General features: G+C 42.8%; 2 protein-coding genes and 1 pseudogene across 2 annotated transcripts; 2 read left to right on the top strand and 1 right to left on the bottom strand.

Moving 5' to 3' along the window:
* Positions 1–19,824: 19,824 nt before the first annotated feature.
* Positions 19,825–30,037, top strand: LOC123431354. Its single transcript, XM_045115165.1, has 3 exons — positions 19,825–20,012; positions 27,706–29,663; positions 29,787–30,037. The coding sequence occupies exons 2-3, from the start codon at positions 27,736–27,738 to the stop codon at positions 29,800–29,802; spliced, it is 1,944 nt and encodes a 647-aa protein (XP_044971100.1). The 5' UTR covers positions 19,825–20,012; positions 27,706–27,735; the 3' UTR covers positions 29,803–30,037.
* Positions 30,038–34,166: 4,129 nt separating this feature from the next.
* Positions 34,167–37,167, bottom strand: LOC123431353 (probable 1-deoxy-D-xylulose-5-phosphate synthase 2, chloroplastic). Its single transcript, XM_045115164.1, has 4 exons — positions 36,951–37,167; positions 36,677–36,862; positions 34,841–36,577; positions 34,167–34,700 (listed from the first exon to the last, which is right to left on the bottom strand). Exons 1-4 carry the CDS (start codon positions 37,023–37,025, stop codon positions 34,554–34,556), a joined length of 2,145 nt encoding a protein of 714 aa, XP_044971099.1. The 5' UTR covers positions 37,026–37,167; the 3' UTR covers positions 34,167–34,553.
* A 24,845-nt stretch (positions 37,168–62,012) lies between these two features.
* LOC123428966 lies at positions 62,013–66,951 on the top strand (annotated as a pseudogene).
* The last annotated feature ends 5,138 nt before the right edge of the window (positions 66,952–72,089 follow it).

Below are 72,089 nucleotides of genomic sequence, written 5' to 3'. Positions count from 1 at the left end.
CTGACAAGTTTGGCAACTAATTTTAGTGACGAAGTGATAATATTTTCGTGCTGTGCTCTCATTGTGCCAGGAGTGCAGCTGATGGACCCTATGATCTTTGGGAAGAGATCTACGGCTCTGCAGATTTTTGCGCGATTGTAGAGGTCATTAGCAAGCCCTTCAAGGATTTGCATGCCCAGTGCAGGGAGTGAGCCCTCATTCTTCAAGTCCTCTTGAGGAATTGACAATATTTCCTCGATGTGCAGCAAAAATTTGTGCATCCTTTCCAATAGAGAGCACCTTTCACTATTATTGCGTGTTGCCAGGGTTGAAGAGCCTTGCATTGGCGGCACATTCCCTAACTCGATGTCCGAAGGTGTACGTTGTCTATCAACAACGTCCGTTTCGTTACCTTGATAGCCATTCGCAATCTGGGCTGCTGAAATCTCCTGCTGGTCATGGACATCCAGAAGTGAAGATACCATCTGTATGGTTCCAGGTATACTGACAATCCGTAGATACGGGGCAAGATGAGTGGTGACCTTTGATGCGAATAGCCTGATATCTGCATCTTCTCTGGCTGTCCAGCCCAGCATACTGATTAAGGTGGTCACTGCCTTGGTGGAGGTGGTGATTGGCGAGATGAACTCTGTGTTGCACTTGCAGCAAGTCTTGTCCCGCCGCTGCAGAAAGTAGTCCAAGATTCGGACGGCGGCAAGCTTTTTGTCCCGTGAAGTGTCGCGGTTCAGGGAGTCGACAGCAAAGTTGACAAGGCTCATCTTCTTTGTACTGCCAACCAGGTTTTCTTGCAAGAAGGTGTCATAAGCTTGTTCGTAGTAAAGGTCGATAGATTCCATCCCCGACTTATCTACCAGTCCACAGCTAACGGCCAGTGATCTCCGAAACAAGGCGGAGTATGGCTCTATTATGCACGCCGCCATATATAATACCCCTTGGGACAACACCATTATGTACAATATTTCCACCGCTGACTTGATATTTTTGTTTTCCGTGTTGTGAACTTCAATTTGACGGTGCAAGGCCGCAGACGGGACCAAGATTCGCAACAGAGCCATTGGTGTTTGTAGGTTTCCCACCGATGGAACTAGCAGTACCAACAAGCCAATAGGCTCAAGCCAGTCCCTCAGTCCCCACATTACTACAACAAGCAATATGGCACGAAATATTAGTGCTGCTACTTTAACCCCTCTATGAAATGGACAGACATTTCCTGGAGATCCAAACCTCGCTAAAATGTAGATGGTGAACCATAGAGGAATAAGTGAGTAATCCATCTTCCTAAAGCAGCAGAAATTTTCTAAATAGTGGACTCCAAACCCAGCTAGTAGGAGCGCAGCTGCAGGACTAAACTGCAATACTATGTGGCTTTCCTTCCTGCTCATGTATCCAACTAATGTGTAAAACCCCAACATGTGTACTATCGCCAGTAACACAATGATAGTAAAGGCACTAGCAATACTATCCTTGTCCCATGGATATTCCAAGCGATAGTTAATGATATAAATAGTTGGGACCATCCACACACAAACCGTCAGTATCAGTGCATTCACATAATACAGAGGTCCGCTTCTAGTGCCTCGCTCCACCCGGTTGAGTTTGAAGCCTCCGGTAGTCTTGAATAAAAACCGGTCATCGGATCTACTTTGCCGGCTAAACTCCCTGCATATATAAGCCCAATGAACATGTCAAACATGAGTAGTAAACCATGTACAAATACTGAAACACGGGTATCTCAACATGGAAGGAAACATGGACATAGTTATACCATGTGTCAAGCATACGGAGGCTTTGAAAAAAAAGTGACTGAATGGTGTTGTTAAAACCGAATAACTCATCTAGACCCGATATCTTGAACAAAATCGGAGAGTGATGGGAGTTAACGGACAAAAAAAGAGTCAACTAGACGCGGACCTACATCCCATATATGTAGCTTTCCTCAGAAATTCATCTTTTTTATAGAGAAGATGGACAAAAAAAAAAGCAATGACAATTAGGACCCATTTGGAGTGGTGACTTTTTTTATACTTCCTAATAGTTTACATTTGCAAGTTACTGATCACTTTCAAAACTTCCTCCAGATGTCTCTACTAAGGGCATCTACAACCCCTTTAATTCACATCACCCGCTCAGTGTCGGAACTTGTCCTTATAAGCCTTCGTTTGTGCATACATCCATCCATGTCCATCTTTTTTTATACAATTATCCTATCACATGCATATGATTGATGAAGATGGAGAGATAGAGAGAGAAAAACAAGAATAAAAAAGATAAAAAAATGGTCCGGGGTGGACCGCATCCTATAGGGCGGACTGACCGGATGTGTCCTCGAACCCTCGTAAATGCCGCATACATGATGAGGATTTCGCACAACCAAGATATATGCTGATAAAGTTGAGGGTCTGGTTGGATCATATTATTTCTTCTCTATCCTTACTAGTTCGAAAAAGCCTGGTAACGACACATTTGGAAAACATTGTTACAAGTGTGGATGTCCGACGCCGATAATATAACGTCAATGGCAAGATGATACTACCGGCGACCCTAAACGTTACTCGTATATGTGCCATCATTGAAATACAAAAAATCAGTACACCCAGGTGATGTGATGTGGTAGTACTAGTCATTCCCCATTTTTCTGGGACTGGCTTTGAGTTGCGGGTCTCTATCATCACTAAACCTCTATTGTCAGATAAGCCCTACCGTAATGAAAAAATAAATTAACAAAACCTTATTTATATTAATAACGAACTAGTTGGCATCCATATAATACACTGATGTGAAATACTTCTCAATCGCAAAATAAAATCTTACAACTAATTCGTCCGACATATTCCTTGCCGCCGGCCTGCCTAGGGCGTCGTTGTCCAACATGTCGATGATGGCCTCGTGGCCGTAGCCGCATACGACACCTTTCACGATGTCGAACGGAGAAGTAGCCGATGCAGGAAGCGGCCGGGTCAGCTCCTACAAGAGCTCCCCCCACTCGCTGGGAGGAAGCGACCTAAATACGTCGCGAACCTTAAGGAGCGTGTTCACCATCCACAACTCCTCTGTGGATGGAACAATGGGCAGATTCGGAGCCGTAACCGGGGGAGACCGCATCTCCTCCCTCTTATCATCGCCTGCGCTCCAGCACAAAATCCTCGTTCGTAGTTCACATCCCTCATAGTCGTACCACCACCTCCCCTTCCCACCCAATCATCGCTTGCCGCTGCACGTGCGCTAGTAACCTAGCCATGCCCCCTCATGGGCGCGCCCAAAAATACCCCAAACATGAGTACACGTGGTTTGAGGCGTGGTGAGCTATAATTGATATGGACAACGAGAAGTCGTTGTTGACTATGCTCGAGTGGGACCTGTGCAATGACGAGCAAGACGGGCTGCTTCCCTATGAGATGTCAAAGCATGTATGTCGTCGACAAAGCACAAGTAGAGATGGCATACGCCGGTTTTGGATACGGGTGGAGCCACCCCATATCCTCACCCGTCGCCACAAACCTTACCCATCATCGATAGTCATACCCATCGATGGGTACAATTTTTTCCATACCCGTCAACCATCTAGGTAAATGGGTACCACTGGATAAAATTATCCAGATTTGCAACACATTAATTTTGAGTATTTTATTAGTTAGCTGCTACTCCATCCGTTCCTAAATATACCTTTTTAAAGATTTTATCAGAAGACTATATATAGAGCAAAATAAGTGAATCTGTGCTCTAAAATATGTCTACATACGGGGCATCCGTATATAGTCTTTTATTGAAACATTTGGAAATACTTATATTTGCAAATGGAGGAAGTAGTATGGTTTGTTTCTTAGCCGCGCCTCTTAGTTCCATTTGGGCGTAGGTGACGGGACGGGGACGTTTGTTTTCTGGGTGTATATGCACCCTATATGCAGAAAATATATAGTAATTTAACAAAAGTCAAAAAAACTGAAAATATTTTTGAAATAAATTTAACCTTTCATTATACTTGTAAGAGAAAATCCACAAAAAGAAAATTAAATGTTGATGCATTTTTAAAAGAGACAATTTTTTGGTCAAAATAGTGTGAATAGTGACCTATAATCGTAAATAAATTTTGTCTTTTTTGCCCAGAAGTCAATGTTGTTTTTTTTCGTGATTTTTTTATACTGGTGCAAAACAAAGTCAACTTTAATCAAAAATATTTTTGAACTATTTTGACTTTTTATTTAATAAGTAAAAAATAATCTCATATGGAGTGCATACACATCCAGGAATCAAAGTGTATTTCCCGTAGGTGACGTTGCTATTGAACAAATTACTTATGTACTGAAAATAAAACTATATATGTATAATTAATTAATCTACCTAATAATTATTTCCTTCGCAAGTGTGCTTCCTCCTTTCAATGCAGTGTAGAATGATCAAATATTTGCTTTCTACACTGAGAAAGCAGTATGTGTAGTTTCTCATTTTAGTACCACACATGCAGGTTAGCATTTCAAGACGTCGCTGCTACTTTGACGAAAATGGTGCCGCGCTGCTGACTAACTATTCCTATAAAGGTTTTCTTTCTAGTTCTTGTCCGGGCAGTGAACGGGTTGTCCCTCCCGAACGTACAAGGAGGATATGAGAGAACCATCCGTAGATGCTCCAAGTGCCTCTTTGATTCGCAGGAATTGCAATACACACGAATAGCCACATGATTAAGAGTGACACGTCCAATTAAATCCTATAGGATTAATAAACCACATGATTAGGAGTAGTGAGTGTTTGATGCCTCAAGAGAAACAAATAAACTAGTAGAAAGATAATTGAGCAATTTTCTGCCAAAACATATGCAACGTAATAGAAACCATATGAGTTTCCTTTGAATCAAAGGTCAAAGGAGTCCTAAATTTGTAGGACCAAGACAATAGCCAACATCAACCAAAGAAATCGAGACATGTGTGTACTATATAGCACTACCAAAAAAGCCCGTGTGTTGCAATGGGGGAGAAAATAACACACTGTCTTAACACAATAACCATGACGCAATACCCTAATAGGTCCACGTACTTTATTTTTTGAGGGCATCACATTTATGTTACCGATGATGGCCTCAATGCTCACGTCTCTCTCTCTCTCCCTCCCTCTCTCCCTCCCTCTCTCCCTCTCTCCCTCTCTCTCTCCCTCTCTCTCGCTCGCTCTCTCTCTCTCTCGCTCTCTCTCTCTCGCCCTCTCTCTCTCGCCCTCTCTCCCTCTCCCTCTCTCTCTCTCTCTCTCTCCCTCTCTCTCTCTCTCTCTCTCTCTCTCCCTCTTTCTCCCTCTCTCTCACTCTATCTCTCTCTCTCTCCCTCTCTCTCACTCTCTCTCTCTCTCTCTCTCTCTCTCTCATGCACACACTCGCTGGAGATAACATAAGAAATATGTTGTTTTTCCCCGAGAGGTTTGTCAAAGGTTTGCATGCATGGTTATCGATGTTTTCTTTCCTCTCATATGGTTTTAATTGGTGTTTATTTATAATTCGTATCAGCGTCGGAGAGAAAGAAAAACGGAATGTGCATTATAGATTAAGTTTGCACCAAAAAATAATACTTTAAACATAGTTAACAGATAAAAGTAATATCATATTGAGATTATATACTTTCTTCTAATCAAATTTCATATATAAAATGTTAAAATTAGAGTTATGGTTTAAAAGGTATGGGTAATTTTGTATTAGATGAACTACAGATTGATTAACCGAAAAGTCAGGTTTTCTTTTGTTAAAACAAAATAAACGTATCGGCTGATTTTAATATGGACGGCGGGTTGATTACCTGAAACGTCAGGAGTTTTCCTAAAAAATGCAAAAAAGTTCGGTTGTTACTTACGAAGGGACTGCAGGTTAATGACTGAAAAAGGCAGGGACTTTTCTATAAAAATGCTGACGACGCACAATCAGAAATAGTGCATACTTTATTATTCGGTAAATATTATGTAGCACCACTCCACTAGTAGTAGACTGGTCAAGGATATATGACTTCCTGGTAAAGGAATAAACATAATGCCAGGAGCTTCGAGGGCCTATTGACTGGGCTAAACTGGACTGGGTCTATAAAAGAAATATCATGATTGTGGGACTATAAAAGAAATATCATGATTGTAATCGGCTGCTAAAGAGCTAAATATTTTCTATGCATAGCTCTCATGCCAGCATTATTCATGATAAAAATTTGCACACATGTATACTAAAACTCTGGTTTATATGTATTTAAAAAAACTTTGAAAACATAAGATTAAATTCGGAAAAAAATTCAAAATTCGGTCTCCATGGAGCTCGACTTGCATTTAGCATTTTCGGCACATAGTGTGTATTATATGTTAGTATCTTAGATAAATTGGTTTATTACTTTGCATAACTAATACTAGCACCACATTATATTTAGTAGTGATGTAATATGAATCTTGTACCCATCTCTTTCCTCATTTTTTAATATGACACATCATCAATTTGCATGGTGACATTACATTGGTTTGCATGATAGTACGCTCATACCCGTATATACGAGATCTAAGGTAACAAGGGGTGTCTTCTCTCTCACCAATAGGTGGGCATGCTTAATCTTGCTTTGCACGCGTCTGGTTCGAGAAAGGGCCACTAAATTATAAGCACTATATTAATTGTGTATGTGCAATCTATGTTAATATAAAGTAAGATATTAATTGTATTACACATCAATATTAGGCAATATACAAATTGCATGTTAGTATTAGCTAAGATATAATTACTTGGTTAATGTTAATATTGATATTAGGCATAATAGCAGTTAGTGGAGGGTGTTAAGCATGATTAGTGCTAAACTCCAGAGCGACGAAGACCCCTGGATAGATGCCGTTGAGTAGGTGAGATTTGCTATATTTGCGCAACTCACATCTTTTCATAAATTCTAAATACATGGAAAGGCTCAGGTTCCTCTTCGTGACTTTGGGAAGGTCTAGCCTCATATTTTAAAACTGAGGAGCATCAGTTAACTCTACCAAGAGGCGGCGACAGGGAGGGAGGGCGGGGGGAGGAAGGGTGTCAGGGCCTAGTCGAGCGGTACCGCCCCGGCTGCTGCTCGGGGCAACACGGGGGGCACAATGAGGGGGAGAGGATGGGGAAGGGAAGGGGATGGGAGGGGCTGGCAGCGACGGGCGGGCTCCAGCTGCGGCGGCGCCTGCGTCGGGGAGCCGGCGGTGACGGATAGAACCCTCAAAAGGTGAGTATAAAGGAGGCCGGTACGTACTGTCAAAAAGTATAAAAGGACAATTTAGTTAACACGAAATTGGAAGGCGTACATACCTGAAAGCCTCCAAGAACACTATAACAGTGGTGATCCAGAAATCCATGCCCAGGAATTCTGAGAAGCCGCCGAGCACGACCACCGTCCCCCAGATGAATGCTAGGGTGCCGAGGCCGTTGCCTACCCTCTCAAGCAACGCAATGTAGCGGGCAAAGTAGTTCAGCCATTTCTCAGCTTCCATCCTCTCCTCCCAAATCTCTTGTTGTCTACCGCTGAGCTCCGCTCTTGGAGGCAAAGCCTTAACGCAGATATTGGTGTGATCTAGTTTGGTCTTGCCCACATTCCTCCGACATGGGTTATATGTATGTCGTCTTTCGACCATCTCCTTTCTCTCTCTTCCAAAAGCTGTGACCAGGACTAATGTAACCATAAGATACTAAATAACGTTGTTATAACTTTATGCAAAGTACATTAGACAGGAGAATATGCAGCAGCAACACAACCTTGTTTCGCGGAGGTACCCTCACTCTGGTGTTTCCGCTGGCCGGCGGCTAGCCACACACGCTTTTCTTCGGACGCGTAACCCAATGTTCACACTGCCACGTTATGTTTTTGTAGGCACGTACTTCCTCCGTCTTACTATGTAAGACATGCGCGTCATTCTAGTTTGATAATTTAGCTAGCTAAATATGTACTCCCTCCGTCCCAAAATAAGTGTCTTAAGCTTAGTACAATTTTGTATAAGAGCTAGTACAAAGTTGAGACAGTTATTTTGGGACGGAGGGAGTATTATATTTAACGAATAATATATTTGAAAATTACATCCGCTTAAGAAATTTGATGATATATTTTTGATGACATACAACTCATATTTAGGTAGTCAAATCAATGATCTAAAACAACGTGCATGTCCTATATACCGAGACGGAGGGAGTACCTTAATTCCTGTCTTTTTCATTCAAAAGCTGTTGTTATAGTACTAGTGTAAGAGCATCTACAGTATCACTTAAGAGCGCGTCGGATCGATGTATGCCCCACACCCGGTCAGTAACTTGGTTAAGATTTAAGGTCTTAGATGTTAGTCTTGGCTCCGAGGTTTTGGAGCCCTAACCCCTTTTGCAAAGTGCTAGTATAATACTGTACAACAACACGGGAAAGGATAGAGATGGAACAAAAGACCAGCGTTTGTTTCGAGGCAATGCCGTCGCCGGTGTCAAGTAGTGCAAGTTGGAACGTGCTGCACCTGTCAGAACGTTATAAATTTCTATAGTTAAAGCTGTGCCCAGTACTGGTGCAACCATATCATAGTTGAACCTTTTTGTAAAGCACAATACAATGGATAGCAGCAGCAGGTACCAAGATCTGGTTTGGACTTGTGGCTACTAATGGGCGCCGGAGGGCTAGGCCCAGCTGCAGGAATTGGATCTTAATTGAATACCCGCTTGCTGTTACTAAAAAATAAAGAAACACAAATTGCCGCTTTGCCGGTGGAAGCTCATGTTCGGCGCCTTAAGCGTCCGAACAGGTAGCTGGCGCCCACTGCATCTCCTTGTTGGCCCGACAACCAAAATAAAAAACGCAGCGAATAATAAAAAGCGTCGCCTCTAGAAATTGAACTCAGATCACTACATCCTTGTCCAAGCTTGGCCACCCACTAGAGCCACTGAACACTTGTGATTGATAATAAATGTGTCAGTGTAACTTCTTAATCACATATATTTCTTCCAAACGTGAATTTGAAAAAGCGCATCACTTTGGATGAAACTTCACAAACTTTAAAAAACTCTATCCATTTCTAAGCAAAGTTCACAAATTTAAAACAGTTCATTGATTTTCAAAAAAAAAATGAAAAAGTGAAAAAAGTTGACCATTTTTTTAAAAGTTCATCAATTTGAAAAAAAACATCAATATTGAAAAAGGTTCACCAAGTTTAAAAATAGTTCACCAAGTTTGAAAAAGGTTCACAAATTTGAAGAAATAAGCATCGGTTTTGAAAAAAGTTCGTCTGATTTTAAAAAAGCACATCACATTTTAAAAAAGTTCATCGCATTTGAAAAATAGTTAGTCAAATTTCATCAAAGCTCACAAGTTTGAAAATTATTCATCGAACTTGAAATAAGTTCATCGATATGAAGAGAATGTTAATGAATATGATAAAAAAATCATCAAATTTAAGAAAAGTTCATCTATTTTGGAAAAATATCGACAGATAGTAAAAAACTAAAAAATAGAACAGAACCTTTCTGAATAAGAAGAAAGACAAAGAAAAGGAAAAAATGAAAAAATAAATTGAAAAAAAGGAAAAGATGTAAGAAGAAAAGGAGGAAGAAGCAGTACCTTGGCAGCTAACGTGGGATGGTGGAGTGGTTAGTGCATCACACGACTAATCTTGAGGACGCAGGATCGAATTGCAACAAACTCGGGTGTAATTTTTTGGTTTACAACTGAAAAAAAAGGAATAGATGGGTCGAGCCGAGCTAAAGCGCTGCAGGCGCTGGTTTGCAGAAAACTCAAGAAACCGGATGCTGTAGCGGTAAATATGGAATTGGCTTACACCTGTCACGAGCTAATTAAGAACATCTCAATACAACAATATATTCAATCATCATGTATAATAGCAGGGCCCGACTACGAACAAAATCGAATCTACGCCGGATGAGGAGGAGATCCCATTGATCTCGCCATTTTCCATTAGGTTACCAAACTGAGCCAAAGGTGATGTGTGGCGAGGCTGACGTCCATCGGAGCTCTGCCGACGGTGGAGCACTAATAATAACACGTTCTTGTGGAGGGATCGAATAACCAGCCTTGGACATAGTAATAAGCTCATCTTGCGAAACAGGGCATCGGTAACCTTTGCAAACGTCATATTGTTGTAGTGTTGCAAAAGTTAATTTCTTGCGAGCAGAAGATCCCGACTTAAGAGAGGACTTAATAGGTATGGAATGCATTGCCATCAGACCTAGTGTTGCTCTTCGTCTGATCGGGCTAACAATGATCCATTCTGCATCACATTGCTTCTTCCATAACTTGAATTCTCGACGCCAATTAGGACCACCATAACCCCATAGATGAAAATAGACTTAAAGCTTGAACATTTGTAAGAACGTAAATCCAGAATGTAAAAACCAACTTGCTGGCAAGAAACCTTGAAAGAGAAAACCGAGTCCGCGACTTGGGAAACCCTCGGTTCAATGGCGGAACCTCCAATAGCTGATTCAATCGCGGCAGCGGCAGATTCCTCAGAAAGGCGGAAAGCATGGCGTCCAAAGGAGGCGACCATTGTGAAAGAGCGACGATGCTTCATTGGATGCACCGGAAAGCCAGAGATGCGATAAACCTCATCCGCAAAGGCCAAACCAGGAGAAAAATCCAGATCCAACGTGGAGCCAGCCATGCGAGCCATGCACAACCACGTAAAAGAACGTTGGGGTTCACCTGAGTTGATGAGCGGAGAACGAGGATCAAACACCGGCTAGAAACCAGATCGCCATGAGGTCGCCGAGGTGGGAGGTGGGAGGTGGGAGTCGCCATATGATTCGCAGATAATTGTATTTGTTGACATAATCCATCCTCCCAGCTTGCAGGAGCAACTTAAGATTACGAGTCCAGTCTACAAAGTTGTTTTCATCATCTTTCAACTTAGCTTTCTCTAGGAACGTATTAAAATTCAGGGTGACTGTTGCGTGAGCCATTGATCTACAACACAAATATTGCAAAGTGGACTTAGACTATGTTTAAGATAATTATAGTTTAATTAATCAAATTATTAATAAACTCCCACTCAAAAAGTACATCTCTCTAGTCGTTTGAGTGGTACATGATCCAAATTTCACTAACTCAAGTCCGATCATCACGTGAGTTGAGAATAGTTTCAGTGGTAATCATCTCTATGCTAATCATATCAACTATACGATTCATGCTAGACCTTTCGGTCTCATGTATTCCGCGGCCATGTCTGCACCTGCTAGGCCCGTCAAGTTTAACCCGAGTGTTCAGCGTGTGCAACTGTTTTGCACCCGTTGTATGTGAGCGTTGAGTCTAACACACCCGATTATCACGTGCTGTCTCGAAACGACGAACTGTCGCAACGGTGCACAGTCGGGGAGAACACAATTTTGTCTTGAAATTTTAGTGATAGATCACCTTATAATGCTACCGTCGTTCTAAGCAAAATAAGGTGCATAAAAGGATTAACCATCACATGCAATTCATAAGTGACATGATATGACCATCATCTCGTGCTTCTTGATCTCCATCACCTAAGCACCGGCATGATCTTCTTGTCACCGGCGCCACATCATGATCTCTATCATCATGATCTCCATCAACGTGTCGCCATCGAGGTTGTCGTGCTATCTATGCTATTACTACTAAAGCTACGACCTAGCAATATAGTAAACGCATCTGCAAACACAATCGTTAGTTTAAAGACAACCCTATGGATCCTGCCGGTTGCCGTAGCATCGACGTGCAAGTCGATATTAACTATTACAACATGATCATCTCATACATCCAATATATCACATCACGTCATTGGCCATATCATATCACAAGCATACCCCGCAAAAACAAGTTAGACGTCCTCTAATTTGTTGTTAATTGTTTTACGTGGCTGCTATGGGTAACTAGTATGATTGCATCTTACTTACGCAAAAACCACAACGGAGATGTGCAAATTGCTATTTAACCTCTCTCCAACGACAGCCTCGGTCAAAACCAATTCAACTAAAGTTGAAGAAATCGACACCTGCCAGTCATCTTTATGTAACGAGGTTGCATGTGAGTCGATGAAACCAGTCTCCCGTAAGCGTACGAGTTATGTCGGTCCGGGCCGCTTCAAGCCAACAATACCGCCGAATCGAGAAAAGACTAAGGAGGGCAGCAAATCGAACATCACCGTCCACAAAACCTTTTGTGTTCTACTCGAGATAACATCTACGCATGACCCTAGCTCATGCTGCCACTGTTGGGGAACGTTGCACGGGAAACAAAAAAATTCCAACAAACACGAAGACCTATCATGGTGATGTCCATCTACGAGGGAAGAGTGGATCTACGTACCCTTGTAGATCGCTAAGCGGGAAGCATTAAGAAACACGGTTGATGTAGTGGTACAGTTTCGTGATTCAAATCACTGTCGTCCCACGATCGGCCCACGATCCGTTCTGATCTAGCGCCGAACGGACGACACCTCCGCGTTCAGCACACGTACAGCTCGACGATGATCACGGCCTTCTTGATCCAGCAAGCAAGACGGAGAGGTGCATGAGTACTCCGGCAGCGTGACGGTGCTCCGGTGGTGGTGATGATCTACTTCTACATGGCTCCGCCCGAGCTTCGCAGAAATCCGATCTAGAGGTAAAACTATGTGGAATAGGCTAGAGTTACACGTGGCAAAGTTGTGTCTCAAAAAACCCTAAACCACCAATATATATAGGAGGAGGGGAGGGGCTATCCTTGGGGCACAAGGGCCCCAAGGTTGCGTCGACCGCAAGGGTGGAGGAGGACTCCTCCTCCAGTTCGGTTTGGGAAGGAGGAGTCCTCCTCTTCCTTCCCACCTCTCTCTTTCCTTTTTTTCTTCTTTTCTTTGGTATTTTTACATGTGGCGCCATAGCCCTCTTGGGTTAACTCCACCAGCCCACTAAGGACTTGGTGCGCCACCCTAGGGCCTTGGGCTCACTCCCGGGTGGGTGGGCCCCTCCCGGTAAACAACCGAAACTCATTCGTCACTCCCGGTACACTGCCGAAATTACCCGAAACTTTCCGCTGACCAAATGAAACCATCCTATATATCAAGTGAAGTGTATGTGAAATGATGTCCAATGATACATTAATTACCTTGTCCCTTGCTTACCTTTGGGGGAATGTGTGACTCCTTAAACTAATGCATATGGTTGGAGTTAATTGCATATAGTTCTTGCCAAAATGAATGAGAGTGAATTTCATTGGCGGAGTCACCCCTCAATAACTTCTCTAGTTCTTCTTATTGGGGACCCGCATCAACTTGATAGGGATCCTTGGAGTTGTGGTAGCACTAGATGAAATGGAGCTAGTAGTGTCCTTGGGGATCCACTTGACCTTCGCTTGTGGTTCTTCCTCAAATGAGTCAATCTCTCCTTGAAGCTTGCCCTTCCCCTTGTGATCTTATGGTAGAAGGTCATCTTGAGAGTTTGTTCCTTTGGGGGGAGTAGGGTCGTACTTCTCCCTTTGAGGAACAAACTTCGAGATGGGATATTGACCTTCTTACCATTCAACTCTATTAGCATTGAAGTGGCCAACACCTTGCTTCTTCCGATGTCCTCCTTGGTTGCGTACAATTTCCTCGAATTTCTTACTTACGACAAGACTCGAATTTCCCGTGCTGCGCTGCCACCGCCACCAGCAGAACCCGCGGCGACGGGACAGACGACGGAGACACGGGTAACGGTGCTCTCGAACACGGCGTTCCCCTGGGTTGGCCCTGCGTCGACGCTAGTTGACCTCACCAGCCCCAACGTCGTCGACGACGACGTCTAGGACAGCCTCATAGTTTAGGTTTTTTAATGTTTAATTAATTTTTAATGTATAATGGAGACGTGTGGATTCTCACCGACCTTTGTGGCCAACTTTAATGTTTAATTAATGTTTGTTTTTATTTAAAAAAATATTTAATGTAAAAGGTCACTATAAAAATGCAACGTCCATTTTTGTGTAATGTAATATGTGAAATTTTAACTGAATTATTTCTAATTTTTGGTAATCAAATAGAGGGGAAGCTAGCTAAGGCTGTGTTTTGTCCAGATTTTGCTCTAACTTTTGCTTTGAAAAACTAAAAGCTAATCAATGGTACTTTCTTCGAATCTGTAGCTTCTTTTTAATGTACTTTCTTCGGTTCTAAATATAAATCTTTAAAGAGATTTTATTAGAGGTCTACGTATGAAATAAAATAAATGAATCTATACTCTAAAGTATATCTATATACATTTATATGTAAAACTTATAAAATAATTAATATTTAAAAATAAAGGAAGTAATTTTTCAAGTTAGGACATCCCAACTTTTCATCTTCCAACTTTTACGCAGTAGCTTTTTCATGGCAGTTTTTTCAGACAGCTCAATCCAACACAGCCTACAATCCTACATAGCTGCACGAATCTCCCTTCGAGTCCAATGAGTTCAAGTACCAAAAAGGACAGTACTCGCGTCATGTGGTGACTACCGTTTGTCCGCTGAGTCTCCCTCGGCAATTTATTTCTGAATGACATATCAGACAGAGCTGATAGACGTGTCTTCTCCGTTGACAGACCCAACTTGCTCTGCTGCTCGCAGCAACGCGGAGCGGCCAAAGTGGCTAAGCCGTCTAGCTGGTTCAGGCCCTGTAAGTTCCGGTATTTTTTTTTAGTCCCAACTTAAAAGTCTCTAGTCCCTATCTGTTTGTTTCCAAGGATTAAATAGGGACTAGAGGTCATTAAATGACATGTAAAAAGACCATGTTATCCACAGTAATGTAGTAGTTATTAAATGACATGCTAAAAGTAGGGGCATTGTTGGGAAAAGTGTTAAAAAGTCTTAAAAAGACCCTCCCGTAGGGACTTCTCCAAATAATCCCAAATACCCTCTTTTAGTCCCTAAAAGTCCATCCTGTTTGTTTCACATGGGACTTTTTGGGACTTTTTTAATCCCACATCAAAAAATCCCTGAAAACAAACACCCCCTCAGACTTGACCCCCGCAAAGAAAGAAAATGACAAAATAGTCTCTTCCCGTGTCTTGCACCCGTTATTCAACCTTCTTGCACCCACAGAAAACAGCGCAGGCAAACATCACTGTTTGAAGACACAAACCGCAGCCCACGACAAGAAGCACGCCGAGGGACTTAAGGGCATGTTTGGTTCATGACTAACTTTGCCACAACTAATCTTAGGCAAAGTGTGACTGCCATAAAAAATGTGGCTAACAAAATAAACATCACAAGTGTGGCAAGATTTGGCAAAAAATTAAGTCTATGACATATGAACCATATACATAAAAAAGTATGGCAAGCCACAAGTGTGGCAATGAACCAAACACATGCCTAAAGTATTATGGCATGACTAAGGTTAGGTGTGGCAACCTTAGGTTGGGAACCAAACAGCCCCTAAGTTTGTAGAGCTCGTCGAAAATGAAGCTCACTCCTTAATTTGTAAAGTCTGTACCTGTCCTTTTTATAATCCAGTTGTTTTTAACCTTGAGGTCTAACCCTTATTAAGGGTGACCCTATCCATCGACCACCTTCCGCGTGATCTTTCATGGACAGTCAGTGTTCATCTTGAAACTGAATTCTGTAGATACGATGTGGAAGTGCTTGGTGAAGTCCACAAGCAACCATATTCTTCAACTATGCCATTGATGCCTATGCCACGGATTCAACCTTAGGCATGATTGGTTGTCCTTTATTGGCTTATTTTGATCCCTCGCGTCGTGGTACGCGATGACGTGTTCATGTGCGAACAATTATGTGATATTTTCAGGTCTGTTTCATTGTGTGATGAAGTTTCGAAAAAGAGTCAACATTTTTCATCTTCACGACAAACCCAGCTCCTACTTATCCTCAAATATAAACCAGCTCCTACTTTTCGTCGTCATGAGAGTCTGGGCCATGGATGTTAATCATGTCGATAGTCAGTAAGCTACTAGTACCATTCACATAGCATTATTGCTAGCAAACATATGCAGCACGGCAGGACGCCGTCGACTCCTCTAAGCTTTCGTTCCGCTTCACCTGTTTCATCATTTTTCGTAATGATGTTCCATGTAAAGATGCCTATAGTTTCATCATTTTTCGTCATGATGTTGATTGTTTTTTCAATATACATGGTTAGAAACAAAAAAAATGTTTAATATTTGAGAGAACAACACAATAAATGGACATGCAACATCCAAAAGAAGAGAAGCCGAGCCAAATTAAGTTACATGCAACATTCAAAAGAAGAGAAGCAAGCCAATTAAGTTAATCTGATTTGAATCATACAAGTAATCAAAGATGAACCAACCAATATGGTCGACTTCCTTTTTCATACAACGCCATAATGCACGCATGCATGCAGATAGAAAAAAGGAGGCTCAAGAGTCAAGACAAGTCCGGTTTTGAAGTTAACAAAATCCAGATCCGTACGATGTCTGATAGACTGGAGTAAACTGGACCTATAGGAGAAAACTAAGTCTTGGAGCTACGTCATGCAATTTACTTGTCATGCAGGTATCCGTGCTGCGCCAAAGTCGTGGCAATCATGGCACGTCCTCTCTGATGATGCATTTCTACCATGGCCCGGCCATTTTCAAAATACAACGAACTAGGAATGTGTGGGGTTGCACCGGCGAGAAATGTCAGGTTGCACACGGTGGCTGCTGGTCCAAGCTGTTTAGTGTGATTGTTTAGCACTATTGGGTATTTTACGCTGAAAGTGTTTTTATTTGTTGTTTAGGAAGAAGGTTTTCTATCATGCTACAAGATCAAATTTATCACGAGGTGGAGAGACTTAACTTCTGACGAAGCGAGCCTTTGACCGGTCCTATATATATCGTTTATAAGTCACCGGACATGATAAGATCGTAGCCGTCAGAGTGGGGGTTTAACTTCTCATCGCCCTCCTCTGTATGGATCAATATCGTTTATAAGTCACCGGACATGATAAGATCATTATTATACTCTGGCGTTTGTAGCCTCTTCCGATATAATGAAGTTTCGCTGACCAACGTCCGTGATTTTCCCGCCTCCTCATTGGAGATATTTCTGACGTTGAAATCATTGTGCCCCTTGTATTGATTTGATTTTCTTTGGTCTTTGCCTGTCGTATCTCCTACAGAAATGAGCCGACAGGAAGACTTCGGCGAGCCCGCGTGATGACTTTGGCGACCAAGATGAAGACTTTAGTGTTAACGGACTAGAAAAGACGCATTTAAGAAAGGCACATTTTAATATAGTATTTCTTTTACATGTAAAGTAAAAAAGATAAGAATTAGTCAAACTATTAATTAATGAAATATACGGCTTAGATCTATTATATATATTCTTACCTCTCATTTAAAAAGAGGAGGTAAGAGGACTATGTTAAAACTGCCCGGAAGGAAAAAAACTAGTAGATGGCCTTAGGTAGCCAGATGACTTTGGCGATCTTCGGTAGCTTCTACTCGATCCTGTAATGTTCGATTAGAAGCAACTGAAACGGGAAGGTGTTGTGCCAAGTTCTAGTGTGTTCCCTTGTACCGCACGAGAAACATGAAAATGAAATCACATTTGCGTTGTACCAGACGTGTGTTCTTTTACCCAAGCAACAAATGTTTTCTTTTAACTTTTTGACAGCACATGGACGTACCTCCGCGGAGCACCTACTATTACCTACATTTACACTATGCGAAGAAGGCCATGGTTAAAAAGGACGAGTAGCAAGTCGCCCGGGACAGCCGTGGGCTCTGCAAACGATGAGAGATGGTATCTGAGGATTTATTCGACCAATTTAGATGCCAACCTAACAATACGATATGTGATGGACAAGGATTCATATTTCTTGTTTTCAATTGGTTGTAATTTTTCTTTGTTTCACTCCTATAACTTTTTGGTATGGTACTTTAGGCCTCCTTTGGTTTAGAAGAATTTCACAGGAATTATACAGGATAGGATTCTTGTACGAATTTTTTTCTATAGAGCCCTTTGGTTTATAGGAATGCATTCATATTCCTACATAGAATTCGTTCCTATCCTTCACATTTTAAAGAAGAATAAAAAAGAACCTAGACTCAATGGAAAAATTTCTATGATGTGAACCAAATGACATCTCTTTTCCTAATCCCACTCATAGAATTTGAGATGCGTGTCATCTCATTTCCTACAAATTTTCTATTCCGATGATAATCCTATCCTATGAACCACAAGCGGCCTTAGATTTTTTTAGATACTTATGAGTTATGTAATAAGAAATTAAAAATTAGTTCCTCCATTCTAAAATAAATGACATGGTTTTAGTTAAAACAAAATTACTTAAACTAAAACGACGCCACTTATTTTGAAAAAGATGGAGTATGTGCATCGACTGATGCAATATCGGGACTATTCACTATCCTTTTTAAAAGAAAAGAAGAACCTAAATGGTAACGCCCATATATGTGGCACGAAGCAACATGGTCCACACGCCTCTATAACCATTTATCTTGTCACATAAAAAATATGACATCAACGGAATCTTTTTGGTTTTTTAGACTTCAAAATGTTTTATCTCTTAAATAAAAAACCCAATTGAAAAACTATTTTCACCATTAAATCCGTCTCGACGAAATCTTTAAAACTAGATCCCATATTGATATGTTTCGACGACTTTTTTTTGTCTATAAGTTGCCACATGTTTACGCTGAAGTTGTCATAGGGTTTACAATAAAGTTGCCACGACATGTTTCATCTAATTTTTTCTTCTAGATTTAAAGCTACCATTGTATTTCAATTATTTTTCTTGGCAATTTTTATTAATTGGCCATGGCAAATTTTAGTAATTAACCATGACAAATTTAATTTATGGATCATGGTAAATTTTGGTAATTCATCATGGCAAATTGAGTTTATAGATCATGTTAATGCTAGTATTTTAAACATGAAAAACATTATTTGTATGAACCATGGCAAATTTTAGTGCATGTATCATGGCAAATTTAAGTAATTCACCATGATAGTTTTAGTTTATGGTTCATGGCAAATTTGAGCCAGTAACCATGCATTTTTTAAATAACTGACAACATATTTCTTTTTTATTTATGAACCATGTCAAAATTATTTCATAGATCATGGTAAATTTTAGTAATTCATCGTGGCAAATTTAGTTTGTTAATTTTCTCTTTTATAACATGTCAAAGTTTATTTGAAACATAGAAAAAGTAGTTAAAATATATCATGACAACTTTAGTGTAATCATGATGGCAATTTATATGTAATAGACATGGCAACATTTAACCACCAAAAAAGTTGTCAAAACATATCAATATGAGATCTATTTCGAAGATCTCGTCGCGATGGATTTAATGGTGAAACTGTTTTTCAATTGGATTTTTATTTAATAGATAAAACATTTTAAAAACTAAAAAGACAAAAGATTTCTATTAACATCATCAGTTTCGTCATTTGTGCATGCATACGGTGACATGATGTAACCTATGATTATTGAACGTGTGGGATGTTGTGCTTCTATCACACGTGTGGACGTCATTGAGACAAAAAAAAATGCATATCATGAATCGTAAGACGGTGGGGCGGAACAGCCATATATAATGGGATGAGCGGGTCTGGACAAGAGAAGGCCTGCCTTACCCCTGCCACCCATTAAACTGGTGAGGTCGTTGCTCATTTTATTCGATATAGAGAATATACCTGTAAAGGAGAATAAATGGTGGGAGCTACTGACATACTGACACCAAATAATATTGGTTCCTACGGGCGGAGCAGATCCTGCAACTTTGTTTTGGAAATTTTTCTTTGTGTCCACACTGGTGGATTCCTGGTACGGGCGGGATCAAAACAAACACTCAAGGTGAGCATATATATTGCCGATTCATTGTTCCAACTCCACCTAGACCTAGTGCAGCACTACTTACATATTCCACACCTTACACCAAGTTTCACACAAGATAAGTCATCGAGCAGACCACAGCGGACGGCGCTGCTCCATCACAGCTAGCCTCTCCTTTGCTCCAAGCTCCAGATGGCAGGTGAGCTGGTACACCGACGGGTCTCTCTTCCCCTCATTTAGCTTCAGAAGAGAAAGCAACATCTGAAGGAAGAGCTTCTCCAAAGGTAATTCACATCCATCTTCTCTGATATGCATGCTCTAGTTCATCATAGCATTGCCGACCATGTTTACCATCAATTTGCTGTGAACTTTCTAGAGTAGTGCTTGGCATATATGTTTACCATCTCTTATTTTATTTGATTTATGGAAGAGATATCTTTTCCTTGTTCCATAGCATCTTATTATGAACTAGCAGGAAGTGCGGAGCGGGCCGTGCCTCGCTGGTTCATTTCGGATATTATGAACTAGCATCTTATTATGAACTGGCATGTAAAAATAGCATCTACAAAGCCACTTTGTCTTTTTTTCCTTTGCAAAAAAGTGTTATCACAAATATTTGTTAAATTAGTGTATTTGTGCAATTTAAAAAATATCCATGGATTTCTAAAATATTTATGAATTTTAAAATATTCACAAATTCAGAAAATGTTTGTGATTAAAAAACATTATAAGATAACACTTTTTTTTACAAAATACACGATAACTATTTTAAAATACGTGGATAACACATTTTAGGATCTGATGAATATTTAATTTGAAAATACACAACGAGCATTTTATAAATACATGGTGAACATTTTACAATTATGCAATGAATTACTTTTTAAACCGTGTGAACATTTTATAAATGGCGAGGTGGAGAGAAAATTGGTGCAGAGGTCTGTTTACATCGATCGTTGACTTGCAGCTGCAAAAAAAGGCATCCATATTTGCGAGTAGATGGTGAACTTACGACTGGGGCAAATAAAATGTGGGATCCCTAGTGGCAAGTCGAGGGAGACTCACAATCGGGACTAAAAGAGGCCGGACCCCAGTTGCGAGTCGTGTTTAGACTTGCAACTAGGACTGAACCGCAATTGCGTGTCGATGATAGACTTGCAACTGAGGAAAAAATATTTGAGCCCCAGTTGCGAGTCGACGGTGTACTTGCAACTAAGACAAAAAATATATAAACTTGCAATTGGGATTAAAATACTCGGGCATCAGCTATGAGTCGGGGGTGGATTTGTAACTCAGTCAAAAAAGGTTGGACCCTGGTTGTGTGTCGATAGTGGACTTGCAGCTTGGAGAAAAAATATTAGGCCCCAGTTGCAAGTCGAGGGTGAACTTGCACCTCGGACAAAAGAGGTTGGGTGCAAGTTGCGAGTCAAGAGTAAGCTTGCAACTTGGACAAAAAAAGTCTCGCCCAATTTGTGAGTCAAGAGTGGACCTGCAACTATGACAAAAAAAGTTGGGCCCTAAGTCGAGGATGGACTTCCAATCGGGACAAAAAAGGTCGAAACTCAGTTGCGAGTTGATGGTGGACTTGCAATTAGGAGGAAAAAAATGTCAAACCCCAATTGTGAGTGGATTGTGAAATTCCAACATAGAAAAAATTAGGCTGGACCCTAACTGCGAGTCGTGGGTGGACTTGCAATTTGGACAAAAAATGGTCGGACGCCCAGTTGGAAGCTGAGCATGGACTTGCAACTAGGATAGAAAAGGTCAGACCCTCCGTTAAGAGTTGAGGAACGACTTACAGCTGGGGTAGAAAAAGACAAATGATCAATGTTATGACCAAATGATTAATCTTATGGCCACATGCATGTCATAGTTTGTTCAAATGACCTCATATTATGCACAAGGGTGCATCATGGAAGGTCAAACAATGTTGCCTAAGGAAGTTTTTATTTTCTTTGGACGAAAAAATCATTTTCCATTTTCCGAGTGTCCAAAATGAGTTTTTTTGTGAAGAACCTATCATATATTTATTGCAATATTGGACCAAATATATTTTTTTATAAAATATTAGGACATATTTAATATACAATTGACCCAATGGTTGGGTGTCAAAAGTTTTTATCCACCTCTCGTGAAAAAGACAAATTTTCGTCGGTTCAGTTGGAAGCGGGTCAAATTCGAACTGCAGCTGCATTATAGTTTGCTCTTTATTTTTCCCAAAAAACATTTCTAGGTACACAAGTATCTATTTCATCATTGAAACACCAACAATTTTCCAAGATTCAACCATTAGCTAGGAACGGTCATACCCGTCTTTTTGACCACATTTTGAAATGAGCATGAAAAATTGAAAAAAAAAATGAAAAACCCTCGCATTGTGTCATTATATGTGAGAAAGTTACCAAAAAAATAATAAACTTGTAATATAGTTATTATTTTAAAAAATTATTCTCAGAAATGGGCTATCATGTGTGAAGATTCATGGCTTTGAAGCCAAATGATCAATCTTAATTATGGGTCATTCATGACATAGTTTGTTCAAATTATCTAATATTATGCACAAGGGTGCATATTGAAATGAAAAACAATGTTGATTAATAAAGTTTTCATTTTCCTTATATGAAAAATTCATTTCCCATTTTTTCAGGTGCTCAAAATGAGTTTTTTTTTGTGAATGACCTACCATATATTTATTTCAAAATTGGACCAATTGACAAAATTGTTGGGTGTCAAAAGCTTTTTTTAAAAATACTAGGTCATATTTAATGTACAATTGACAAAATTGTTGGGTGTCAAAAGTTTTCATACACCTCTCGTGAAAAAGACAAATTTATATCGATTCAGTTGGAAGGGGGTTAAATTTGAACTGCAGCTCCATTATAGTTTGCTCTTTATTTTTCTCAAAAATCATTTATAGGTACATAATTGTATATTTAATCATAAATACATGGTGTGGTGGCTTGAGTCAAAGTTTGGATGGTGGTCGAGGGCCCCAACTCCAGAGCGCGTAAACTTGCATGCCAGCGGGGTGGTCACTGCCTAACCGTTGTGTTGCCACGCTTTCTGGGTGGAATAGGCATGTCTGATGAGTTAAACACTCCCTCGATAGGTGTTAGGAAAAATAATACAATATAAACATCTCACGAGGAGACTCAACTAAGCTCAAACATGAATTAGCAGTCAAGTGTTTGATTAGCGGTGCGGAAAATGCACATAGACAATGGGACTAAATTTTGGCTGAGGATGATCATCTACTAAGGAGAGTCTCTTGACAATTTTTTATCTGAAATGGATGAACCTAAGTGGCACTTGCTTTGCAAATTACTACACAGTGCAAAAATATGGATGTTGAAGCTGGGATGAAATGAATGAATGGATTGAGCTGAAATTTAGTGGATGATGTTGTTTGAGCATATGAAGGCAGTGTAAAAAATGTATACCATTTGGACATGCCAAAGTGACACTTCCTTCACAATGTGCCAATCTGAACAAAAAATGGTAATTGAAACTGGGCTCACATAGCTGATTGGATTGAGCTGCAATTTGGAGGAGGATGATAATTTAGGCACATTAAAACACTGTAAGAAATTCATAAAATTTTGATAAAAAAATTGTACTTCCTTCACAATGCTCTCTACTGAACAGAATATTAGGAAAAATATTGAGGGAAACTCGATGAATTAAATGAGCTAAAATTTGGTGAAGTGAGGTTATATGGTCAATTTCATGTCGTGGTAAATTTTCATCAACTATAAAGCAATATTAAATGTAGTTGCTTCACAAACAGAAAATATTACCAGAAACAAATATTGGATGATGAGCTGACATGAATTTTTAGATGGGGCTCAAATTTTGTGGAGAGCTATGGTTTGGGCATATAGTGGATGTGGAAATAATTCAAGTCATTAGGATATTCCTAGCTAGTACTTCCTTCACAAAGTTGTTAGCTGAACACAAACTTTGAAAATTTGGTGAGAAAGATTTACTAGGCAAATGGATACAAAAGTTTTCATGAGACAATGATTTGGATAGGCAAGAGTGCCCAAAATTTTTGAGGGCAATCAAAAAAAATAAAAATAGCACTTCCTTCACAAAGTGCTATTGTGAACAGAATAGGAAAATGAATATTGCTGAATTATTTTCGAACTATGGAAGGAAGGGTTTTCACATATTTGAGGAATATATGATTCAAAGTATTTATAAGATTTTTTCTAGAATTTTTGGAATGACAGAATAGTAGGTTGCTTCACAAACTAGGGCAAAAATTGACACATGGACATGACACGTAGGCAAAACTGATGATGTGGTACCTAGTCATAGCTATGACCATCTATATTGGTCGTAATTAGCTACAAATTAGGCAGCGGAACAGGGCTATCCGCTTTACGACCATTTCTACTAAGGAAGTTACGACCTTTCTAGTGAAAATGGTCATTAGTTTTTAGGGTTAGGACCCCTTCGGAGGTTAGGACCCCTTCGGACATCTTACGACCAACTGGTCTCAAATGGTCGTAGATTTACGACCATTTCTGCCAGCGTCACTGCCCGAAGCTCGCTAGTTGACATATTTCTTGTAGTGTGTTTGACCGTTTAGTTTGACCATTAACTTACATGTGGGGCCTACATGTCAATGTCTATTCCTGATGAGTTTTCAATCATGTCTTTGCAATTTTTTTGCAAAAAGGCAGTCGGGTCCCTGCTCTCGATCCAGTGGAGACGCGCGTGAGGCGACCTTCAGGAGCTCGATCTCGAGCGCTCCTTGCCGGAACCCGCGACATCGCCTCTTCTGTCCTGCGAGTTGTGCCCGCATCGGTCGGGTCCATGCTTGCCTCGCCTGTGGCTGCCGCCACCCCTACCTCACCTACTGCTGCTGCTACCCCCTTCCCGGACGACGACATTGTCAGCGTCCTCGAGCTCGACATTGAAGGCCTGCGTTGCTGCTGGAGCACGCGCCTCCTTTCGTCGTGGACAAGGCCGACCTCTGCTAAAGCTGCCGGAAGGCCCTTGAGCAGCACACCTACTTCGGCTCGCCTCTGGTATGCGTCCACGTTGCCACCTTCACCACTAGGAGCTCCAGTGAGCTCCTACCATGGACATGGGGAGGCAGGGACCGTCAGGTGCGGGACGTGGCACAAGGCGGCAGCGTGGGCAGCGGTGTGGCTGGCAACGATGGCCACCTCGCGCGGTGGCTCGACGTTGCATGGGGCAACGACAACGGTGTGGGCAGTAGCGTGGCCATCGTGAAGGAGGTGGCCACATGTGGCATAGGGGGACTGCATGGGCAACAGTGTTGTCGGCGGCCATAGCTGGGAGGAGGAGAGGGATATGAGAAAGACACACTGACATGTAGGCCCCACATGTCATTTAACATTCAAACAAACGGTCAAACAAAAGGTTTGTTTAGAAGCGGGTCCAACTATCATAATCACGATTAATTGCAAAGCACTCGAGTTTTGGGTTTTTTGAAACAGCCGACGCGATTCTTAAAGTTATTAGCCACAAACAAAATTTTGGTTGTTTTTTGGAACCCCAACGCGATGTGGTAGTTTTCTGCTATTCACTCCACAATTGTTAATGCCTCTTGGGCATATTTTTCAGCAAGAAAGGCCTAGAATCTTCTATACATGAATACAATTAATTTTAATTCTGTATATGTACATCAATAGATAATAATTGACCGAGACGAAGTAATCTAACGAGGTACCTGCTGGCATTTTCCGGTTCATGCATGCTTCAAAATGTAACACTCCGGCCACTCACTCGGATTGTTGGTCCTTACTCGTGGCTACCACCTAGGAGCTGCATTGGCCTTAATTACCAACAACTTCATAGTCTATCACCCATACTCAAATTAAGCATGCTTAAACCTGGAGGTTCTTGGGAGATGAGCTTCTAAAAAAGAAGTTGCGATATGAGTTTATCAAGCCTATTAACGAGGATGTCACATATACCCTTGTTTTGTTGGCCCAGCAGGAATGTTCCCTCTTAACACACATATGTGCATCAAGTGACGGCACATGCATGTATTATGTCGTGAGGCATGACGGGACACCCGTGCCATGCGCATGCCCACACCCCAGGCCCACACACACCCGTGTAGCATTGAGGGTCGGCTGTGTCATACCATTTTGTAACAGCCTGGCCATCCACTGGTCATTACTCCTGGCTTCCACCTTGGATCTACACTTGCCCCATGGATCAACACTAGTCTTCTTTGTGAATTTTTGTACTTACTCGTGTACACATGAAAGAATTTTTTGCTCGGTCACCCATCATTATGTTAGCCCAGGCCAAGCACACTTAACCGAAAAGTTCTTCGGAGATGAGCCTCTAAAAAAGAATTTGCACCTTGTTGAGTATCTAACAATCCTATTAACCAGGATGCTCACTGACAATAACTGAAGGACCATCGCATCTGGCCATCCACGAGCAAGCAAGAAATGATGACTCGTTCCTATGCTTAATAGCAAACTACAACTTTAACTTATTTTCAATTATGAAATGAACTTTGATTTCGAGTTATATATACAAGTCGTCCATCCGTGCAACTGCACGGGCTAGAGATTTTATGATTATGGTGCCACCTATAATAAATTTTATTATAATTAACCATACAAACATAATAGAAAAATATAATATATTTATATATTTTTTCATCGACGATATCAGATGAGTCTATTTCTTGAAATATTAGAGATAAATATTTTATATAAACCTGAATGATACTATTTAGGAAAATGGAATAAGAACAACAAAATTCTATGTGGATTTTCAGTTGACCATTATCTTAACAAAAATCCAGTAGTTGGTTTAATTATTTTGGTACATTCCAGCATATACATTAACAACATGTACAATCATATTGATATTTGCAAAGAAGGGTGATTTTGTTAATGGAAACAAATATAAAAACGTACGAATCACATATAGAGGTGAGAAATAAAGATGAAGTGAGACTTACGGTTAAAATATCCATCACCAATATGAAATGAACACAAATAAAGTATCTCTCTACTATGATAAGTATCCTCGACACACTACCATACATTACAATCAACATGCCATGAACAACGCCATGATGATTTAATATGTTACAGGTGCCAAGAAAAAAGTTGCAAACCACAACACAGAATGTGGGTGTGTATATCAATACAACCCAAATGCTATAACTATATTCTTCCATAATCTGCTTCTAAACATAATCAAAAGTCATATCAAATATTAGAGTATAACATTAGGATCTAAATCACTCAATGTATTAACCGATGTTAAAAGGAATAATTCAGAATAGTAAGGCATTGTAAAATAATTGTTAACAGATGGCAACATTGATATCAAAAGATTAAATATATGATGATATATATCCCAAATTTGTGGTAAAAAATTCTACCAAAAATGAAGTTAGATTCCATGTTTCCAGAGAAGGTGTTAGTGGCTTCCTAGTTGTGCAAAAGATAGAGACATACACAGAACTATAATAACGTATGGTCGGTCAAAATGATCTATGGTAAGGTAAAAAGGATATGGCTTTGTAGTAAAAGAAATTGAGGCACATAGGAATAATTATGCATGTGGGTCCTAATCATTCATGTTTTTTATTAGTGATGATGTTTTCATAGTAGTAAATTTGCAAAGCTTTTTACTACAAAAAGATATCTCTTCATGCATTATTATTATTTTGCCGTGAAAATTGCTAGTAAAACGCTTTGTATTTTATAGTAAAGGTACCAGATTCTGTTACGACATACCTTTGGGTTGGGATTTGATGGTAATAAACTTGGTGTCTAGTAGTAACTCTATTGATGCTTTCACCATCAAATACATAAGGAAGTATATTTGATACTAATACACTTAGTGTTTAATAGTAAAAACTTGTTTGTTGTGCATGCATAAAGGTGAAACGCCTTCTATATTTCGGTTTGGAGGATTATGCGATCTTGCAAAACTCACTCTTGTCTTCTAAAACTGATCCACCAGGTGGTCGTCTCAGACTTCCCAAAAACAATTATGCATGCAATTGAGGGTTTGAAACTAATCAACATATGGGAAATCCAGCCGCTCGTGCTCCTCAGCTTCACACTGCAAATTTTCTTGTTCTTTACTGGCAGCCTTCGACAGCATAGCGCCAGCATGTTCCTAAGGCTCTCCATTTGGGCAGCTTATCTGGGGGCCGACTTTGTAGCAGTTTATACCCTCGGCCTTGTCTCGCAACATGAGGATATCACCATTAAAAGGAACATACCCGAGAAAACACAATCACTAGCTTTCTTTTGGGCACCATTTCTGCTCATCCATCTTGGTGGGCAAGACACCATTACTGCCTTTGCCATGGAGGACAATAACTTGTGGTTGAGGCATTTGCTGAATCTAGTGGTGCAAGCTGTCCTAGCTATTTATGTTTTCTGGAAGTCTATTGGAGGACACAGCGTGGAGCTTCTAGTGTGCGGTGTATTTTTGTTTATTGTTGGAGTTATCAAGTATGGGGAAAGAATATGGTCTCTCAAGTGTGGTTGCTTTAAAAGCCTTGAAAGCTCAAGTGGCGATCGTTACAAAAAGTTGCCAGGCCTTGAGTGGGAAGAGGAAACAGACGAGGAATCAAGTAGCAAAGTCGGCACTGGTGGTGGCTACGATAGCATTGTTTATACAGCTCTATGTTCAATGGCACATGTCCATGATATCTTTTCGGGACGTGGCTACTTTTCTCTCGCGGGTTTCCCGGCAAGGTCGATGCTAGATGACAGCAAAGAGGCGATCAAGATGGTCAGTGTTATTCTTCGTGTGATGTTTGCTGATTTGTACACCAAGGCTCTTGTGGTGAGAACAAGGAGTGCCATCATACTTCGATGCATCTCTCAGATGTCTGTTGTTGTTGCTTTTGCTGTGTTCCATGCAATTGACAAACAGAGATATAGAAAAATCGACATTGCAATCACTTACTCACTTTTTGTGGGAGGCTTTTTCCTAGAACTATGTGCAATGTTTATTTCCATGATGTCACCCTGGACATGGGCATGGCTGAAGGTTCGAAAATGGGATAGGCTTGCCATGTTGTCATGGTTTATTTTTTCCAGTAATATTGGATGGCCGGAGGAGAAGCAATGTTTCCTAAAGTCGATGGGACAGTACATCTTTTCGAGCTGGGTGACGGGCAGTGGCCAAGCGAGAACATTCAATCAACGAGTGATGAGCATGGTCAAATGGCTTGCGGATCTGGTTCGTGTTGAAAGGAAGAAAATATTTTGGATGAGCAAGCTGTTAGACACTGAGTATGTGGATGTGGATGAGATGACTCTGGAGTGTGTTGCAAAGGAGATTAGTCACTTGAGGCATGTAGGCGGCCCCATTGAGAGTGGCAGAGACTGGCCAAAGTTGTTGGGAGAACGTGCAGATTTTGGTGCTGCTATTGTGTTGTTTCATGTACTCACTGACAAACATTTGAGTAGATATCCCCATTCTCCTTCTCCGGACATGGAGGCGAATACTGCAGGAGTGGGCACGATTAATAATATGATGGAGGTATGCCGGAAACTATCCAACTACATGATGTACCTTTTGGCTACCCACCCTTCGATGCTGCCGCTGAATGTTAGCGCGGAAGCCATGCTGGACCATCTTCAGGATCCGCAAATACTACATGAGGATCTACTCCAAGATCTGGAGCCAAGCAAGGAAGCAGTAGAGGAGTTAGTTCACGTGTGGGCGAGGCTCCTGATTTATGCTGCAGGCAAGTCCATGGCGGAGATGCACATGGCACAACTGAGCAGAGGAGGGGAGTTCATCACCTTCGTCTGGCTGCTCATGGCCCTCTACGACCTTGGAGATTTCCAGTGGAAGAGGATTCGTCTCACCAATGCCGCTTTTATTGATCGTAGGGTGGAGGAGTTATTCGCCTTCCCTGTACCTGCAGCAAATCCACCGGAAGAATCTAGCAGCAGGTAACCGCAGATTGATCTTTTGTTCATGCATTTGACTGATTGATATACTCCTAATATGAAGCGAAGCACTACTACTAACTAAGAACTTGGTCCATGACTTGTTTTTTTTCATCTTATTAAAAGCAAGGTTCATGGGTGAAATAAACGGATGATCGATCTGCGCGGCTGCTTGTACGTCATGGCGTATCTGTCTTGCGCTCGCGTCTGGGTGTGCTTCTTCATTTCGATGTGTGTTATCAAATAGCGCAGCATATATATCAAGGTGCTGCTACTTGAATACTAGTCAGGCAATTTGCTGCTGATGTTTTTATGTATGTTCTCACGTTTCAAAACTTGTAATGAGGTATAAAAGACTCATCTATGTGGTACATGAGGAGCGGAGTACGTACTCAGAAGAGTACATGGCCATTTTCATATATATATATATATATATATATATATATATATATATATATATATACCGTAAAAAAATATAATCAATGTAAAAATATTTTATGTCATGTAAAATTACAAACATACAAAAATAGTGCAAAAAATACAATAAATTCATTTTTTTTTGACTTGTGACCTATATTTTTGTTTTTCTTTTGTCAAATTTTACGTAGTGATTCAATATAAATGTAACTATTTGTATTTCAAATATAATTTATTTGTAAATTGATCGTAAGATTATCTCGGATGAAGAATAAACTATTATGCACCCTGGGTGATGAATAGAGTTTATATAGAGTTTCTATATATTTTTCATATATATATATATGAAAAATATATATATACATATATACTGCTACTTGAATACTAGTCAGACAATTTGCTGCTGATGTTTTTATATATGTTCTCAGGTTCCTAAACTTGTAATAAAACGACAGGATCTGCTTACAATTCAGCGGACTGAGACTTTGCTAAGCATCAGTCGACTGACGTAAACGCAGAGTGTGTCTTTCTTAGTGGTTCGAAGTTCTGTCCAATAAGTTTTTTTTTCCTTTTGTTTTATCAGGCAGGCTTTGTTTTTTTATTGTTTTACTTCTTTGCCTGAAGTTCAAAAAAGAACAAAAAAAGTCCAAAATGAAAAATGGGCATGCAAAGGGGCTGCATCAATTTCTGTTAGATTCAGACTTCGTTAAGTATCAGTCGATCCATGATGTTGCTGAATAGGTACACAAATACATCAATCCTCCCACAACCTAACCTTCCCACGCCGCTCCCGCGAGGCAACGAGGAGGGACCTTATATCTCCGCTGCCGTTCACCTCCTCCTGCCTTCCCCTCCCTCGCCGTCGCCCAAGGGCGCGGACGTGCGTAGCCTGACCGGCATGGGCGGCGGCGGGGCGTCTTCTTCCCCTCGCGCGATGGGGCGACGCGAGCCTGGGCGCGTCACAGGGTGTCGCGACGCCGTGGCTCGCAGGCGTGGGTGATGCGGTGGCGTGGACGACTTCTTGGCGGTGACGACCCGAGGCGGCGGCACTAGATGGTAGTGGCAAGTGAAGCACATGCCTCTCATGGCGGCATGACGTGGCGATGTCCATGTTCAAGGAGGATCTACATTGGCTTGAGGGACCAGTGGACGATTCTAGCGGTGGAGCAGCATTCTATGTGATGAATCGACAACCTGGAGTCTCGGCGATGTGGCGCGGCAGAGGCTCAACGATTGATGTGTGATGATGCAGGCGGGTGGGAAGGAGGCGTTGTCTGGCACTGTGGTGGCGTCGATGATAAGCCTGACAAGGTTGATGCGTCAGTACCTGCTCTGAAGATGGATCAGTGAAAGCTGGCGGTGACGACCTATGAGTGCGTCGGATAGGTTTGCACCCCAAACCGCGTGTTTGGCTTGGTTGGAGCATCCGGCTTTAGATGTTAGCCATTTGTGACATGTCTGTTTGGTATTAGGCTTAGATTATCGACATCCCTTCATCAAGTGGATATGAGTAGCGATAGATGTTACAAAGTTGATGGTTTCAGACTTCCCGATGTACTATTTATCAGATCTTCCCGATGCAGAGATGAAAGACATCCTCTTTTTTGAAAAAAAATAGTCAACCGATGTAAATGCAGGTTATGTCTTTCTTTGTGATTCGGTGTTCTGTCCTACACAGTTTTTTGTTTGTTTTGTTTTATCGGGCAGGCTTTGTTTTCTATTCTTTTACTTCTTTGCCTGAAGTTCAAAAAAGAACAAAAGAAGTCTAAAATGAAAAATGGGCATGCAAAAGGGCTGCATATATTTCTGGTTTTATTGCGTGTGCACTCCGCTTGACAAGCAGCTCGCCGCTGGAAAAATAATGAGCAATGACCTGTGCCCACGCGCCGACCGAAACTTTGGGTCGGTCGTCCGTGAGCCGTCAGATCGAACCTTGTTGACCGTCGGATTGAGCCATACAGCAAAGATCGTCGATGATAGTAAAAACAAGCAGCGATGTAAAAAAAATTCAGCCACGGATGCAGCAAAATCATCATCCTCGTCGCGTGTGGTCGCAACACCGTCTTGATGGATATAGCAAAAAAGTTCGCCAGTAGTAGCAAAATGCAACTACGGTTGCACAAAAGTTCGTAGCAGCCGTCGCTAGATCGCAGGTGCACATTGATGAATGTAGCAAAAAAGTTAGCCAGTAGTAGCAAACTGCAACTACGGTTGCAACTTTCCTTGATGGACAGAGCCGACTGAAGCTTTTCCTGTCTATGGTTGAAGCTTCTTTCAACAACATTTAAAGCTGTTTTAGATGACGATTGCAAAATTTGTATAACCGCGAGCCCGGCCATGGCAGCAGGCGACGAGGACGACAGGCGGCGGCTTGAACCGGCGAAGCGGGCAGTCGACAGGGACGGGCACCAACGATGCGGGCGATCGACAGGGCATGCATCGCCGATGTGGGTGGCGGCGCGCAGGGGCGACAACAGCACGGACGCGGCAGCAACAGGGATGCGGGGCCACCAAATCCAGGTGGATCGTGCGGATAGCACGCGACCGGCTCAAGCGTTTCGTCGGCGCACCGGCTGTAAACGTTTAAAAACAATTCTACATATGACAAGTTGTACTAGCATATCAAACAACAAAAAATTCCCAGTTTTTAAACAAACCAACTAGATTACGATCATATTTGTAACAACTAATTATCCATTACACGACACCACTTACAGGAGGAACAAAAATATAAAATCATTTTATATTATTAAAACTAATTTTTTTAGAAAGAAACTAAAAATAATACACAAAGGAGTGAAAAGTTGGAAACCGACAAGTTGCATGCGACTACACGGCAGTGCGCACCTGGGGCATAGCCGATAGACATACATGTAAAAATCAGTCGAGGAATGCATGAAACCCCTTGTGCAATTACTGTTGAATTACTTCGGGCCAGTTTTTTTGATCGATTCTTTCATAATCGCCCTCTTCCTTTTTTTTTACAGTCCTAGCTAATTTGATCTTAACTAAATAGGATTATACAGAAATATAGAATGATGATTCTGGAAGAAGCTGAGGAGGGAGGCGATTCTGGGAGGAGTAATGCTAAAGATACATGCAGCTTCTAACAGACTTTTACGGGATGACGACGTGGCCTAATCTAACTGCTCTCCCCCTGATTTCACTGGCGAGATCGTTTCCCTTAAGTAAATTCCAACCAATCACACCTAATGAACCTGTAAATACTTCGTAGAACTTCCGTACGTCTAGCATTACTCATTCTGGGAGAATCTGTCAAAATAATTCCTTTTTAACCTGTTGCGTTATGACGTACATCATTACTAGTTGTGACAGTGAGAGTCTGTTCAAAAATGAAGCTTTGAAGAAGTAGCAAACTTCTTGTGTACTTACAGCATAATCCAAGAAAAGCATCTGCAATACCGAAACTACAGGTGTGAACAGTTTGATTGATATTATACTGTCTGCTATCTAGTATATGTCATGTCATGATTTTTAACATGGTATCTTGCTGGTACTCCGAATAATGAAGCCAAGAGCTCATTAAAATAACCGGCACATTGCAATATTCTGCCACTTAACAACATAAACGCCAGATGCTAACCTATCCATTCCCATGATTCCATCAAGGCAATACATACACTAGGACAAGAAAGCGGGAGGAGATCACAAGCCGCAGTGCCGATAGCTCTCTTTCTAGGAGACAAGGGCTTGTTCATAATCCATTTCTGACATCCATAAACTAAAGACAGGGTAGTCCAAGAAAAGCATCGCCAATGCCGAAACACCAGGTGTGAACTGTCTGATTGATGTTCTATATATTGTCGGCTATGTAACGATGAAAGGCACCAAATATATTAATTAAGTGTTTCTGGACCGAGGTCATGTCATGATTTTTAATATTGGATCTTGCTAGCACTCCAAAGTATGAAGCCAAAAGCACATTAAGATCATGGCACCTGGGAATATTCTCGCACTAAACAACGTCAATATGCCTCCTTTTCAAAAAAAAAAAAAAACGTCAATACGCCAGGACCAAAAAACAGGAGGAGATCACAAGCCGCAATGCCGATGCCTTTTGCTAGGAGACAAAAAGTTGTACTACATAATTAATTTGTTCACGTCCATAAACTAAAACAGGGTATTACTTGTACATTACAAGGTCTGTTTAATTAACACGTTATCCGTTTGTACAAAAACCCAAGGGAAGACCATATGGATGCATGCATATGTATGTATCTATCCAACGAATTGGCAGAAATGACACTCTCTTGGAATCATTTGACAGGACTACCGCTGTAGCACTTGACGCCATTGCCGGCCGATTGTGGCATGTACTGTTGATGCACGGGGATGTGGTTAGTGAGTAGGGAGCGGCAGCAGCAGTTCCGTTATTTTATCTGCTGATCCATAGGAGTATTGTGGATGTCAATGTGTAACACTAACACATGCTGGCTGGTTGGTTGGTTGATTGATTCACTTGAGGTGAAGCGCCTCGAGTGGCCGACCCACAAGGGACAGCACCGTGGCGGCGATGTGCCTCGGCGTCAGCCCGGCCGCCTCCATCTGGTCATCCGCGGCGCCGTGGTCAATGTACCGGTCCGGCAGGAACATCGATCTCAGCTGCAAAAACATCACACGACAAACATAAACCGTCAGCAACCAATTCTACTAATTGCTAAAAGTTTCCAACGAAGAATGTTTCCATCTTCTTCACAAAGAAACACTGTTCTATTCGTACATGAATGGGATGGTGTCTTTACCTTGAGGGGGCCATCGAGGAGGCCGTTGAGGCTGAGGTAGTGCGCGACGTGGGAGCCGAAGCCTCCGATGGAGCCCTCCTCGGCGGTGATGAGGATCTCGTGCTCGGCGGCGAGCTCGCGGATGAGCTCCGTGTCCAGCGGCTTGCAGAAGCGGGCGTCCACAACGGTGATGAACAAGTCGTGCTCCTTCAGCGCCTCGGCCGCCTTCAGGCAGGCCTGCACCATGGTGCCATATCCTACCAGCGCTACCCTGTTGCCTCGGACGAGCACCCTCCCCTTGCCTACCTCAATGGGGGTGCCTCTGTTGTTGAGAGGAAGCACGGCGCCCACGCCATTGCCGCGTGGGAAGCGGAAACAGCTTGGCCGGTCGTCGATGGCGTTGGCGGTGGCCACCATGTGCATGAGCTCGGCCTCGTCGGCTGGCGCCATGACCACCATGTTCGGCAGACATGCCATGTACGTCACGTCGAACGCGCCGCAGTGCGTCGGGCCGTCCGCGCCGACGAGCCCCGCCCTGTCTAGGGCGAACCGCACCGGCAGGCGCTGCAGGTCCACGTCGTGCACCACCTGGTCGTACCCTCGCTGCAGGAACGACGAGTAGATGGCGCAGAACGGCTTCATCCCCTCGGCGGCGAGCCCCGCCGCGAATGTCACGGCGTGCTGCTCCGCGATGCCCACGTCGAAGCACCGCTCCGGGAACCGCTTCTGGAAGTAGTTAAGCCCCGTGCCGCCGCCCATGGCCGCGTGGATCGCCACCACCTTGTCGTCCCCCTCCGCCTCCCGGATCAGCGACTCGGCGAAGTACTGCGTGTACGACAGCGTCGGGCTCTTGGTCTTGAACTGCTTCCCCGTCGTCGGGTCAAACTTGACCACGCCGTGCATCTTGTCCGCGGCGGCCTCCGCCGGCGGGTACCCCTTCCCTTTCTCGGTCACGATGTGGATGAGCACGGGCCCCGGCGCCGGCATGGACTTGACCTTCTCGAAGATGGTGACGAGGTCCTCGAGGCTGTGTCCGTCGACGGGGCCGATGTAGTAGAGCCCGAGCTCCTCGAAGAGCGTTGATCCCGAGGCGCTGATCATGCCGCGCGCGTACTCGTCCACCTTGGCGGCCACCTCGTGGGTGGACCCGCCGATCTGCTTGGTGATGGTCTTGGCGGCCTCCCGGAGGCGGCGGAACTTGGTGCTGGACTGGAGCTTGGTGAGCGCCTTGCTGAGCGCGCCGACGGGCTTGGAGGGACCGTCGAGGGTGGCCGTCGGGAGGGAGACCTGCTTGTTGTCGTTGAGGACGACGATCATGTTGGAGTCGAGGAACCCAGAGTTGTTCATGGCCTCGTAGGCCTGGCCGGCGGTCATGGCGCCGTCCCCGATGACGGAGATGACGTGGTTCTTCTTGCCCTGGAGGTCACGCGCGACGGCCATCCCGAGCGCGGCGGAGATGCTAGTGGAGCTGTGGCCGACGCCGAACGCGTCGTGCGCGCTCTCGTCGCGCTTGGGGAAGCCGGCGAGGCCGGAGGTCTTGCGGATGGTGTGCATCCGCGAGCGGCGGCCCGTGAGGATCTTGTGCGGGTACGACTGGTGGCCGACGTCCCAGATGATCTTGTCCTCCGGCGTGTCGAACACGTGGTGGAGCGCCACCGACAGCTCCACCACCCCGAGGCTGGCGCTCAGGTGGCCGCCGGTCTTGGACACCGTGTGCACGATCTCTTGCCGGAGCTCCGCGGACAGCTGCTCCAAGTCCTGCCGCGCCAACCAAAATTCATTCATTCATTCATTCATCTAACTAACTACGTACTGTTATCAATCAAATCATACCGAGCTGAGGAGAATATATTATACCGTGGTGGAGAGGTTTTTCATGTGGACGGGATAGTTGATGGTGTCGAGCAGCGGCGTCTCCGGCTTGTCGCTGGAGTACTCGATCTTCCACGCGCCCGTCGTTGGATCCTTCCTCGTCACCGCCACCTTCCCGTCGCCGGCGCTGGGGCTGCTTGCCGCGGCCGCAGCGCTCGCACGCAATTTCAACTGCAAACGCACACACCATGCATAATCACCCGATCAGCAACGCACATCTATCATCAAATAGCCAGAGTTAACACCCCTATATATGTACCTGCCGCCGACACGAAGCGTGAGTAATGGCCGGGGACGCGTGGAACGCAGAAGGTAGCGATGCCTGGAGCGCCATTGGAGGGACACCGTGGTCGTGCACACGGCGCGCGGTAGCTACTTTGTTGGAGCTTGTAATGAACTGCTTCAAGTAGTTATAAAAGCTCTGCCGGTAGAGGCAGGCGATGGGAGGGAGGAGAAGATGAGGATCAGAGGTGGATTGGATGCGATATAGAGTAGGAGCTCCTTCTTATATATATATAGGCGCACACTTGGAAGCATTCCAACATGCACATTGACGGACTTTAGCATGGCATCTCCAGCTACATAGTGCCTGAGTTTGAGTTTCCCGGCCGGTGGCGGTGGTGTCAGCAGAAGAAGTCACGAAACGGATTTGCTAATTCTCATCAGACGAGAATTAATAAATTTTTATCTAACTTTCACACATCATTTAAGTAATTAAGTAAGGTATAAAAATAAAATAAAAATCTATACAAATTTTCATAAAAATCAAATGCCGTGTAAATGAGTAGTTGTGACTTGGTTAAGTCGATCGTCTTATCCAGATGAGCCCTAGACATACCTAGAAAGAAAATAAAATGGTTTTTACTTTTTAGGACCATCATCTTCCACAGCACAAGGAATATACGGGAGGAGATCTAAGCGCCCGTATGGGGCCGTTTATTGGACTCGTGCGAAGAGAATCAGTAGCGATTGACACAAGGCATCTTGCACACAGCTTCTTTTTTATTAGCTTCGCTTCGGTATTACCATTTCCTGAGTTTTGTCAGCACACGTGATGTGCGACTGTGGGTTGGTCAGCACACGTGAGTTGCTCACAAGCTTATGCTTGACTAGAGGTACCCTATTTCTTGTTTCATTACCGTGAAAAAACAACTACAGAGTAGACTTATACTTCTTCCTTTGTGAATTGAGACACGACTTATAATAGTATATCACCACATGCACATGCAAATGCACAAAATTACGAAAAGTATATGTTATAACTGTATATTTTTTTTAATTGCGATTCTATATATCACTAGTCGGCGTTACAAAAGTATAACTGCATTTGCATGCTTTCTAGGAAGTTATATATCGCCACAGGACGACTGGACGAGTAACTACTTGAACAGTTGTTCTAAATCATAAGACCGAAATGATCAATGCACATACTAAGACACACCTATATGCATTCGGTTCAGGAAAGAAGTTATTTGAACATCTTATAATATGCAACAAAGGGATCAGTTTGCACCTATCCGAGGGAGTGCGGAAAACGTAACCTATTTGCTTTCGTGCATAGTACAACCTCAGATGTTATAGTTAGCACGATCGACTAGATAATGGAGCAATAGAGATAGGACCATTAAATTCCACAAGTAGCTATATACTTGAGCTGTCTCCAATATTTCATGAAAAATATGTATATTGTGAAACATTTGTCCAATATTTCTTCTATCTCTATCTCTACCAAATAAAATTATTATTATTAATGTTAATAAAAGCACGAAACATTTTTGTTCGTCCGTTGTGCCTTTTGTCCCTGCAGTTTGTTGAAATCAACCTCTAGCTCCATCACTTAATTGAGGATGAATCGCCTTTCCTAATTTACGTAAAACCCCTTGATGTTTATACAAATCAATCTGAAGTCTAACTTTAAGTCAGAGCGAACCATTTTCTAGAGTATTACTTAAAATCCCATAATATTTCCATCTAGAATAAATATATTTTCAAAATAATCATATCTTTTAAACACTAACTCCAATTTTAGAATATTGTATATGAAATTTGATTAGAAAAATATGTAGAATCTGAATATGGTGTTATTTTTATCTATTAAATATTTAAAAATAATACTGTTTAGGATGCAACCTAAATAAATGGTGCATGATCCTCATTCCTTCGTACCGGCGTCGATTCATATTGCAAATGAACATACCACACGCATTGCTCTATGCTGCTTGGCAATAAGCGAGTGAGGAAAATGATTGCAATGAATAAATTACAATCCGTAGGCATATTATACTTCCACGAGCTTCTCTCTTTGTACATGTCCCATGATCGAAGACCCAAGGTACGTTTTTTTGAAATCCATACGCATACTTACCAACGTACTACATAATTCTTTTTTAAAGTGAATACACAAACAAATTTTATAGCACATACATACATTCATAAAATTCATGAACATCAAAAGTACATGAAGATTTATTTTGAAAATATCCAAATAATTCTTATGATAGTCATGAACGTTAATATTGAAACCAATATATAGGATATTAATTTGTGTTTTATCTGCTTCATGTGATGGTGACACATATAGACTTTCTTAAATAGATTTAATTTATGGACGTGAACTCGGTCCTTAGTGTAGAATAGCATCGACTAGTTGCTATATGAGTATGGACACAGGTGCATGCCGTCAATATTTTAAGCCAGACCTAAATTGAATTGAAATGAGAACAATGGCCCGCATAAAAAATTATTTAAACTCCCATTGCAACGCGAGGTCATGTTTGCTAAGTATATAAACGTACACTTATGTTTTCTATGAGATGTTCATTAGTATAGTAGGATTGTTGTAACGCATTATATGTTAACCATCATAGATATTGTTGCAGGAACTTTTTATTTTATTGCAACCTTAGTTTACATTTGAATTGAGATGGATCACAGCAAAATTTTCTTGCTTTACTTGTTTTTTCGTATGGAGAGTTTAATTTGGCTAAAAGTCAACTTTTTTTGTTTTTCAGGAAAAAAGCCCCAATGTCATATTTTCAATAAAATCATACCTTGCAAGAACTTTCTTAGAAGAACATAAAATTTTAGTCAAGTCCTTAAAGAAATCAGCACCTTCCTTGTGCATATACCACGGCATGAAGTGAGTAGAGCTCGAAGTAGCAGAGGTTAGGAAGTCGTTGATATAAACTAGAAGACATGGGCGATCGTGGTCTGAATATATTGCCTTCTCAGAAAACATGGACCAATGAGGCCGAAAAGATTATCCCCACTCCAGCCTGATAGAAAAGTGGATACTAATCTACAAACTTCCCTAACGAAGCTATTTTAAGCCGAGCTTAACCGAGCGGAGATGAAAGTGGAAAACAAAAAAAAAACGCATAGCGACGCCATCCCCTCCACATGACGTCATTGCTATGAACGAACGAATCACGCTAGACAAATCCCGATGATCGAATCCCTCCGACTCAAAGACAAGGAGCCATTATTTTGATGGTCATAGCTACCCCAACTTCACAAGTGATGAAGAACTCAAAGACCATATGCAACTATCCAAAACATCTTATAATTCAGACCCTATCGCGAGTATATCTTTACTATTAAAAGGGGAGTCTACGATTGTGATGATAGGTTTGGTGTGTGTACATTCGTTAGTCATCCTTCCTTCCAAAATCCACGTCATTCATTAACTCAATCACATGAAATCAAATCAAATCTTACCAAAGCCTCAAGTAAATGAAAGAAAATCTTTCTTTTCCATACTCATATCCCAATCAAATTAAATCTTACCAAACATCAACTAAATGAAAATTATCCTTACCTTTCCCCGCCCATACAAGAACCAAATCAACTTACCAAAATATAAATAGATGGGTGTAAGGTATATGTCGGATATTATTAGTGTTGAATCACTAGAATATGTATGTCTTTATTGCAACACACTGGCAATTAGCTACTAACTTCTCAGAAAAGATGCAAATGCAATTATACCTTTTTAACATTGACTAGTGGTATATATACCAAGATATTTGGATTGGTAGGGTGAAATAATGCAACTAGAATTTCCATGAAAAAACAATACTTTTATTACATAAATTTCTATACCTATATATGTCTATTCTCTTTTTTTGAACTGGGCTAATTCCGTTTCCATTACCAAGATAACGAAAATACAGATAGTTCCGAGTGTCTGGAAGATAATAGGAAAGACAAAAGAGAAAGGGAAAAAGCGAGTTCAGGCACTACACGGAAACCCTTGGCAAAGGCTCGCAATTGTAACCTTTTTCCACGGGGTGAAAACCATGTAGCACCATTCACACGCCACCTAAACAACCAAGTGAAATCAAGTCTAGCAATGTCACAAAGCTACAACACACACAAGGGCCAAACAAGGAAAAAGTCGAAGAACGTCTAAACATCCAACAAAGCCACAATAAGTATATGGTGACAGATGGACACTTCAACTTGCAGACATCCAGCAGACCTCCAGGAATCAATTTGTCGATTCATCAACCTGAGCTGAGGCACAGATCATCATCAACTTCTTTGTGTTTTCCTTCAGCATCAAGGCCCCATTCTCCAGTAGTATCTGCTCCTCTTTCTTCATCAAACCTGCCCAATAATTCAAGTGAACACAAGATGCGAAGACAATCTCAAAAGGAGATGGCATTTTCTTGGATTCAAATGTCGCGCGATTTCTACACTTTCCAAATAGCCAAGCAAATCGCAGCCAGCCCCATCGTATAAAAGTGTTCTCCATCAGGGAGAAAAGCATAGCACCGAGAATAGATTTGAGATAAATTGTTGGGACAAAGATAAGTCCCCAACATCGCCCCCACCATGCGCCAAGCAATTGTAGCCACAGGACACTAAAAAAATAGGTGAGCCGAAGTTTCTCTATAACTGCAAAAGGAATAGCGGGGATTACTAGCCCAGTCTCTACGCTGCATCACATACCTTGTAAGAACAACATCTTGAAAAAGCTGTCACAGATAAACTTGAATTTTTAGCGGGAGCTTCACTCCCCAGATCCATCTATAATCACTACCAGCAAGAGTTCTTTGCAGGTATGAATACATAGCTTTAGTAGTGTAAGTCCCTTTGGGACCAAAGGACCACTCAATCTTATCATGTTCAGCGTTAAAGCGGCTGATCGTAGCACATACATCATTATATTGTCTTGTTAAAGTATTATTAAGTCTTCGTCTGAACAAGGCGTCCCTGCTCCTTTTCCAAAATTGAATCAGTGTATCTTCTGAGAAGTTAGTAATGCTAAAAATATCTGGGAATCTCTCTCGGAGTGGGGGAAGATCATCTATAGGATCATGCGTGATCCTCGCAACGTCCCCAGACTTGATAACATTTTTTCTACTTGCCATGTAACTTTCTTTCACCTTTAACAAAGATTTCCAAATAGGGGATCCATTAAAATTTCCTTTGAAAGCAGCAACCAAGTCTTTTTCAGATATTTAGCTCTAACCACTTCTTTCCTAAGCCCATTACCCGTATCTAATATCCACCACCACTTGGCAAGTAAAGCAACATTTTGTCTATATAAAAAAAGTTTCACCCATGGCTCCTTTAGTTTTGGATCTACAGACTCTAACCCATTTCACCAAGTGATATCTTTTCTTACCCCTGCCCCCACACCAGAAGAATTTGCGTCTATACTTATCCAATTTTCGATGAAGGTTTTGGATAGGAGAAACATGGACATATAGTAAAAAAGTAATGCTCGATAGAGAAGAACTAAGAAGAGTCAGTCTCCCACCAGAGGAGGCCGCATCCCCTATCCAGGAATCACATATCTTTAAGTAGCGAACAATAACAAACTCCCAATCAACATTCCGCAATGTGGAATAACTTACAGGGACACCTAAGTATTTCATAGGGAAATGCCCAATCTAACATCCAAATAAGTCCGCATATTTTTGGAGAGTTGTGTACCCCCCCCCCCTCATGCACAACACTTCGCTTTTCATGAAATTGGCTTTAAGACCAAACATGAGTTCAAACAAACAAATCAATAACTTCAGGTTAATTTCTTTGTCAAAATCATCTTCTATACAAAGAATTGTGTCATCGGCATATTGTAGTATAGAAATCCTGTAGGGCACTAGATCATCGGCAAGGCCCTTAATGAGATTGCTATGCTGAGCATTAATGATCGTTTTAGTCAAGCTCTCAATAGCCAAATTGAACTGGAAAGGTGACATGGGATCTCCTTGACGTACCCCCTTATGACTTTTAAAGTATGGCCCTACAGTATTATTTATTTTGACACTAAGAGTCCCTTGACGTTAGGTTTTCTCTATCCACCCACACCATTTTTCACTAAAGCATCTAAGTTTATGGCATTCTAATAAGAAATCGGAGTTGACCTTATCATAAGCCTTTTCAATGTCAAGTTTCATGGCAATGCCCACATTTTTGTTCACCCGAGTGTGATGCAACACCTCATGCAAGGTCAAAATACCATCCATGATGTTGGGGTTCTTAATAAAGGCATCGGATGATGAGCCCTTCATAGAATTTGGCAGCTCTCACAGGCCAAGATTCCACCACCCGGGTGACATTGATAAGATTTTTCTTTTTCTCTGCACAAGTAAGTGCCTTCATCTCCATGCTATGAATGAGTAGAGTGTCATGGTTGGAGCTATCAGACCCCACAGATATAGAAGATTAAGGTAAGTCAGGCATAACTTTCTTACTCACGCAGGATCTCTCCCCTTTGCTTTTAACTTCAGCATATGAGCTCCCCATTGGATCTCCACTGATCGCAACAGTTTATTGTTTTTTATGAGGGTTCACCATGAGCAGCAGAAGTTTTGTTTGCATATTTCTCTTTGTCGGGATCCCTCATCAGAACCCGATCCACTTCATATGAGAACTTACAGAAGGTGATACCCCAAGACTAACTCAGCCATTGGAGGAATTTCATCTATAGCACAACAACCAATTTTCACAAGTACCGAGTAAGGGCGGTGGCGAGTTGACTTATCAACCTCAAGTGGGACTCCCACCAGAGATGCCACAAATGCCACATTTCTTTCACATCTTTTATCAACAGGAATTCCGCCAACTTTGGCCCATGCTTTTTCCAACATTCCAACAGCTCCATCATCCAATTACCATTGAGTAACTCTAACAACAGTTCCACATAGTTTCATAGTCATACGGTCAATATAACAAGCCTTGTCCACCTCTCTGGTGTTAGGGAATCGCATCACAAAGACTCCAGGTACAACTAATTTGGCGGATCATCTCCAAGTTTCATCCAAATAAAGAAAGAAAGCATCATTCATTAGCTTAACAGTATGATTCCCTTCCAAAACAGTGATAATCACATTGCATGAGCGCTCACGAGTACGACTAGTAGCGCATTAATCATGGATATAGTAAAACCCCTGCCCTCTAGCCTGAAAAGCACACATCGGCACCAAGCACTCCCGTGGTAAAAACTTCGAGCACACAGATGCAAGATGACCTGTCTTATTGCAACGCTGATCACAAAACGCTTGAAGGCAACTAACAGGAAGATGACGCGTAGATTGCAAATAGGACAAGTATCATCAGATTTGACGTGAGGCGCCTGGTTTTTCGTCGGCGGCTTTTCTAAGGTTGAGCCGTGGACGCCCATGTATATATAAGTCTATTCTCAATCCACAGAAAAGTATAAGTCTACATTGCCGTTGGTTTTTCACGATAGTGAAACAAGAAAAGGGTACCCCTACAATTGCCTCGCACATCACGTGTGCTGACCAACTCACAGTCAGACATCACGTGTGCTGACAAAATCAGGAAATGGTTAGACCGAAGCGATGTTTAAAAAAAATGTGCGCAAGGTTGATGCCTTGTGCCAACCGCGTCTGATTCTCTCTGGATGAGTCCAATGAACTGCCCTCGCTGCTGATTCCCTTCTTAATTTAGAAAATGCTCCTGTTTTCAAAAAAAATTCAAAAATTAAAAATAATTCATGTTGTAAAACTATATGAAGAAATTTCAAAAATGCTCCATGTTTCAAAATTTCTTCATAATTTTAAAATATTCCCTTTTCAAAAAAATCAAAACCATCAAATTATTTTCGCATTTAAACAAAAGGCATACAAATTGTATTTTTATTTGAATTTTCAAAATCATTTAATGTTTTAAAAAACAAATTGTAAATTTCAATAAATGTTCCTTTTTTAAAATTTTAACAAAAATGATAAAATATTCCTGCACTAAATAATATTCAGCAATTCAATGTTTTGCAAAAGGAAATGTTTGCGTTTTCAAAATTTGGTTGCATTTTGAAAAATAATTACGTTTTAAAAAGTTGTTCCCGTTTAAAAAAATCCTAAACATAAAAAAATGACATTTCGAAACAAAATAGAATTTCAATTATTTTACCACATTTCAAAATTGTAGAAAGAAATTAAGAAATGTTTTAAAATTATTTTTGAAATCTAGGTTCTGTTATATGATTTTATATATTTTTGTGTTGAGCACCTACTGCAGTCACGCGAGTCACACAATTTTAAAATCCATGTGGGTTTTGGGCAGGTGGGCCGCCCAGTTCTACCTGCACTCTCTCCTTCACGCTCCTATGTGACACAAATGCGTAATATAGTATGTCCCAAACAGGCCAGTCAGTTCTGAAAGGAAAAACTAAACAAATCACGAACGAATGCAATCCCAAAATCCTTTTCCTTTGTAACAATGTACAATATTATGTTAATTCAGATTTTCCATTTAACAGGTATAAACATAGAGGCATCCAAATACACATATATAGTTATCTTTATAAACATCCGTATCTCATCTTCAACAGACTTAGGTGTCTGGTTTAAAGATTAACCAGGTCACCACAAACAGTGATAGTCCTAGGATTTTGAAATAAGGTGGCCCACCTTCAAAAATGACAACAACAAATGTTACTAAGCGCAATAGCATTAGATAAAGTTTGACAATGTCACAATGTATTGCAATGGATTTGTCAAACCTTGCGCTAATGACTAAATCAATCGGGATTGACCAACTGGACAATGTCGCACAGAAACCACAATATTATCCTGCGCTAACGATTAAATAACTGGGGACTGATGTCTGCGCCTGCCTCAAGGGAGCTCTGGATGGTTGGCTGTTGCACACCGTTGGCACCTATGCTGCCACGGAGTGCAGACTGCTTCTGCCCTAGGCGGGCGGAGTGTAAGACATTTTGAACATTTTTCAATATCTTTTCAGCATTTTCTCAGAATATGATTTAGATTTTTATAATACATGATGAACTTTGATGTACACTATGGTGACGTCTTTCCAAATACACACTAATTTTTTTTGAAAGGCATATTGGACATTTTTGAAAAAATGACCTAACTTTCTAAAATATTTATTAATAATCCTTAAAAACTTGAACCGATTGGCATTCCAAAGAAACCCAACGGTTTCTAATAGTTTTTTTTTCATTATAGAAAACTGCTGAACTGAGCGGCCACGAATGATCAGTGGGCATCCGGCCCATTAAAGTTAAACCTGCGTGAAGCCTCATCTGTGTAATGCTAACAAACTTTAAAAAAGAACAAGCTTCATCCATCATAGTTATATCTTGCCTAGTGCGTGACCGGCTTCCAACTTGTAGTAGGCGAACATTTGAATGGCCCTGCCCAATTAACACCCACAAGTGGTTTTGGAATGTCTTGCACACCAGTTCGTGCACCGTGGAGCATCAACAGTTTTTGTAATGGCCTTGTAGATGCATCAAGCTTGGAAGCTCATGCATCCGATGAAGCGCTTGCTTTGGCAAAAAACCTCAACACCTCGCATGTGATCATAGCATCGGATTGCTTGGAGGTAGATACAAACACAGACAAGACTGCGTTGACATCATATACACCTGTTCTGGATGAGAATAATCATAGCAAGAAAGACTTTCTTAAAGCTAGTTTTTGTTTTCAAAACAGGGGGGCAAAGTTTGAAGCCAATGCTATTGCTAAGGCTGCTTCCTCTCTCCCTGTAGGTCGCTATTTGTGGCTATGTATTACTACTTATATTCTTGTATTCCTCTTATCACGAGTAGAAAACAGGGCATTGAGCCAACCACATTGGACCCGGATTGGATATAAACCGGTTCTAAAGGGTCTGTCCGCTGGGCCCCCTCCCTGCAGCAAATGGCCGCAAGGCCTTTAGGACCGGTTTGTAACACAAACCGGTCCTAAAGGTTTTTGGACCGTTTGCTGCAGGGAGGGGGGCCCAGTGGACAGACCCTTTAGAACCGGTTTGTATCACAAACCGGTGCTAAATGTTTTCTCATTTTTGCAGCAACTGCGGGGCCCCGCTGTCAGACCCTTTAGCACCGGTTTTTGACACAAACCGGTCCTAAAGCCCTCCTCTCCTTCCTCCCCGAGCACCCCTATATTCCACCCCATTTTTTCTAGCTCCATTTTTTCTAGCTCGAGCTCAACTCCATTTTTGCTCTCTCCTTCCTCTTGGGAGCTCTAATCTATCCCCATTTTTCTCCACCATTTGTCAAGATTGTTGGCACCCATCGGTCCTACGGTTAGCATCAACATTCCCTCTTCCGGTATTGCAAGTTTTGCTCGTTTTTTTGCTCATTTCATTTTTGTTGTGCTAGCTAGGTGTTTGATGAAATGCCTAAGCTAGAGAGAGTTCATCATTTGTTATGTATACATATGCAATTTGAGCTCAAATTTAATTATGATTTGTGGTTTTTTTTAGTGTCGCGCGCCTTGTCCCCTTCCTCACCGCCGTTGATCGCCCCATCACCGACACAACCTTGGTGAGCCTATTGTTTTTATTTACCAAAACAAATTTTGATTTGTATGATTTACATATTTACTTGTATATAATTTTCTTATTGTGTAAGATTTTTTTTATATGTATAGCGCCATGGTTTTGATATCCGTCCCCGTTGGCCCTCGTCCAGTCTATGATTCGGATGTGGTATATTATCTTTTATAACTACATATTTTCATTTCCTGATTATATGACAATTAATTACGCCGACCAACTTGACATAGATATTTTTATCTAGGAGGTAGTGGAACCGGAAATGCCAATCGACCCTATTGGTGAGAAGTTACACTTAGTTGAACAAGAAAATGTTGGCCTGAAAGAAAGATTGAAAAAAACTGAAGAAAGGTTGGAAAAAACTGAAAGAGAGAAGATGACCTTGGAAAAGGTTCTTGCCGGTGTCGTCGATGGTCACAAGAGCGAGATGGACGCAATGCGTCTGAAGATTAGAAAGATTAGAAAATATGCAATTAGTAAAGAGGCTTGGTATCATTATGCCGTCGGGTCAATTGTTACCTTTGTTGCGATTTTGATCGCATTTGTTGTTGTTTTTAAATGCATTAATTAGAGAGAGTTTTTATGGTTGGTTTCAGTGTGTGTTTTTATGAGAACTATATATGTATGGTCACTACGCTACTTTGGTTTTAACGTGTGATGAACTTTTTGTATTAATTAATTAATTTAGTCATGATGATTTAGCATAATGGTTTTTGATAAATTTATATAATGCAGATGAACCGGCAATGGATGTACAGTGATCGACGTCGTCCCGAATTCCTTAATGGCATGCATAGTTTTCTCAATGTGGCTGAGAAAAACAGGCAGAATGGATTTTTTTTTTGTCCATGTAAAAAATGCCAGAATAAGAGGAATTTCCCTAACTCAAGAACCATACACACCCACCTCTTGCAAGAAGGCTTCATGCCAAGTTATTTTTGTTGGACCAAGCACGGAGAAAGAGGGGTTGTAATGGAAGACAATGAAGAAGAAGAGGATAATGATAACTATCCTATGTTCGGTGAACACGGTGATACTGAAATGGGGGAAGACGAGCCTGAACTTGAGGACATTGTTGATGAGTCTGATGATGATCTTCGTCAGGTCATTCGTGAAGAACAGATACACTGCGGAAGTGAAAACGAGAGGTTGAAGTTGGAGCGCATGTTAGAAGATCACAAAAAATTGTTGTACCCAAATTGCGAAGATGGCCAGAAAAAGCTGGGCACCACCCTGGAATTGCTGCAATGGAAGGCAGAGAATGGAATATCTAACAAGGGATTTGAAAAGCTGCTGAAAATAATGAAGAAGATGCTTCCAAGAGATAACGTGCTGCCCTGCAGTACGTACGAAGCAAAGAAGGTTGTCTGCCCTCTAGGATTGGAAGTGCATAAGATACATGCATGCATCAATGACTGCATCCTCTACCGCGGTCAGCACGAGAATTTAAATGCCTGCCCGGTATGCGGTGCATTTCGGTATAAGATCAGGCGAGATGACCCTGGTGATGTTGAGGGCGACGACTGCCCCAGGAAGAGGGTTCCTGCCAAGGTGATGTGGCATGCTCCTATAATACCACGGTTGAAACGTTTGTTCCGAAACAAAGAGCATGTCAAGTTGCTGCTATGGCACAAAGAAGACCGGAGGGAAGACGATATGCTGAGACAACCCGCTGATGGGTCGCAGTGGAGAAACATCGACGATAAGTACGAGGACTTTGCACGTGACCCAAGAAACTTAAGGTTTGGTCTAAGTACAGATGGCCTGAATCCGTTTGGGGAGCAGAGTAGCAGTCATAGCACCTGGCCTGTGACTTTATGTATCTATAACCTTCCTCCTTGGTTATGCATGAAACGTAAGTTCATTATGATGCCAGTGCTTATCCCAGGCCCGTCGCAACCCGGCAACAACATTGATGTGTACCTGAGGCCACTGGTTGATGAACTTTTAGAGTTATGGGCTGACGAAGGTGTACGTGTGTGGGACGAGTACAAACAGGAGGAATTTGACCTACGAGGGTTGCTGTTTGTAACCATCAATGATTGGCCCGCTCTTAGTAACATCTCAGGACAGTCAAACAAGGGATACAGCGCATGCACACACTGTTTAGGCGAGACTGAAAGTATACATATAGGCAAGAATGTGTACCCGGGGCATCGTCGATTTCTTCCAGACAGGCATCCCGTAAGAAAGAAAGGAAAGCATTTCAAAGGCGAGGCAGATACACGGAGGAAGCCAACCCTCCCTAAAGGTACTGATATATATGACATGGTCAAAGATATAAAAGTAATCTTTGGTAAGGGTCCTGGCGCACAATCTGTTCCGAATGACGCCGACAACCACGTAGCCATGTGGAAGAAGAAATCTATATTCTGGGAACTACCCTATTGGAAATTCCTAGAGGTTCGCTCTGCGATCGACGTGATGCACGTGACGAAAAATATTTGCGTGAACCTGCTAAACTTATTGGGCGTGCATGGGAAGAAGTCGAGAGATACACCAAAAGCACGGCTGCACCACCAACGTATGCACGAACGAGACGACCTGATGAATCGAGAGAATTTCAAAGGTCCTGCCAGCTACGCTCTTACCAAGGAAGAGAAGGAGATCTTTTTCCAAGTCCTGAGCAGTATCAAGGTCCCGTCTGGCTACTCGTCGAACATAAAAGGAATACTAAACCTGGAAGAGAAAAAGTTCCAAAACCTAAAGTCTCATGACTGCCACGTGATCATGACCCAGTTACTTCCGATTGCATTGAGGGGGCTTCTGCCAGAAAACGTGCGAGTACCCATTGTGAAGCTATGTGCATTCCTCAACGCAATTTCTCAGAAGGCAATCGATCCAGCAACTCTACCAAGTTTACAGAAGGACATGGTCCAATGTCTTGTCAGCTTCGAGTTGGTGTTCCCACCAACCTTCTTCAATATTATGACGCACCTCATAGTTCACCTAGTCCAAGAGATTTCCGTTCTCGGTCCTGTATTCTTACACAATATGTTCCCCTTTAAGAGGTTCACGGGAGTCTTGAAGAATTATGTTAAAAACCGTGCTAGGCCAGAAGGAAGCATGGTCAAGGGCTATGGAACAGAGGAGGTCATTGAGTTTTGTGTTGACTTTATTCCTGACCTGAACTCGATCGGTGTTCCTCAGTCGCGCCATGAGGGGAGACTGCGTGGACAAGGCACGCTAGGAAAGAAATCAACAACATGTATGGACGAGCAATCTTTCACTCAAGCACACTACACAGTTCTAGTTAATTCCAGCTTGGCGGCTCCATATATCCACGAACACAAGGATATTTTACGCTCGGAATACCCGGAGCAACCTGAAGATTTCATTGCTAAAGAACACACGAAGACTTTCGGCGGTTGGTTGCAAAGACGTCTCATTAATGACAACATTGTTGAAGATGAGCTATACTTGTTGCCAAGCAACCATCTTCGACTTTATTGACCTTTAAAGGGTACGAGATAAATGGTAACACATTTTACATGGCAGACCAAGATAAAAAGAGCACCAACCAAAACAGTGGCGTCCGGTTTGGTGCAAAAGACGACAATGGGCAAAGGGTCACATACTATGGTCACATAGAGCAGATATGGGAACTTGACAACGGACCTTCCTTTAAGGTCCCTTTGTTCTGGTGCAAATGGTTCAACCTGTCAGGCGTGAAGGTAGACCCGAAGTACGGAATGACAATAGTAGATCAGAAGAATCTTGGGTACGGCAATGATCAATTCGTCCTAGCCAATGATGTGGCTCAGGTTTTCTATGTGAAGGACATGTCTAGCAGACCGAGAAAAAGAAAAGATAAAGAAGCGAATACATCACACGATGAGCCAAGGCGCCACATAGTTCTTTCAGGGAAAATAAACATCGTGGGAGTCGAGGACAAGACAGACATGTCAGAAGATTACAATAAATTTGATGAAATTCCTCCCTTCAAAGTCAAAGATGATCCAAGCATCCCATTAAATGATGAAGATAGTCCATGGTTACGGCGCAATCAGAAGAAAGGCAAGAAGAAAAATAGATAGGGGGTGTTGTTGGTGATGTGTAATAATGTATTAAACCATTTATGTAATTGTGTTGACCATTTTGATAAATATTAAAAATTTAACCAGTTTCCACTAAATTTGATCATTTTGATAAATATCATTTTTATTTTTTAAGTGTAAAAATGACATTTTGACAATTTGTAAATAAATGTAAAAGAAAACAGAAAAGGGAAACAAAAAAGAAAAATAAAAGAAGAAACAGGAAAAAGAAAAAGGAAACAAAAAGAAAAAGAAAACAGGAAACAGAAAAAAGGAAAAAAGAAAAATAAAAGAAGAAACAGGAAAAAGAAAAAGGAAACAAAAAGAAAAAGAAAACAGGAAACAGAAAAAAGGAAAAAAGAAAAATAAAAGAAGAAACAGGAAAAAGAAAAAGAAAACAAAAACAAAAAGAAAACAGGAAACAGAAAAAAAGAAAAAAGAAAAAGGAAAAAAACCTTTAGGACCGGTCTGTAACAACAACCGGTCCTAAAGGTGGGTTCGGTTCGCGCCCGAATTTTGGACCCTTTAGCACCGGTCTGTGTTAACAACCAGTGCTAAAGGGTCTTTAGCACCGGTTGTTAACACAGACCGGTGCTAAAGGGTCTATACCTCTACGGGGTCGCCAACTTCTCGCCTTCCCGCGCGTCTCTCCTCGCCTTCTCTCCTCGCCGCCTCTCTCCTCGCCGACTCGGCCTCCTCGCGCCGCCTCGCCGGCCGACGATCCTCGGCGCCGCCTCCTCGCCGCGCCGTCGCCTCCTCGCCGCGCCGCCGCCTCCTCGCGCCGCCTCGCCGGCCGGCCGACGATCCGCTCGGCGCCGCCTCCTCGCCGCGCCGTCGCCTCCTCGCCGCGCCGCCTCCTCCTCGCGCGTGCGGCCTCCTCGCGCCGCCTCGCCGGCCGACGATCCTCGCCGCCTCCTCGCCGCGCCGTCGCCTCCTCGACGCCTCCTCGCGACGCCTCCTCGCCGCCTCCTCGCGCGCCGCCCCACGCCGCCTCCTCGCCGCCCCACTTCGTCTTCTTCACGTAAGGTATATCCGTATTTTTGTATATCCATATTGTTGTATGCTTGTAATTATAACCGTCGATATTAGTTTTTTTCCGGCCCGAATAGGACATCCTATAAAAAAAAGTTACGTGATCATGCATATTCTCACGGCTCTCACGGCTCTCACGGCTAAAAAAAGTTACGGGATTTGTTCTATCGACGTACAAATCGTACCTGCTAGAGATGCTCTCACGGCTCGATTTGAAGCCGCCTTCATCATTTATGTCGCTAAAGCGAGGAAGACGATTCTAGTAGACTCACTTTTTGAGTCAACATTCGAAACTTTCCGACGTACAAATCCTATAGACGAAGTCGGTCAACATTCGTGCAACATGAGGTGACTCCGACGATTCCGACGATTCCGTAAAACCCTAAACCGACGATTCCGACGATTCCGTAAAACCCTAAACCGATGATTCCGACGATTTCGTAAAACCCTAAACCGACGATTCCGACGATTTCGTAAAACTTTCCGACGATTACAATTCCGTAAAACTTTCCTACGATTCCGACGATTCCATAACTGCGGGGAAAGTTTCCGATGATTCCGACGATTCCGTAAAACTTTCCGACGATTCCGTAAAACTTTGCGACGATTACGACTCCGACGATTCCGTAAAACTTTTCCGTAAAATTTCCGGTTCTGTAAAACTTTTCCGTAAATAATTTTGCTAAGTTAAATTATTGTTACTAGCAGGTGTTGAGCTATGGATCCCCAAGAACCACATGATCAGCACGCCGATCAGCTCGCGGGAATGGGTGAGGCGGAGAAGCAAAGATACATGTGCCAGATGATTTTTGAAGATGCAACGGCCATATATCATGATGACGACGGTGGGCATGCGTTTAGCAATCAATTTTTGAACGACTCCGGTGACGGAGCTGAGAATATAGAAGATGTAGTAGATGCAGAAGTGCCCTCCGGAACAAACTCTGCCAATGTATATCTCAAGTCACTGTTGACGCAACAGTTAATTTGTATTGCACTTACTAACGAATCATTATTTTCCCGTTTAGGTGCCCTCCGGAACACCTAGCGCAAGTACTGAGACAAAGTCGAAACGAGGCCCGGCCGCAAGGTTGAAAGATACTGCAAGGTACTCGATCGATAAAGTTGCTGCTGATGGCAAACCACTGGAACCCCCAGAAACTTATCACAAATTTGTAAATCAGTGCGGAGTTGTTGTAAGAGACCTGGTCCCGATCAACTTAATAGAATGGAATAAGCCGAAGACCGGCGCCAACGTTGGAGCTACTTATGTCGATGACAGATTGAAAAGAGTGCTTTGCGACACGGTCTGGCTAAATTTCAGCATAGCGGAAGATAAGAAGAAGAAAGTCGAGGAGTGGGCTTTGAAGAAGATGGCCACACAATTCCAGAGGTGGAAGAAAGACTTGTGGAAGAAATATAAGGACGAAGATCCAGTTTTCACTGGGCACCTAGTGAAGATAAGAGACGCTTGGCCTGATTTTAAGGCGTACAAGAAATCGGGTGTCATTACATCCCGATCAGCCGCAAATACGGAGAATGCGAAGAAGAAGAAATATCACCATATTTTGGGGTCAGGTGGCTACATGACTGCCCTGCCTAGGTGGCGACGCTATGAAGATGCGCTTCTGAAAAGAAATATCATTCGACAGACACATGACTGGCCCGATAGGTCCAAGTTCTGGTTGTTCGCGCATGGGGCAACGTTGGACGCTGAGACTGGGATGATTGTTGTGGAGGGACCATGGTCGGAAAAAATAAGACAAGTCGTATCAGATCTAGAGATGGCAATAGAAGCTGTTCGAAAAGGAACTTTTGTTCCCGATAGAGAGAACGACGAGTTGACGAAGGCACTCGGGAACCCCGAAAAGTGGGGACGAACACGAGGCTTTGGATCCACTACCCCGTGGAACCAAGGGTTTCCGGCGGACCTTGGCACTTACAGAAGCCGTGGTAGAAGCAAGAGGAAGGCGCTGGAACGGATATCGACATTAGAAGAAAAGGTGGCGTTTCTCTTGAAGAAAGGGGGACACCCTGTACCTGACACTGAAGAGGAGGAAGAATATCCTGCACCTGACGCTGATCAGCAGCAATTAGAAGACGATCATGTAGCACATGCCGTCCCATCTCAGCATAGAAGCAGCGTGGGTTCCACGCAGCTGCAGCTAGAAGACGGTCCTGCAGTCGAACCGTCGGCGCCTCACTACCCCGTGGATGATGTCACGGAGAAGACAAACTGTGAGATACATATGCCAATGAGGAACATATCCTTCATGGTGGCGTCAGGCTATGCTTTACCGAATCAACCTGGAGCAACCTACCATGGTGGTCAGATTCCAGCATCCCATGCTCGTGTCGGGTTGTCAACAATTACGCCGGGATGTCAGTCAATTGAGCTTGATATTCCTGGAGGTGAAGGCGAGAAGACACTGGGAGAAATGGAGCTTGGTATCATCTTGTGGAAGAAGAAACACATCGTGTTTCCTAACGCGGCGCCAAGGCCACCGACTCCTCCAGGTACAAATGCACCACCTCCAACAATTACTGAATGTTGCACCACATGTAAGCCTATTTTTAATAGTTTTTTCACTTTCGTACAGAGAATGCACGACCTCCAAGTCCACCCCCCAACGCACCTCCAAGCCCACCCCACAACGAAGATAGGGAGCCCGAGGCCGAGAGTCCATCGCCCGTGCACTCCAGTGAGCCGACGGATGCGCCCACTACGGGTACGGCAAAGCGGAAGCTGCAGTTCACAAGAAACGGGACTCCTCCCAAGAAGAGAGAAAGGAAACCCAATAAAGTCAAGACTCCCCCGAAGTTACCAGGCCTGATGACTCCGGAGGAACTAGACGAGGCCGTGAAAGCCAAAAACAAAGCATGGTTCGCACGGTTTCCCCTGAAGCCCCCTCCAGACATCTGGAAGGAAACTCTGAAGAACGTACCAAAGTGGAAAATTGAGCGCACCATCGACAACTTATATTATCCTAAACCGCCGCCACCGCCGCCCCTTTCAGACTATGAACGGTTCATTGAAAAGATGCACACCGCACAGATGAAGCAGGCGGAGCAGATGAAGCAGGCGGAGCAGACGAAATGCGGGAAACAAGTTCCCCAGCTCGGACAACAAGAAGCACAGTCAATTGCCCCGCTCAAGGTGTTATCTGACCAGGCTTCAGTGTCCGGTCCACGCATGGGCGACGTAGGTTACGCTATTGCTGATGTGGTATATAAATATAAGCCCGAGCACCCTCTGGTCGAAAATCCTAGTGCTCTAACAACCCAACTATGGAATTTACATGGTTGGTACTTGGAGGCCGCAAGGCAAAAGAGAGACTGTATCATGGCGGCAGTTCAGGATCAACACTACTTCGGAGAGTACGGTGTGGAGGTTGGGTTCGATGATTTTTTCCACATGTACAATCAACGTGCCCTCGACAAAGCTATCGTCAGCTGCTACTGTTTGTAAGTGATTTATTTGTGTAATTTAATTATTTAGTTAAGCTCGCGTTCATTGCCCGTATAATTATCACTCACGAGACATTCTTTTTGTACGCTACTATGCAGAATGAAGATTCGTGAATGCAGGCTGGCAGGAATCTGGGACTTTGGGTTCATTGACCCGTATTCGTTTCATCAAGAGACAATAGAAAAGTTCAACAAGGATACACCAGATGATTTGCTAAGGTTTTTGAAGCGACAAAGTACCAAAAAAGAAATACTTTGGCCCTACGGATTCAAGTGAGTGTTACTGTCTTGTACACATTCCTTTTTGCTTACCTGATGTTAATTGTAATTGATGAGTATGCATGACTGCGTATGTACACGTGCGCAGGTCCCACTTCATATTGTTCATCATTAGAATCGATCAAGGACAAGTTGAATTCTGGGACCCATTAACCTAGGACGCTGACAAATGGAAGAGCGCGCGTCAGATGCTTCAAAGGTATATATATATCGGCCTCTTTCGTTCATCGGCCTCTTTTTCGTTCATTTCCTGATATCAAGTAAGTAATAATTAACTCTTGTATTCATTTTTCTTTGTCAGCCAGGGTTTGGCAAATGTTCATCAAGGAAGAACCCGGTACATGGGCAGACAAGCTCCACTTTCAGATTAACAAAGTAAGTAGTACTACGTACCCTGGTTTCAATACCATTACCATTCTCTTGATTATTATTAATCTGACTGAATTATGTTCTCGTATATAGGGCGTCCCGCAACAACCACAGGGCACTGATTATTGTGGATACTATGTTTGCGAGTACATTCACAGGATTATCAATGAGAAATCCCGTACTTCCAGAAATCTAGAGGTACGTAACCAGATCTTCACAACTTTATTTATGTTGCCATCAATTATGTTAGTTTTGTTCATAACTTAATTGTTTTCATCTACTTCTTTTAAAGTTGCAACGAAAGCGGGCGATGCTAAGACCAATCCAACGTTGCAAGGCAGTTGCAGAGAATTGGCAGGATTTCTCCTCATGCAAGTCATAGATGAAGGCGGAGAATTTTTCCATCCTATGAACCAATAGCCAGCTCCCTTCTCTATGCAAGTATAGAGCTATAGGAAACGAACTTCAAATTATGTAATGATAATCGGTCCAGTACTTCGTGTTACATGTATATATGTACTTTTATTTGGTGCATCAATATTTAACCGCAAACACGGAATCGAAAACACTTAACCGCAAACACAGAATCGGTGTTTCCGGATACGTGTTTCCGATTCCGTGTTCGTAAAAAACGGAACACGGACACACGGAATCGGAAACACGGAATCGGAAAGACGTAAACGGAAATACGGAACCGGAAACACGGAATCGGAAAGACGTAAACGGAAATACGGAACCGGAAACACGTAAACGAAAACCCTGAAAATACGGAACACGGAAACACCGAAATACGGAATCGGAAACCCTGAAAAGAAAAGGAAAAAAAAGAAAAAAAAAGCATTAGGACCGGTTGGTGTTACCAACCGGTTCTAAAGGTCCTCCGCCTGCGCGCACTCTTCGACGCCCACGTGGAGGCCTTTAGCACCGGTTTGTAAGAGACCGGTGCTAAAGGGGGGGGGCCTTTAGTCCCGGATACGTAGCACCGGATGTGTATCCGGGTCCAAAGGCCCTTACCAACCGGTTCTAATACCCCTTTCTCCACTAGTGTATGTCTTGTATTCCTCTTATGTTGAACAATGAATGAAATCTCTGGTTCACCTAAAAAAACAGTTCATGCAACGTTCCCCTAAAAAATCAGTTCATGCAACGTTCCCCTCAAAAAAAAAATCAGTTCGTGCAACGTTCCACCGGTTCTTGAACCGTTTTTGCGAAGTTTTCACATATCATTCTATTTGTGTATTTATCAATGGTTTATTATAATGATCGTTATTATTATTTATTTGTTTTAATTTTTTCAAATACATGTCAGCTTTTTCAGCACATCACTAGTAGAAAACATGGCTTTGGTCCTGGCCTGATAAGAGAATTAGTCTCAGTCGAATTACGAACCGAGACTAATGCGTGCATTAGTCTCGGTTCGAGCGGCCAGAACGCCGGACGGAGCTCGATAGAAATTAGTCCCGGTTCGAATGAGACCTTTAGTCCCGGTTGAAGACACCAACCGGGACTAAAGGGGTTTTTACCACCTTTAGTCCCGTGTGGTATGTGCAACCGGGACTAAAGGTCCTCCCTTTAGTGTGGTCCTCCCTTTAGTCCCGGTTGGTGCCACCAATTGGGACTAAAGGTCCTTCTTTTTGGTGGATCAAATTCTCTGCGTGAAGGGACCTTTAGTCCCGGTTGGTGGCTCCAACCGAGACTAAAGGTCTATTTTCTCTTTTTTTATTTGTTTTTCTTTCTAAACAGGACAATTTCTGTATTTTGATTTGGATTAACTGTTAGAATATTTAGATTTTTTTGAATGAATCTTTTTTCTTTAGGCCAAAAAAATTATAAACTTTCTGTTACTGCGAGTAGTTTTCAAACTTGAATAGTTTGAATTTGAATTTATTGAAATTTGTGTGAATCACTTTAGTTTTAAAATGGATTTTTGAATGATTCTTTTTCATGTTGTTTAATATTAAATTGTTTTATCATTATATTAAATTTGGAAATTTTTAGGTTAATTTAAATGTGTCTTTTAATCAAAAATAGATTTTGTTTAGCTCTTTTTGTTTTATAGCTCTAAAATCATAAAATGCATGAAAAAGCAATGAAGTCAGAAAGGTTTGAAAATTGATGATGTGTCTTTGAATGGTACATATTGAACGCACAAAAAGTCTGGAGTTAAAATAAGTTAAAAAATGAAATGCATTTATAATACATGAGTTTTGGTTCGAAACTCTTATACTTCGAAAGAAATTGTCCAGTTTATACACGATGTGCATCTAGTTTTTGTCGTAAACCTCTCAACTTTTTAACACATGTTATGTTGTTGAAATGATGATACCATGCTAAGTTTCAGCCTTTTCAGAGTTTATTTGTAGTGCTTTTCAATGTCATGGTCATTTAGCTTAGAAAATCATTAAATGCATGAAACATTGCAAATGAAGTCAGAAAGGGTTGAAAATTGATAACGTGGCTTTGAATGGTGCATATTAAAAACACAAAAAGTATGGATTTAAATTAAGTTTTAAAAAATAAAATGTTTTTGTGAAATCTAAGTTTTCGTGCGAAACCCTCATACATCGAAAGAGATTGTCTTTTTATACACGAAGTGCGTGCAGTTTTTTTCGTAACATTGTCAACTTTTTAGCACATGTTATGTGGATAAAATGATGATAGCATGCCAAGTTTCAGCCTTTTCAGATTTCATTTGTAGTGCTTTTCAATTTCGCGGTTATTTAGCTTAATTTTTTATTATTAATTATGTCATATTTTACCTTTTTAAAATAAATAATGTTAATTTTACTTTAAAAAAAATAAATGATGTCATATTTGCATTCCGCACATTGTTTTGATAATAATTGGATATTTTTTTTGAATTTCGATTTATAGATTTAAAGATACTAATTATGCCATATTAAATGAATAAATGGAAATAAATAAATAAAATAATATTGTTACTTCTTTTATTTTCATTGAAATTCAATATTATTTTTACTTATTTTTATTTTATTATTACTTATTATTATTCATTGAAATCGTGAGCAAGCTTTTCTGTGTCCATGTTTTTCTGTTACTGAGCATTTGTTTCAGAAAAAAGAGTTTGCAGCGGCGGAGACTCGTGCGACTGGAAGGACAACGACTCAAGCTGGATTTCTGCAACAAGACATGTGTTACAAAGATTTCTGCAACAAGATATATGCTGCAAAGTATTTTCTATAAAACAACTTGGTTACAGTGGTGAAAGACGCCACTCTGCTGCACGATTGTGGATTTTTTTTTCTTCTGCAACAGCGTTCTTATTTAAAAAAACATAGGTATTGTTTCAAAGAAAAAACGGTTTGGCGCATGTACGGAAGAAGATCAGACGATTGTCGAGCTCGCGATCCTACGGCTATCATTTCTGCAGCAGCGTTCTTGTTTCAGAAAACATAGGTCTTGTTTTAAAGAAAAAACGATTTGGCACGCGCACGGAAAAAAGATCAGCCGGTTGTTTCTGCAACTGTCTTGTTGTTTCAGAAAGAGAACAAGTCGTGTCCCCGTAATGAGATCGGACAGGCGTGGACGGCTTTGCGCGTGGAGATCCGACGGTTATTTTGGTGGTGGATATTTACTAAACATTCATCGGAGGACGCGTAGCGGTGCCCATATTATATACATATTTTTTATCTTTTTTAAATCCTTGATTTTTTTCAATAAATGATGACTACTTTTTCTATACACATTTTGACACTTTTTCCAATGCTTGATTAACTGTTTATAGATACAATGTTAACATTTTTTTATACATAGTCAACCTTTTTATATATGTATTTAACATTATTAAAATACTTGGTAAAGATTATTATTTTCAAATGCAAGATTAACATTTTCGGAATACATGGTCAATAATTTTGTATACGTATTTAACAGTTTTCAAATGCTTGATTAACTGTTTATAGATACAATGTTAACATTTTTTTATACATAGTCAACCTTTTTATATATGCATTTAACATTATTAAAATACTTGGTAATGATTATCTTTTTCAAATGCAAGATTAACATTTTCAGAATACATGGTCAATAATTTCGTATACGTATTTAACAGTTTTCAAATGCTTCAGTAAAAGTTTTCAAATATTTTTCATCATTTCAGAAAATATTTTATTTTTATTTTTTAATTAAATTATCAACTTTTTCGTCACATGCATATTTTTTCATTTATAATTTTTGTATACATGAGAAACATTTTATCTACACGCATTTAATATTATTCATATTCTTGGTTATTTTGTTTCAAATGTGTTACATAATTCTTTGTTTGTACTATATTTTATTAAGAAGATTCCGAAAGTACAAAGAAGTATATAAATAGAAATCAAAAATAAAAGTAGAAACAATAAACAAAAATGAGATTCTGGCTTCCAGCACACCTGGCATGGCCAATCTCGCGCTGTTCTTGACGCGAGGTTTCCCTAGGTCTTGCTGTGACCGAGACATAAGGAAAGCCGTCATTCCATTGAAGAAATAACGTCGAATCCTTTGTTACGGCGCACACATCCCTACCCATGTGGGCCGCCAGCCCTTTATCTCCTAACCCACTCTTGTTTCCCGCGTCAGGTTTTCTTGGTTTCCGGTTTCACCATATTTTATTTGTTGTCGATTTTTGATTTATTTTTCAGTTTATCTGATCATTTTTGAATCTGTTATATTGTTTAAAATGCTTGAATATTTTTTATTTTATATTCTATTTCAAATTTATGAACAATTTTTCTTCCTTGAATCTTTATTAATTTGTGTACCTTTTGAAAATTCATGTACTATTTTTCAAAGATTTGAACATTTTTCAGCTTCATGCACATGTTTAATAAATTCATGAACATTTTCCAAATTGGCAAAAAAAATTCAAACTCACATTTTTTTTTTACAGAAGTTAACGGTCAAATCTGCCCATGGTCAACAAGTCAAACGAGATGGAGGATGGCACCATGTGAGCGAATACATCGCATTCGTTGGGACAGAGCACGCAAGCAGGCATGTGAGCATTGTTATGCTAGCTTGGTGCGGAAGGCGCTGAGGTGAGATGAGAGCATTATATGTGGGTGGGCTGGAACAAGTACAATCTCCACCATGTTCGTATGTCTGCCCACATGCTCCTTCGAGTGGGATTCCAAATGCACGGGGTGTTGCAAGAGCAAATGTAGCCTAGTTGCGCTTTTTAGTGGAACCAAGGCCTACGCAGAGCCCGGCTTTGAATAAACAAAGCTATCAACCAACCAGGATTACACCGCACAGCGTACAGAGAATAGAAAAACAAAAAACGACAAAGATACAAAATGCTAGGACAGCTAACAGCCTAACAATGCATCCGACAAACAAAAACTAGAATGAAGAGCTCAGCCTACTGCACGAAGGCGGGCCGTAGCCACACTATATATCATCAGGATGAAGACACCGAGCAGCACCAGCTTCGGTAACCACATCTTTGCCTGCTCCCCAGAAAAACCAGCTAACCAACCATCTGAATTACCTTCAAAGAGGAACCCAATCCTCTCGCCCATGCTCGAGGGTGCCGTAACGTCGAAAGGCAGAGAGCTCACCCTGGAGCCGCTTGGACAATTTCAACTGAGCATATCCCGGGCTTGAGGGACCAGAGAGCGAACCACCATCGTAGGGCTCCGACGACCTCACCGACGACAAGAGCCAACCACAACAGTAAATGCAAGCTGAAGATGAGTGTCCTACAACGAACTTCGGCGGTAGAAAATATGGAATCGCTGCACACATTACCGCCGTCAAACACCCCCACACAAGGAACCAAAAAACGCCAAACTTTACTTCCACGAACCCCATGCGACACCTTGAGGAAGGGGAGCGACGAGGTATGCCGCCGCCGCCCACAAGGTCAACCAAGGCTTTCGCCAAATGAAGAGCAAAGCGAAGGGTGGAAGGGGACCTCGACAAGGCCTCTAAGGGCCAGTTCTTTTGTTGGCTTTTTTGAGCTTCTAGAATAAGCTGCCCCCTACCCAGGTTATTCTAGAAGCCCAACCAAAAATATTTTTTTACAAGCCTATTAGTCAAGTCTTAATTAGTAGACTTCTGAATAAATAAATTTGATAGAGCTTCTAGAATAAGCTGGGTAGGGGGTAGCTTATTCCAGCTTATTCTAGAAGCCAGCAAAAGAACTGGCCCTAAGAAGGGACCCGACGCAAAGATGTCGCCGACATTGTTGTGGTCACCGTCGCTGAGCAAGGGTTTCTCCCAGCCCCACTCTACAGCCCCACCACCCGACCAAGAACCTTACTAGGGGAGCGCAAGCCACCGGAGGGGTTGGACTTCGTCGCTGTGGGCACGTCGGGTGACGGGGCACCTGGACCCACTGTAGAACACGTCTGTCGCAACCTTGTCGTCCGCACGGCCGAAATCACGGGCTAGCACCCACGATCGTCGCTCGTTGAAGAGACGACACCGCCCGCCTTGCCCGAGGCCGCTGCCCCGGCATCCACCCACCGTGCACATCCCGCTGAAACAGGAGCAGAGACCCACACCGTCACCACCAAACAACACTGCAGCAGCCACCAGGACATACGGGAAGACCTAGATGGGGGGAGTACCACGCCATTCAGATCCGGGCGGATCCAACGAGCCCGTGCCCACCAGCCGCGAGGGCTGAGCATAGGGGCAGCTGAAGCCACAGGGTCCCAACCCTGGTCTGCGCCGGCCAGATCTGATAGGCAGAGGCAAAATAGGGCGTCCCTTATGCCAGATCCAGGTGAGGGAGACCTTGGTCCTAGGGAGCGCACCGGCACCAGCACCCGCACCCACCGGTGGAGCTCCACCGCACCAAAGACGCGACACCGGGGCCCGACATCGACAGGGCCCGAAGAAGCAGAGGGGACGAGGCGGCGGGACCTAAGACGAGACGAATAAGCCTCTAGCGGCCAAGGCGGGTGCGCGAGGACGCCCCGCCGTCGCCTCTTGCGCGCGGGTATGCCCGGCAACGGCCGCCTGCGACGGCGGGGGAGGAGGGCACAGGGGAGGGGGGACGGGCGACACCTAGGGTTTTGCCCCCCCCCCCCCCCCCCGAGTCGCCCGAGAGCGGAAGTCGAGAAGGAGGGGGGGTAAAAACGTGTAGTTGCACTTCAAGAAAATATCACATGGAAACCAAGCTTTGGTGGAAACCGGTTCATACCGCGTTCAAAATTATGTCTCAAAAATTCTAAGAAAAATCTTTAAAAATACACAATATGTTGAAAGTGGTGTTTTATTAGCATGTGAAGTTCTAAATTAAAACACAAATTCATTTATGAGGTGCAAAGAGACAATATCGAAATCGAATAAAGCTGAAGAAGAAACATCACTATTCATCATTGAATTTATTTTTTCAGTAGCTCCTAAATGATTTTGCATTTGAAACCAAGCTCCATTGTTCTTATTTAAGCTCATACAGATGCTAAAGTGATTCATGAGATTCTTAGAATTGGCTCTAGTTGCCTGGTTTTGGAAATTGATTATGAGAAGGTCTATGACAAAGTGGTTTGGCGTTTCCTTGTGGAAATACTCTCTTCTAGAGGTTTTCGGGATAAGTGGATTAGACAGATTTGTAGCACTTTATCCTAGATCCCCTTTTGTGTCGTACTTAATTTATGATACTAACATACCTTAATTTATTTTGGTTACAGGAATAACACTTGGTTGCTGGTGTCTTTTGTAAGATGTTAATAAACAATGTTAATAAAATTTAATTTACGGTTTAATACCTAATGTTATTCATGGGGGTGTAGTGAGTCGCCAATATGCGGTTAATACTGTTCTTTTCTTGAATAACTCTCTACATCAGGCTAGAAATCTTAACTGGACCTTGCCTTGCTTTGAGAAACTTTTTGGTATAAGAATTCTATTTCATAAAAGTGATATTTATACTATTAATGTGGAAGAGCATTTGGCTAACTCTTTAGATTTGTTGCTGCAGAATTGGTGATTTTCTTTGTAAATATCTGGGCGTGCATTTGCACTATAAAAAGCTTAGGAGGGAAGATATTCATCATGAGGTTGATAGAATTATTAAGAATATCTCTGGCTCCCACGGTAAAATCCTGTCTTATAGGGGTAAGCTGATCTTGCTTGGTACTTGTATTGTTAATATTCCCGCCTATCTTATGTGTATGACGGAATACTTCAAATGGACCATCAATGTTATTACCTCCCACATGCCTCATATCTCGGGGTAATCTTGGAGATGAGCATAAGTACATCTTGCCAACTTTGGGGCTTGTGTCAAGGAAGAAATCTTTCAGAGGTATGGGAGGACCAAATCTTAGGGATTTTAATTTGACATCCTTGCCTCACGCAGAGAAAGGTATTTTGATAGTTGACCCAGTGATTGGAAAAAATACCTAGATATTAAATACAACATTGCTTGTCCCAATGTACTCTTGGCTAATCCAGGTTTTTTTTTTTTTTTTTTTTTTTTTTGAAAATGGCTAATCCAGGTTCTGGATCGGCATTTTGGAAATGCATCATGTGGGCTTGTATGTTTCCACACCCTTTGTCACTGGAAAGTGTGGGGTGGGAGAAGCATTATCCTTTTTCCAATTTGGGTCCGGAGGATCTCAATTCATTAAAAGGAAGAGAAAAGTTGTCGATTAATATATGAAAAACCAGGTTAATTAAAACAGTCACAACAGCCCACACAAGACAACACCGGCCAACTTGACTATCCACACAAGGATACAGAACGCCGAAGAGAAGAAAAAACGAAGCTGTAAACCACAGCTCGGATCGCCCGCGAGCACCGACAACCCATTTGACTTCAGCAACGTTGACACGAGACTACCCATGCTCGTCTACATGACAACCAAAAGAAGGCCGGCGCCATGAACGTGATGCTCCGTGTCTCCGCGCTGCCCTCCAACGCGCCCTTCGTCATCAATTTTGACTGTGACCACTACATCAACAACTCGCAAGCTCTCCGTGCCCCTATGTGCTTCATGCTCGACCCTCGTGATGGTCAGAACACGGCGTTCGTCCAGTTCCTGCAGCGGTTTGACGACGTCGACCCGACTGATCGCTACGCCAACCACAACCGTGTCTTCTTCGACGGCACCATGCTCGCGCTCAACGGCCTCCAGGGGCCTACCTACCTCGGCACCGGCACCATGTTCAGTCGTACGTGTCGCGCTCTATGGCATCGAGCCTCCATGCTATAGAGCAGAGAACACTAAACTTGTGCGTAGGACCGGTGAGTTCGGTTACTCGACGCCGTTCATCAACTTTGGTGAAGATCGACGAGGGCCTCAGCAAGGACTTAGCTACCTTGATGACATGCGCTTACGAGGACGGGAGCTCATGGGGGAGAGATGCTGGATGGGTGTACAACATCGCGACGGAGGACGTGGTGACTGGATTCCGCATCCATCGGCAAGGGTGGCGTTCCATGTACTGCTCCATGGAACCTGCGGCGTTTCGCGGAACGGCTCCGATCAATCTCACCGAGCGCCTCTACCAGGTGCTTCGGTGGTCGGGCGGCTCCCTCGAGGTGTTCTTCTCCCACAGCAACGCCCTCATCGCCAGCCGCCGGCTCCACCCTCTGCAGCGCATCGCCTACCTCAACATGTCGACGTACCCGATCGTCACGGTGTTCATCCTGGCGTACAACTTCTTCCCTGTCATGTGGCTCTTCTCCGAGCAGCTCTACATCCAGAGGCCGTTCGGCACGTACATGGCGTACCTCATCGCCGTCATAGCCATGGTGCACATGATCGGCATGTTCGAAGTGAGATGGTCAGGGATCACACTGCTCGACTGGTTCCGCAACGAGCAGTTCTACATGATCGGGGCGACGGGCGTGTACCCGACGGTGGTGCTCTACATGTTGTGGAAGCTCGTCACGGGTAAGGGGATATACTTCAGGCTCACGTCCAAGCAGACGGAGGCATGCTCCAACGACAAGTTCGCCGACCTCTACACAGTACGGTGGGTGCCGCTGCTGGTCCGACCGCCGCGGTGATTGTCGTCAACGTCGCGGCTGTCGGGGCGGCGATAGGCAAGGCGGCGACATGGGGCTTCTACACAGATGAGGCGTGGCACGCACTCCTCGGCATGGTGTTCAACGTCGGGATCCTCGTGCTTCTCTACCCGTTTGCACTCGGCATCATGGGGAAGTGGGGGAAGAGACCCATCATCCTGTTCGTCATGTTGGTCATGGGCATTGGCGCCGTCGGGCTCTTATATGTCACGCTCCACGCCCCGTACCCAGGAGACTGGTCACAAGTTTCCGTTCCTCTTGGTAAAGCGTAGCTGACCGGGCCATCTGGATCTGGATAGACACCATACGGCACATCTTTTATTTTTAGTGCAATGATTTATTTATTTTACAACGCAATAAGTTAAATGTTTGGGTACGTATGTAATCATTTCCACTATACTCCATACCCCGTGTATCCAGTGTCCAAATTGTTTCTAGAAATTTATAAAGAAAACTCTATCGTTTAGCCGGCTGATGCAAGCACATCATTCGCCGCTTGCTTAGCCGTCAGATTGATCGTTGAGCCGGCTAGGATTTCTCTTTCCTCTGCCAGTGACTCTCACCCTCCTCATGCCATGAACAAATCTCCATCCATGATTGTCCCCGAAGTCCCGTCTAGGGGCTACCGAGGACTAAGGTTCTCAAGAAGGTAGAAAACAAGTCTGATGGAAAGAGGTGACACGAGTGGGTCTAAGAGCATCTCCAATAGGCGCGCAAAAAGCAGCGCACGCTGAAAAACGTCAGTTTATCGCGCGCGGGACTGAAATGCGCGCTCCAACGGCGGTGGGAAAAGCGCGCGCGTGGGAACCGCTAGCGCGCGCGAAAAGGCGGCAGCCCGCGCGTCATTTTTGCGGCGCCACGTCCCGCGCGCGCCATAAAAGGCAGCGCGCTGCCCTACCTCTCGCGCCGCGTTCTCTCTTCTCTCCTCCTCTGCCGCTCGCGCCGCCGCCGCGTTCTCCCTGCCTCTCGCGCCGCGCTCTCTCTCCCTTCTCGCGCCGCCGCCGCCGACGAGCCACCATGCCGCCGCGCCGCCGGTCTGCGTCGGGCTACCGCGGCGTTCGTCAGCGCCCCAACGGCGGGTTCTATGCCGAGATACGCTCCGGCGATCTCCGGCTGAGCCTCGGCACGTACGACACGGCGCACGAGGCCGCCCGCGCGTTCGACGCGGCGGCGTGGCGCCTAGGCAGGCCGCGACTGCAGATGAACTTCCCCGACATCCGCACGCTCCAGCAGGCATTAGACCTGGCCCCGCCGCCTCGTCTTAACTCCGCACAAGACCGTGCGGAGCACACTGCGATGCAGCGCCGCCTCCTCGTCGCCCAGGAGGACGAGCGGGTCATGGCGGAGTGGCGCCGGCGCCACCCGGAAGACGTCGCCTACGAGCAGGAGTACTGGGAACGGCGTCGCGAGGAGGACACGCGCCGGCGCCGCGAGGAGCGGTTGGATAGACGTCGTCGGAAGGCTTTGGCGTGTGCGCAAGCCGACCTCGTCAATGCAGGCGGGAGTTCCTTCTTCACTGAAGAAGATGAACGATGGTTTGACATTTGGCTGTCAACCTCCGACGACACCGACGACGATGGTGGTGCAGATGACTGGAGCAACTAGGATTATTATTTTTTTTATCGAACTATCTAGCACCGAACTATCTATCTATGTTTTCGAACTACCTATCTAGTTGCTATCTATGTAAAATAACTTTGTATCTTTTTTATTTAAATGCAATCTATTTATTAAAAAAATTTGTGCGCGCTGCATTTTTGCACGATGCTGGAGCGGAGCGCGCTCGCTGCAAACCAGCGCGGCTGCTGGAGCCAGCGCTGCGCGACGCGCAAAACCAGTCGCCCAGCGCGCTGCGCGACGCGTAAAACCAGTCGCCCAGCGCGCTGCAAACTTGTTTTTTAGGCGCGGCGCGAAGCGCGCCTGTTGCAGATGCTCTAAGGCACCAGGGATCCGGTAGCATGCATCTTCATGAGGAAGACGACCAGGAGTTTGTATGAGAAGAGGAGATCATGGAACCGTCATTGAAGGCGAAGTGGTTAGCAATCGCCAGGTTCACAGAATTCATGGCTTTAGCCCTAGTGCTCTTCTTGCTGATGAGATTGGCTTGGGACCTGAAAAATATGTGATTTTTTTCGAAAAAGGGCGTTTTATTACTTAAAGTAAGCGGTTACACCTGGTCTCTGCATAACTAAAATGCACACAGTCAAACAATGTCTTTTTTTTTTGCAATGAAGAAAACAAACAATGTCCTCTTGATCAAATGAAAATAAAAAGACAAAATACATTGCGACATGCATAGTCTTTATAACGCCTAAAGCGTAGGAGGGCAAACCCTAAGATCATCCTGCCACCCATGTTGGATAAACATATCCCTCGTCGTAGCCTCCAATCGTGTACACACCTTCGTAAACAGGTCTCGATTCTCCATGCGTTATAGAGAGGACCATAAATGAAGAGTCCCGGTACATCTGTAAATAACCTGCATAGAAGAAATACTTTTATCGTTAAAAACCTTATCACTTCTACACAGCCAGAGCGACCAAATAACGGCAAACGCTCCCACCCTAAGAAGTGTTCTAAACTTGTGATCAATCCCATCTAGCCAATTGGCAAATACATTAGCAACACTACAAGGAGGATACAAACCAGAAGCTATTTGGATGACTGATCATATAAAACGAGCAAATTTGCATTGGAAGAATAAATGTTTTATTGTCTCATCATGATGACAAAAAACACACTGCGGATTTGCATGCCAGTTCCTCTTAATAAGGTTATCTTTCGTAAGAATGACCCCGCGACGAAGATACCATGCAAAGATTTTATTCTTAACAAAAAATATGTGATTTGGAGACGCATTGAAGCGGACTATTCATGGTACAGTTTGAACGGTTAGGGGATTGGACTATTCATGGTGCAGTTTGAATGGTTAGGTGCACTTTGAATGTGATTTACAGAGTTTTTTTTAGACCAGAAGGAAACTTGGGGGGAAAGATTGAGCAGCAGTCAAGGCCTAGGGTCCTACTAGACACCACGGCGCGCCAGAGGCCCTTGGCCTGCCCTGGTGTCTAGTGGGGCTCTCCCAAAGCTTCTGCACTACCTCCGAGCTCTGTAAATACCCCAATATTCCAAAAACCCTAGAGGAGTCGATGAAAAATTATTTCAGCCGCCGCAAGTTCGGGAGCCACGAAAACCTATCTATAGCCTTTACCAGAGAAGAACACGACCGTGGAGGGGTTCACCATCTCCATTTGTGTTCCTCCGATGATGCGTGAGTAGTTCACATCAGACCTACGGGTCCGTAGGCAGTAGCTAGATGGCTTTCTCTCTCGTTTGGTTTCTCAATACAGTGGTCTCTTGGAGATCCATGTGATTTTACTCTTTCGTTTGCGATGTGTTTGTTGGGATCCGATGAATTGTTTGATTATGATCATATCTATGAAAACATATTCATTCTTGATTATTATAGCCTCGCATTTCTTCTCTGATATTTGATTTTTGTCTGGCCAACTTGATCTTTTATCTTGGAATGGAAAGAGGTGCTTTGTGATTGGTTGGATCTTGCGGTGCTCAATTTCAGTGACAGAAAGAGACATGAGATGCATTCATTATTGCCATTAAGAATAAAAAGATGGGGTCTATTCGTACATGAATATATCTTGTCTACATCATGTCATTGTTCTTAAGGCATTACTCTGTTTCTCTATGAACTTAATACATACACTAAATGTATGCTGGATAGTGGTCGATGTGTGGAGTAATAGAAGTAGATGCAGGCAGAAGTCGGTCTACTTATTTTAGATGTGATGGCTATATACATGATCATTGTCATGAATATCGTCATAATTATTTTCTTTTCTATCAATTGTCCAACAGTAATTTGTCTACCCATCGCTTGCTATTTTATCGAGAGAAGCCACTACTGGAACCTACGGCCCCCGGGTCTACTTCACATCATCTATTTGCAATCTCTACTTTGCTATTTGCTTTTCAAATTTATTTCCTCTTTCATTTTCAGATCTATATTATCAAAAAGCCCAAAAATACCTCGCTGCGTTCTATTTGCTATCACTCTGATTTGCATCTATCAATCTATCCTTATTTTACCCACGAGGGATAGACAACCCCTCTACGCGTTGGGTTGCGAGGATTTTGCTATTTGTATGCAGGGGCTGCTTACATAGTTTTGTGGATCTTCCTACTGGCACTAGTGGAAAACGGGCCTTTGGCCTGGACCCTTTAGTCCCGGCCTCCCTCTGGGCCGGGACTAAAGGCCCGGCCACGTCGCCCCAAATCGCAATGCCGCCCATGAGGCTTTGGTCCCGGCCCGTAAGGAGCCTTTAGTCCCGGTTTGTGTCTCAAACCGGGACTAAAGGGCTACGCGGTGTGCAGCCCGCATGTGCGCCACCTTTAGCCCCGGTTTGTGTCTCAAACCGGGACTAAAGTCCTCTGCCTATATATAGCATAGCCCCCCTCTCCCCTCTTCCTTGCATTTTTCTTGGATGGAAGAGTGTGGGTGTGTGCTAGCTCTCCATTTTTTTATGCACTAGAGGTGTTTGTTGAAATGTGTGTTAGAGCGATGCCGCTTCAGTTCACCGAACACAACTACGATATGAGATGCCCGAGCCACGCTTAAACCTCTTCCTCTTTATTTCTACTTATTCTAAAAGGTTAGCAACTATATTTCCTCATTTACACCATGCGGTAATAATTTTTAGGATCGTGATTGTATTTGATATACTGTCGTATAACGCAGATGAGCCATCCATGGATGTACGGTGATCGACGCACAACCGCTTACAGAGAAGGCGTGCATTCTTTTCGAGATGCAGCCGATGCGAACAAGCATGGTGGTGGCTATATGTTTTGTCCATGTGTTGAATGTCAGAATGAGAAGGATTACACTTCCTCAAGAGTCATTCAGAGCCACCTGCTTCGGTCCGGTTTTATGTCGGGCTATAATGTTTGGACCAAGCACAGAGAAAGAGGGGTTATGATGGAAGACAACGATGAAGAAGAAGAGAACGATGATGACAACTACCGATCTATGTTCCCTGAGTATGCTGATACCGCAATGGAAGACAATGAAAAAGAAGATCAGGATGAAGAACGGGAACCAGATAAGCCCGCTGATGATCTTGGCTGGGTCATTTCTGATGCACGGCGAGGTTGCGACACAGAAAAGGAGAGGTTGCAGTTCGAGCAGATGTTACAGGACCACAACAAATTGTTGTACCCAACTTGTGAAGATGGCCAGAAGAAGCTGGGTAGCACACTGGAATTGCTGAAGTGGAAGGCAGAGACCGGTGTGACTGACTCGTCATTCGAAAAGTTGCTGGTACTGATGAAGAAGATGCTTCCAAGAAAGAACGAATTTCCCACCAGCACGTACGAAGCAAAGAAGCTTGTCTGCCCTCTAGGATTAGACGTGCAGAAG

The sequence above is a fragment of the Hordeum vulgare genome, chromosome 2H (assembly GCF_904849725.1).
Source record: "Hordeum vulgare subsp. vulgare chromosome 2H, MorexV3_pseudomolecules_assembly, whole genome shotgun sequence".
Taxonomy (NCBI): domain Eukaryota; kingdom Viridiplantae; phylum Streptophyta; class Magnoliopsida; order Poales; family Poaceae; genus Hordeum; species Hordeum vulgare.
This window is presented reverse-complemented; position numbering and strand designations above follow the sequence as displayed.

What these genes read in the sequence shown, in the direction of transcription:
- LOC123431353 (XM_045115164.1), bottom strand. Translation starts at nt 37,025, where the DNA reads ATGGCGCTCCAGGCATCGCTACCTTCTGCGTTCCACGCGTCCCCGGCC. An exon ending in TGAAAAACCTCTCCACCACG is followed by an intron (nt 36,578 to 36,676) that starts GTATAATATATT and finishes TTGGCGCGGCAG; the next exon opens with GACTTGGAGCAGCTGTCCGC. An exon ending in TCCTCGATGGCCCCCTCAAG is followed by an intron (nt 34,701 to 34,840) that starts GTAAAGACACCA and finishes ATGTTTTTGCAG; the next exon opens with CTGAGATCGATGTTCCTGCC.
- LOC123431354 (XM_045115165.1), top strand. Translation starts at nt 27,736, where the DNA reads ATGCATGCAATTGAGGGTTTGAAACTAATCAACATATGGGAAATCCAG.